Raw genomic sequence first — 72,089 nt, 5'->3', positions numbered from 1 at the left:
GTGTGGCCAGCAGGTCAAGGGAGGTGATCCTCCCCCTCTACTCAGCTCTGGTGTGACCCCACCTGGAGTACTGCCTCCAGTTCTGGAGCCCCTTTTACAAGAGGGATATGGATGTGCTGGAACGTGTCCAGAGAAGGGCCACAAGGATGATCAGAGGGCTGGAGACTGAAGGAGTTGGGGCTGTTCAGTCTGCAGAAGAGAAGGCTCCGAGGTGACCTCATTGTGGCCTTCCAGGATCTGAAGGGGGCCTACAAGAAGGCTGGGGAAGGACTTCTCAGGATATCAGATAGTGATTGGACTAGGGGGAATGGAATGAAGCTGGAGGTGGGGAGATTCAGGCTAGATGTGAGGAGGAGGTTCTTCACCATGAGAGTGGTGAAGCCCTGGAATGGGTTGTCCAGGGAGGTGGTCGAGGCCCCATCCCTGGAGGTGTTTAAGCCCAGGCTGGACGAGGCTCTGGCCAGCCTGATCTAGTGTGGGGTGTCCCTGCCCATGGCAGGGGGGTTGGAACTAGATGATCCTTGTGGTCCCTTCCAACCCTGAATGATACTATGATACTATGATACTATGATACTATTTTTATAGTGCCTCATTTGGTTGTTTCAAATAATAATTATTTTTAGAAAGCTATAAAATATCTTCACATTTTAAACTGTTTAATCTAAAGGCTAGTTAATTTCATATTGGTTAGTCTAAAAGAAGCATTCATCACACTATTTATGCCTCACTGATGAAATTTGTTTCCAGGGATGTAATGTCAAGTGGAATTCAACAGATGAGAGGTTGTGATGACTTAAAGCTTTAGAGTAAAGCTTTGTACACTTTTTGGAATGTCTATTTTACACCAAAAGAAATAAGATTGAGGTTGAGAAAGACACATTCAGAGTCAATTAAAGAGGGGGGGAAAGATGTTTCATTTTGGCGTTTTCTGAAGTAAAGGCTTCACTCAGAAATGTTAACTACACTGAAGAAATTTGATTGACTGAAGCTTTTCACAATGATATGACCAAATGCTACTTTGAACCAAAACGTATTTGTACATACTTATGGATGAATATACACTCATTGGCATCTACTGAGTAGAATTATACAATCAATTAGTTTGGAAAAGGCCTTTAAAATCATTGAGTGCAACCATTAATCTAACATTACCAAGCCCACCATTAAACCATATCCCTAAATGACCTGTATATACATCTTTTAAACACCTTCAATGGATGGTGGCTCAGCCTTATCTCCTTGAGAAGCCTGTTCCAATGCTTGACAACCCTTTCAGTGAAGAAATTCCCTTGAAGCAACTCTTGAGACCATTTGTCCTTGTCCAATTTCTTCTTATTTGTACGAAGGGTTTGACACATACGCCGCTACAGTTTCCTTTCAGTTAGTTGTAGAGAGTGATAGGATGTCCCTTGAGCCTCATTTTCTCCAGTCTAAACAACCCTAGTTGCTCCTCATAAGACTTGTGCTCTAGACCCTTCACCAGCTTTGTTGCCCATCACTGGACACAGTGCATATTTAATTTGGTTCTCAAGTAAAGGAAAGTGTGTCTCTTGGGAAGTTTTTATTTTTTCAAGTACTTCTAAAGATAACCTCATACACTTCATTCTTATGCCTTCTGCTTTGAAGTAACCATTGACTTTGAGGGTAGCTATGAAAGCAAGAAAGGAATAGTTTAGATTTATCATCAGCTCTACAGTCTAACAGAATTTGACAGCATAAAACTGTGGTATGGACAGAATGATTAAAATTTAAATCCAGTCATACTTACAGTAGATATTAAAGTCAATGCACTTTCAAAGCCAAAAGTCACCGAAAAAAGGTAAGGAGGAAGCACTGAACCTTTTGAGATTTATCAATTTTGTTTCATTTGTCCTTATTTTATGGATCAGTACTTGGTCTTTTCACTCTGGTGTCCACGAAATGTCAGTTATTTTAGTGACAGGTCCTGAATAAAATGGCCTGTATATGTAATTATAATTTCAACAGTTTTCTACCATTTAAATATTTAACCACACAGTGTGTGTCTGTTAGAATTAGGATGATGCAATGACGGAGCACAGCTTGCTTTGTTTTGCCTTGGCATTGAAAGTATCACAATATCACAGTATCACAGTATAACCAAGGTTGGAAAGGACCTCGAGGATCATCGAGTCCAACCTATCAACACAGACCCCAGGACTAGACCATGGCACCAAGTGCCACGTCCAGTCTCCTCTTGAATGCCTCCAGGGACGATGACTCAACCACCTCCCTGGGCAACCTGTTCCAATGACAAATGACTCACTCGGTGAAGGACTTCCTCCTCACCTTGAGTCTAAACCTCCCCCGGCACAGCTTGAGACTGTGTCCCCTCGTTCTGGTGCTGGTTGCCTGGGAGAAGAGGCCAACCCCTTCCTGTCTGCAACCACCTTTCAGGTAGTTGTAGAGGGCAAAGAGGTCACCCCTGAGCCTCCTCTTCTCCAGGCTAAACAATGCCAGCTCCCTCAGCCTCTCCTCATAGGGCTTGTGTTCAAGGCCTCTCACCAGCCTTGTTGCCCTTAAGTGACAAAATCCAGTCAACTACCTTTCCGTTGTGCATTTCTATATAGTCTGAATAGTTCTGTTTGTGCAAAACAGATATGGGTGTCCTCTTGTATTATTCAAACAGCTAAATTATCTAAAATAAATAATAACTATATTTTAAAAGCAGTTGAAATTGCTGTAGTAGTAATGTAACTGATAGAAACCATTAGAAAATAATTGATTGCAAAGTGTTCTAGCCAAGAGTAACCTATTTTTTCAAGTCACCAAAAATCTACCAGCAGGTGTATTTTATGTTTTTCAGAAGTAGCATAAACCTGTCTACAGGATCTCCTTTTCTCAGATTATGGACACAAACATCCAGAGGATTACCCAAGCTTTGAGTTCTCCAATTAGGTACAAAGAAAGAAATTTCTTTGGTTTTTATCTTCTGCTAAGAAAATCACAGAATCACAGAATTGTCCAGGCCAGTAAAGACCTCTGAGATCATCAAGTCCAGGCATTTTGCCCACTCCACAAAGTCTGTCACTATACCATGTCCCCACGCATCAGATCTATATGGCGACTCAACCACCTCTCTGAGCAGCCTGTACCAGTGCCTGACAACATTTTCCATGCAGGTTCCTACATTTGGGTTGAGGAAATACTAGGCATGGATATAGGCTTGGCAGTGACTGGCTTGAGAGCAGCCCTGAAGAAAAAAAGTTGGGGGTGTTGGTGGATGAGAAGCTTGATATGAGCTGACAATGTACTCTTGCAGTGCACAAAGCCAACTGTATCCTGGGTTTCAAGAGAAGTGTGGCCAGCAGGTCAAGGGAGGTGATTCTTCCCCTCTACACTGCTCTCATGAGACCCTCCTCTAGCTTGCATCCATTGCCCTAGTCTACCTAGGCTACCTAACATCCTAAAAGGTCCTTCACCATATTTCTTGTAGGCCCCCTTAAGATTCTAGAAGGCCACAATAATGTCTTCTCAAAGCCTTCTGTTCTCCAGACTGGGTAGCCCCAACTTCCTCAGTCTGTCCTCAAAGGAGAGGTGCTCCAGCCCTCTGATCATCCTCGTGACCTTTGTCTGGACACATTCCAGCACATCCAGATCTTTCCTGTAATAGGCACTCCAGAAGTGGACATGGTATTCCAGGTAGGGTCTGATCTGAAGGTGCTATCAAGAGCTCTATCAAGATCTGAGGTGTGCAGAGACTAGAAAGGAGTGAAAGCAAAATCAATAGCTCAGTTAAATCCTCCTGAACTATATTTGAAACAGAATTAAGGCTGCTGTTCTACATATGTACAATAGTTAAGCAGTGAGATCAGAAGGTACCAATTAGTAATGAAAAGCAGCAATTGTGTCTGATCTTGACTCGAGTTCTGCTTGCCCTTGCTCTCCTTTTTATGCCCATGAACTGGTTTTTGTTAATTGTTTAATCAGTTACTGCCACTCATTAACAACTCTTCTGAATGTATTACACCAATCTGCAAACTCATTTTTAATGGAATAAATATACATGGAGAGAAAATGGCAAGCACTTAAAAGAATCTCATTGAGAGAAGGGTCACATTATTCTTTTCCTTTAAAATGGATTTGAATTACAATTATCTAAATGACCTTGATTCTACAGTTTCTGGCTTGAAAGTGTGTGATCTCCCTACTAAGTATATAAAACATGTGTACATGTACACGCATATATAGACATACACTCTGCATATATATTTGTAAGAATTCATATCAGAATCTTCCATAAGATATTCAAATAAACTAATTGGCTTATAATCATTCCCTCTTCTTTGCATTTGAAATAATTAGAGATTTCCTGTTCTGATCACTGTGAGGTACTAATGACTTAAAAAAAAATAACTATAAACAACGCAGTTCATAGTATGGCATAATAAAATTAAGGTAAGATGTTGAATGAACCTACGTATTTAGCACCATGATCCCCCTCAAAGCTTGAGGAATGGGAGAGATGATGTTCAGATGAGAAAAGTCAAAAAAAACAAGGAGTACAGAAATGTAATTAGAAACTCACAAAGAGCAGGATAAGCTTACTGCATGGGCCCATATGTCAATCTTGAAAACAAAATCTCTTCCATGCATGCTAGTTTAAGAAATTCATATTTGTTATTTTACTGCAAATCTTTATGTCTTTATCTGGCCATCTCTACTGGTGATACTCTTCATCTTGTTGCTTTTAAAAGGAAATTTTTAACTCCCCTGGAAGAGATAATGAGCTTGATTTTTCTGTGTCAAGCATCCAAAACTCTGCTGTCTGCTGCAAACAAGTGGATGAAATGTGGTTCTCTAAGAATCTTTATTCCACAGAACAGACACTTGTTCATTCCTCATGCATTGAATCAAACTGATTTCAAAATTTAGCATCAAATCCTCAAAGATTCCATTTCACACAGGTTTCTCATAGCTCACTGCCATTTCCTCTAAATGTTCTTTTAAAAGAGTTTCAGAAAGCCTCAGAGCTATTTGGGTAGCTTGACTCCTAATGAACATGAACAAAGGTAACTAACGTCACTGTATTTTCAGGCTACCTGGTATAATGGCTGGGAAGAAAAGGAACTAAATAGCTTTTTCAAGAGCCTAAGGTATCCATGCAGGTCTAAACTGAGCTTAATGCACTACATTCTTATTTCTTTCTAACCTTCCATAACTGCCTTCTTATTTTAGCCTTCTCAGCCTCTTGATAAGAAACTATTCCCTCTACAGCTGTGCTCAAACAATTGCTATCCTAACATCATGCTAGAAGCATCTACCTCTGAACCACGTTTAGCAAAGTAACATCTAATAACTGGAAATATTGTTTCATATATTCATTTAGGTTGGTGATACATATTTTAAAACACTGCTGAATTTTTAAAAATCATAGGCTACTACACCATTCAAGGGAGAGATTTCCAAACTACACCTAAATGAGCACTTCAAAGTTAGGAATCATCTATTCTAAATAAAATTTTAAAAGCCCAAACCAAACCCTATTAATCTCACTGTGTTGGATCTCCTAAGTACATGAATGTGCAGTAAAGCACACAGAGCAGATATTACTTAATCATTTTCTGCTTTCACAGCATTATTTATCTGAGACATTTAAAGCGTTCTAATTAATAATTCAATAAACAGAAAAACAGAAAGACATAACAATTAGAAATAAGTACACAAATGAAATGCTGAATATCTCATGTAGTATATTTATACATGTTCTTTCTTTTTTAGCTAGTAGCCAATGTGACAAAGGATAGGAGAGGTCTTTACAAAGAGGTCGTATTAAATATTAGCCTAGGCTAGGGCTAACCCGCCTGTTTCCCCACCACAAAAGTGAGGGAATAGTAACACATAGAAACTTGGGATTGAGTGAGATACAAACAGAGTTTACTGAGCAAAATCAGATAAACATAGTATAAAATGCATAATTACCATAGATTATTTGCAGAAAAAGCAGAAGCAAGTGAGCCAACACTCCAAGTCAGAAAACTACTCCCCCATCCCTCCTTGTCCCTCTGCCAGTAGAAAAAAAATCACCCAAAAACCTGTAACCCAGAAGCAGCAACTGGAACAGGAGGCCTTCCTTGTAATCTGAACTACAAGCCCCATAATACTGTCTCACAAGTTGGAGACCAGGGAGACAAAGTCCCTCCCACTGTAACTGAAGACAGGATGCATGATCATCTGAGGAAACTGAAGATATGCTGCCCAGGGAGGTGGTGGAGTCGCCATCACTGGAGGTGTTTAGGAAGAGACTGGATGGGGTGCTTGGTGCCATAATTTAGTTGATTAGATAGTGTTGGATGGTAGGTTGGACTCGATGATCTCAAAGGTCTCTTCCAACCTGGTGAATTCTATTCTATTCTATTCTATTCGATTTGATTTGATTCTCTATAGAGAAAAGATAATCATGCAAAGACATTATTTGTAACAAAACCAGTCTGAGTTGCCATTTCAATTTTCATCTAAACCATGCATCTGTTATGGCATACAGACACCCCTAAAATTAATTTGTTTCCATAGAGAGTTTATTTTAAAGTGTAATTTGCACTAGGTTTGTTATTTGCCGTGACTGCTCTGATTCATGACTTAATGAAGGTAACTCCAGATGAGATAGATGTATGTACGTATGATTGATAGAGAATTATGTTAGTGTTTCACCACTGAAAAAAATGCTATCTGGCTTCACATTATATGAAAAGAGTTGCTTAGGAGATTCTGATTTTTATTCTTACCAGTTTATATATCAAATAATTTTCATCCCACATGTATCACAGTATCACAGTATCGCTTAGGTAGGAAAGGACCTCGAGGATCATCGAGTCCAACCTATCAACACAGACCCCATGACTAGACCATGGCACCAAGTGCCACGTCCAATCTCCTCTTGAATGCCTCCAGGGACGATGACTCAACCACCTCCCTGGGCAACCCGTTCCAATGACAAATGACTCGCTCGGTGAAGAACTTCCTCCTCACCTCGAGTCTAAACCTCCCCTGGTGCAGCTTGAGACTGTGTCCCCTTGTGCTGGAGCTGGTTGCCTGGGAGAAGAGGCCAACCCCTTCCTGGCTACAGCCACCTTTCAGGTAGTTGTAGAGGGCAATAAGGTCTCCCCTGAGCCTCCTCTTCTCCAGGCTAAACAACCCCAGCTCCCTCAGCCTCTCCTCATAGGGCTTGTGTTCAAGGCCTCTCCCCAGCCTTGTTGCCCTTCTCTGGACGCGCTCAAGTGTTTCGATGTCCTTCTTAAACTGAGGGGCCCAGAACTGGACACAGTACTCAAGGTGCGGCCTAACAAAAGCAGAGTACAGGAGCACTATGACCTCCCTGCTCCTGCTGGCCACACTATTCCTAATGCAGGCCAGGATGCTACCGGCCCTCCTGGCCACCTGGGCACACTGTTGGCTCATATTCAGGTGGCTGTCGATCAGCACCCCCAGGTCCCTCTCTGTTTGGGAGCTCTCCAGCCACTCCGACCCCAGCCTTTAGCTCTGCATGGGATTGCCGTAGCCAAAGTGCAGCACTCGGCACTTGGACTTGTTGAATGCCATCCCATTGGACTCTGCCCATCTGTCCAGTCGGTCGAGGTCCCTCTACAGAGCCTTTCTACCCTCACAACACTTACAGGTGATATTTCAAAACAGTGTAAGTGGCTAACTGACAGTGTACCATTTTGCACAGCTATTTCCCCAACTCCTTTAGAATAATAATAACTCTATGGACGTAGTGGCAGTAATTTTTTTAGACTAATTGAGTAATATTTTGATTTTTTTTTTTTAAATCAAACAGTACTCAATCTGCTGTACTTTCTATCCCTGACAGATCCTGCCAATTTCAAATAAACAATAAAGTTTAATAAAATATTAATGTCATGTTCTAGCAGGCAGTTCGTGCATACAAGTTTCTATAGAGTGTCAGAAAACCTGTCAGGAAACAGTTAAACTGTCTTTCCAGCAGAAAATGCTTAATTTGCACAAGCATTGAATCCTGTACAGATTAAGCCTCACAGCCACTTCTCTTGCTGTAGATCTTATGCTTATGACAGTTTTCATCATGTCTTGTCTTTGTACAAGCAGGTAAATAGCCATAACTCAATCTAACATAAATTCTGCTTCAGTTCTGATTTTTCTTTTACTACAGTCATTTCAGATACTGTGTCCAGTTCTGGGCCCCTCAGTTTAGGAAAGATGTTGACTTGCTGGAACGTGTCCAGAGAAGGGCAACAAAGTTGTTGAGGGGTTTGGAATACAAGCCCTACGAGGAGAGGCTGAGGGAGCTGGGGTACCTTGGCCTGGAGAAGAAGAGGCTCAGGGGAGAACTTATTGCTCTCTACAACTACCTGAAGGGAGGTTGTAGCCAGGTGGGGGCTGGTCTCTTTTCCCAGGCAGTCAGCACCAGAACAAGAGGACACAGTCTCAAGCTGTGCCAGGGGAGGTTCAGACTGGATGTTAGGAAGAAATTCTTCACAGAGAGAGTGATTGTCCCAATGGAATGTGCTGCCTGGGGAGGTGGTGGAGTCACCATCATTGGAGTTGTTTAGGATGAGATTTGATAGGGTGCTTGGTTGCATGGTTTAGTTGATTAGGTGGTGCTGGATGATAGGTTGGACGTGATGATCTTGAAGGTCTCTTCCAACCTGGTCTATTCCATTCCATTCCATTCCATTCCATTCCATTCCAGGGAACAGAAATGTTGAGCAGTGATTATGGATGAGAGTGATCTGAGTGGAATAGAAATAAAACTATAAAAAACCTGGTCTGGTCTATTCTATTCTATTCTATTCTATTCTATTCTATTCTATTCTATTCTATTCTATTCTATTCTATTCCATTTCAGAAGTCCAAATTACATTGCCAACTGAGGATTGAAAAAGTATTAGCAAGTTACATGGATGGAATCTAATCACTCCTTTTTCTTTTTCATTTTTTTTTGTTTTTTTTTGGTTTACAGAATCATTTCACCTCCCAGAATTCTTATTACATCACTAAGTGTCCAACAGCCAACCTAGCTGGTTTATGAAATCTCTATACTCACATAATTCTGTTCTAAATCTGATCTGTACAATCTACTTGTTTACTGACTTGAACTGAGGGGACAAAAAAAAAACAACCCAAGTGTGTGCTAGTTGTAGACATGGTTTAAAAAAAATCCCCAAAAACAGAGTGCAATTTGTCCACACATACTTGCCCCACTAACCACAAGGGAAATTAATTCACCTCCAGAAAATATTCATTTTGTTCCAGCCTGCCTGCCTGAGCTACTCGTATGAATTGACAGAGGCAGACCTTGCTGAGAATTGCAATATACCTCTAGCAAGCTTATTTCTAGAAAGAAGAAATTTTATTAGTCTGACAAGGCTATTGGATTCAAAACCACAAACAATTTTTAGTCTGTGACAAATTGAACATTGTGCAGGCCGAAAATAGTTCTTGTTGAAAAGCCTGTGTACTTTTTACCACTTAAAATAATAAGGTAAAGTAGTATTAATACATTGTGGATGCTCACGTCACAGAAGGAAGAGTTTATCAGCATCTTGATCACCAAGGAGTAGTCCAAGGGGAAGATTTTTTTGTTCCTATGCTTATCCACAAAGAATATGTGGATGCTACTCCTTGTGGTTGCAGGTACCCTCTCCTGTTCCATCCTCTGCAGTGTCACAGATGCAAAATTCTCACTACACTACAGCATGCTAAATATACCTACTGTGTCTGTGGATGCAAGACACTATCCAGTGAATTATATGACTGTTTGACCCCCAAGTCTGGTGTGATCTGCTTGTCACACTTCTGCTCTTTCATATCATAACTCATGCCCCCACCCTCTTCTACATGATGAAATTTTTGGAAGCAATATAACATAGGCAGGACACAGACCCCACACATGCACTGTCATGTCTTGGCTCTCAGTGTCCATTGAGCACCTGATGAGGGCTGCTTTATCATTGCAGGGAAAACCTCCACTATAACTCTTTCACTGCTGCCCACAACACACATGGGCTGCTATCCATGAATGTCCATTTCAAACTCATTATACTAGTATTGCCTCTGAGCAGCCTCAGCTTAACTGTGTCTTCTCCTGCAACATGCAGTGTGGAGACTGAGAGGCCCCACATCTGCTCTAGCCTAACAAGATATCTGTGCAGCAATTCTGAGGCAGCCTCTAGGCTTTGCATGTTGCTGCCAGGTTCAGGCAACCTTGCATGCACATATATGAAATCAGAACAAAATGATAACCCAGAGAACATATAAATGAGTACCATAAGGAAATCCCCAAAGGCAATCTCCACAATGACTAGAAGAACCAGAAGATCTGAATAGACCTATCAATAAGACATCCTCATGTAGAGGTAAAGTGGGACAGGAACTGTGTAGCTACTTCTGAGGCAGCAAATCAGCTGTACTGCTCAGCTCTACTTCAGGGTAGAATGGATAATTGATTGAAATAGCCCTGATCTTTACAGAAAGAAAAGAAACCTCAACATTGTCATTAGAAGATATAAATTTGGTTACTTGTGAATGAAAACAGTTCTGTACTTTAAGATAACAAAGATTTCTTCACAGGGAGATGAGCATAACATAATTGTATCCATGTGTAAGAATATGCTCTTCATCCAGTAGGCTTCCTATGCCATCACCACACAAGAATTATTATATTAAAAGAATCAAGGTCACAGCTTTTCACATTTCTCTCAGTTTCATGCTTGGCAGAGGAATAACTGGCTCCTGCATGTCACATTGGAGCAGCCAAAAGAACGCACTCTAAAAAAGACCAGCACACCCAGGTCCTTTTTTTACCAGTCAGTTTTCCAATGTCTCTTTTCCAGGCCCGTAGAGTTGCATGGGGTTGCTGTGACCCAAATGCGGATATAGCTTAGACATAGCATTAATCAAGATGCCTTATTATATTGACAGATAACAAAAAGTGTGACATTTTCTCTTTCTCAGGACTTACTGATATGTATGTTCTAAAATAAAGATTCAATACTATAAAAAAACCTTGTGATGACAATGACAGCCCATCAGTTGGGTTTTTTTTTTCTCTACTGACTTCATTTAAACAGGGTTTCATTTAACAGGGTTTCTTCCCAATGTGAAAGTGGTATTTAAATAATACTTCTGTATGATTTTAACCACATAAAATATGCTTGGAATTATACACATACTTCAGACAGTTATTTATGAGTGAATTTTTCAGAGCATTTAAATACAGGCGATTGCTGCAAGATTACTAGATCTGTAAATATTCCACCAAAACATGCAAAATCTTGATTTATATCCTGCCCACACAGCAAGGACTTTATGCTTATGTTTGCATATTTATTAGTTGTATTCTTTTTTTTTTTTACTAAACCATTTTCTTAGGGATGAGACTACAAGACCTGAATTCTTGTTTAACTCTGTGGTAGATTGAGCATTAGGCAAATGAGGCTTTCTGGCTGCCGCTGTGTACAGTTTTATTTAGCTTAAATTAAAGGAAGAGATTAGAGCATGTTTCTACAGTCAGGCTGATTTGTAATTAAGTATAAAGCTGTTATATATACAGCAGTTATGATATGCTGTAGGAAAAAAAATAGAAGAGTCTTTATTACAAGAAAGCATCTGTAGGATCTGCTTTTGCTAGGTCTGATGGGAAAAGATAAGGATACAGTGGAATTACCCAATGATTTATATTGTCTGCCACTCAGACAGAAAAAAATCTGTAGCACAGAAAAAAAAATAGATACATACAATGAATTAAAATGTTTTAAAAGATAAATAATTTTCTTTTACCTTGTCCCATTGACGTGTCTTGTAAACTGTATTTTAATAGGTTCCTCTTATGTAGGACAGTCTCAAGCTGCACCAGGGGAAGTTTAGGCTCAAGGTGAGGAGAAAGTTCTTCACTGAGAGAGTCATTAGCCATTGGAATGGTCTGCCCAGGGAGGTGGTGGAGTCACCATCCCTGGAGGTATTCAGGAGGGGATTGGACGTGGCACTTGGTGCCATGGTTTAGTCATGAGGTGGTGGGTGGCAGGTTGGACTTGATGATCTTTGAGGTCTCTTCCAACCTTGGTTGTGACTTGTCATCATCCATAGCTCTAGTGCAGCATCAGCTTCAAATACACCTTTCTCATTAGACTGCTGCAATCCAGAAATGTGTTGTATATTGTAAGTCTGTAGATACTACTTCACATCCTCTATTTAAAATATACAATGAAGATATTACTTACAATGTGATTCAAAATACAAAACTTTACTCCAATTAAGTAAAAATATTTTTATCCACAAACCAGCATTGTGCTGCAGCATTTACAAGTAACAATGTATTAATTACTGTAGTAATATGTGTTCTAACCACCAAGATAGATCATATCTCTGTATCAGTCCAGCAGGGGAGTGAGATAGGAGGTGGATGTGAATGTGGGTGCTAGCTGCAGTCAATCATAGTATCATAGTATCATTCAGGGTTGGAAGGGACCACAAGGATCATCTAGTTCCAACCCCCCTGCCGTGGGCAGGGACACCCCACACTAGATCAGGCTGGACAGAGCCTCATCCAGCCTGGGCTTAAACACCTCCAGGGACGGGGCCTCGACCACCTCCCTGGACAACCCATTCCAGGATTTCACCAGCACAATGTTATATGTGTATCTGGAGAAACAATCATGACTTTAAAAAATATCCTAATCCCAGTTCAGGTAAAGTTCAAACATGATCTACCTTTACCATCAAGTTCTGTTTTTCCAACAAAAGGACAGTCTAGCTGACCCTTGACGTATTCCCTCTGCTGCTCTCTGTACCAACATTAGCATTTACATGGCTCTCTGAAAGTCATGGGACTGATCAGCCTGAAAACTAATCTGGCAAAGGCATTATGTTTCAACCACAGCTACTTACTGAATCTCTTCAATATGTAGTTTCATGACTATTTGTGTGTGAATCAGTTTAGAGTAAAACCCTTGAAGTATCCAATGCACACTTAAATTCACCACATTATCCACAGACAGATTGTATGAGAGGAGAAAACTTAGCTTCTTTTTAAAACTGTTTGATAAGTAGGATTTGGATATGCATCACATTATTCGATAACTTTTTTCCAACATAGATAAAATGTTAATTAGTCTAGAAGAGCATTAGTCAGAAGTGATACGCAGCACACAGCCAACAAGATTATAGCAAAATCAGTCACTTAAATGGAATATCATGCATCCAAACACTTATAGTTACTTTCAAAGGCAACTCCACTCCCGTCAACTCTGGCATTTACAGGTTTTATAAGGTCAGACAGAGCAAAAATAGTAATCTGTGAAGTTAATACATTTGGGTTTGTATAGAAGTCTCTTCAAATTCCACACAGAGCTCTTCTCCATCTCCTTTTATTTATTTTTTTTTTTAACTGAAACTGAACACTAGCATCTAAGAATCTAAGACTAGAATCTAAGAGGAATTAGGATGAAGAGTGAGATAAATTAAATGCTACAGTATGCTGTCATAGGAAACTGTGATTTCCTATTGTGCTGGAGCAAAGATTCATATGTCTATGAGGGAGACATTGCTTATTATTCAAAAGCTCTAAAACACTTAAGAGTTTTGTAGTAAAAACAGGGAACAAGACTTAAAACACAGTCTCTGATAGTGAGCAGTCCAATTACATTTCCCTTCATTATATCTTGAGATAAATAGTGTACTTTCTTAATTTTACTAGAAGTATTGAATCAATCCTGGAGCTGCATTGTGCAACCACATTTAAATAATTACCTTTGGATGCAAATCTTTATTTTTGATATCACTCATGTAATGACACTGATTTCAAGGACAGAAGATTTCTACAAAGAAACATACATCATAATGCGGACTGATGACATTTAAATGCAGTGCAAAATTTAACATCTAGAAACAAGGGGAACATGCTTTGAGATGGGTAAAACAGCCTTACGAAAGAAAAGCTAAGGATCCTGATCCATATCATTTCACCATAAACTTATACACCATATTTTTGTAAGAAATTCTCCATGATTCTTCAGCTTGTGGATGGAAAAGGTAGGAAAGTTTATGTCCAGGTAGGTTGAAACTTGTTTGATAAAATACAGCAAGTGGTGAAGTTCTGTGGAAGGTGTTGGAAAGAGACATATACTTTTTTTTCAAAGGTGTTGGGTAATGTTTTACAATAAAGACCTTTAAACCCCCTAACTACTTAGATTATCTAAAAGGAAATTTATAGGTGATTATAGTAAGGGCAAGTATTTCTAGAAGGAGAACCAGCTAAGTACTAGTTGACACTTCCCTCTAGTGGAGGAGAAATAAAAAACCATGACACCCAATGGAGTCCAATATCGCAAAAATACCCAGCAAATTTGGGAGAAAAGGGCCAATAATTAACACTATTTAGTCAATTCAGGTTCCTGTGCAAATGAGGTGAGTGAAGAAAATAGCTTGAAAATATATTTTAAAACGTCTAAAAATCTAAAAGTTCAAAGTTCTGTAAACTTTTAAAATACCCAAATATATCAGATGTGCATAATGAATGAAGAATACTAAAGGTTTTACCTTCACCCAGTAGGCACGACCTTCACCATTTACTTCTGTATGAATAAATAATGAAAACTTCTTAAATTTAGAGTAATAAAGCATTTCCACTAAGCCAGCAATCTAAGCCCGTGGGCAAGAGCTCTTATTTTTTCCTTCCCATTGATAGTGAAATATTTTGTGTGTTAAACAACAGGTTATGAGAATATACTCTCTTATCTTTCTTTTATCTCTTGCCCTTTTCTACAGATAGAGATAGAAGAAAAGCCCCTTTGCTTTTTCCCTACTTGAGTGTTTTTTTCACTCCATATGAATTATCCAAGAATACTATCAGCTAATAGACTGCTGAAATCAAAGCTCTTCTTTATGGAAAATGACAGACCTTTCCCTCTCATTGTAAGAAGTACCTTTAATGTTAATCTGCTTTTTAATAATATTCACATATGCCCTGTATTAATAAGCTAAAGAAATTGTTGAAGAAAACAGCAGGAAGCACTGCAGAAGGCATCATCACCAAAATTCAAGTCTTACACAAGACATGACAGAACTAGATCTTCTCCCATCTTCAAATTCCAGCAGGGCATTCTGAGAGCCATAAAAAATGGTCTGGCTCTATATCTCATTCTTTCTGTGCTGATTTGATTTTTCTTACCAACAAGGCTTCCAAAAATCATGGGCATGTTCTGTCACTGGCAACAAGAGACTGTTGAATGAAATACAAGTTGTTTTCCTACACTATAGCTATTTGCTTTCAGGCTCCTTTTCTGTTAGCTCAATGGTTTTAGGAGTTGCAGCAGACTCTAAACAGATTCTCTATTTCCTAATTATTATTATTTTTGTTGTTATTTTCTTGCTTGATTTGCCTCTCATAAATCTCTCTCCTCTCTACTATCCCACCCCTTCTGCCTGTCATCTGCCTTCCCCTCTCAGTTTGGAAGTTATTTTTGTGCAGATAAATTCAATTCCATCTTTGTGAGCACAATAATTTCCATTCATGGGATTCTTCATGATTAAATCAGCGTTATTTTCTAAAAGGAAGATAATAAACAGATTCCACAGTGCTTACATAAATTGCCAAGTGATGCTTCTTTCATAACAGCCAAATATTTAGAAAAGATACTCTCATTAATGTCTGATTCCTGAGAAGCATTTCATTAGAACATTTATTACTGAAGTGGAAAACAGTCTAGAAATCTACCCATATTTACCACTTACACACTAACTATGAGGTCTCTGGAACTTTGAGCAACCTTCTCTAGTGGAAGGTGTTCTAGCCCATGGCAGGAGGGTTGGAATAAGATGATCTTTAAGGTCCCAACCTGTTCTATGATTTTATTAAATCCACTTTTAACCAATATATTATAGTTACTAGTGATACTTGTGTTCATCACAGAAGAAAATACTTACAAAGAGGAAGAGGTAGGTGTGTAATTAATCTGTAAAGAGTAACATATGTGTATCCAGCCTGCAAATAAAGGAAATTTCCCACTTGATGTCTTATTGAAATGCTTCAAAGTCATCAGTAACAATACCTGACACAATATGAATTAACAACAACAATGACAACAATTCAATTGGAATCTTTACAGCTACACAGCAACTGGACTTTTTGTAGAAAAGATTAAAATACACTTATTTTCTTTCCTCTTATTAATTGTTTTGTTGTTTTTTTTTTTTTTCAAAAATCCCTCATATTGTGTTTTATTAGCATTGCCTAGAGCTTTACTGACTGAAACAGTGTGCTTTGCTTAAAAACAAACAAAAAACCATGAAAACAAGTGACAAATACTACACAAGTCACTTTATGGTTCACAAATAGCTTATAGAGAGATTATTGCTTGTGTATTCAGGCCATTCCAAACTTACTAAGCACAAAGTCATATAACAACAGAAACAGATTGTAATAATACTAATCACGAGTCTAAACAATATTTCAACTTGTTAGCAAAAGTTATTAATGTTTGCTTAGATATTTGTTTAGCATTTGCTTAGCTTAATATTTACTTGGGTGCAGTATGAAGTTTCATTATCTTGGTGAGAAGGGAAAACATATTACCCTAAACCCAAGTATAGAGTTTTCCAAGGATTTTGGTCTAACATTAAAACGATTTGTAATGTGAGTTTCTATAAATCAAATCTTGATATAGAATAGAATAGAATAGAATAGAATAGAATAGAATAGAATAGAATAGAATAGAATAGAATAGAATAGAATAGAATAGAATAGAATAGAATAGAATAGAATAGAATAGAATAGAATCAACCAGGTTGGAAGAGACCTTCAAGATCAACCTATCCTGTCCAACCTATCATCCAACAACACCTAATCAACTAAATCATGCAACCAAGCACCCTGTCAAGTCTCCTCCTGAACACCTCCAGTGATGGTGACTCTACCACCTCCTTGGGCAGCCCATTCCAATGGGCAATCACTCTCTCTGTGTAGAACTTCTTCCTAACCTCCAGCCTAAACCTCCCCTGGCACAGCTTGAGACTGTGTCCTCTTGTTCTGGTGCTGGTTGCCTGGGAATTTAGAATGAAGTGAGATAGGTCAGATTTTCCTGTTATCTATTTGGTAGGTAAGATTGCTTAGTCACGAAACTGCCTGACAAAGTATGAACAACAGATAACATAACACTGCTTTCTCATGTTTCCTTTCTATTGCTCAATAATCCCTTAGTTGGATTACTTAGCTGCACAACTGATGTTAGCCACAGGATATGTATCAAAAAAGACTTTTGTGTTTTTCTTATCCATAAATATCAGACTATTAGTACTTTTACAAATTACTCCATGTATTGAAAACCATCTGTGCTGAACACAATATATGGAAATCAAAGGTCAGCAGACTTTGTTTGCCTGTGCACAGAGATGTAGGCATATGTGCATAAATTGAATGTTCTCTGAATATCAGGCAGAATTCTTTTATGATATCATATTTTAAAATAAAAGTTATATTGTTCATGTTGAGGACAAGAGAATGCACTTTCAAGACCTCAAGGTCTCCATTAAAGAAAATTATATCTGCATAATCTTTTTTTAAACTTTTCTGAAAACTTGAAATATAACAGCATTAAATCACCTGTAAATTACAAGGCTGTAATTTTGTATGCTCATATCTTTTATTCTTCTCTGCCTCTAACATACTAATCTCACAGTATTATAATAGATAGATTTCTAAGCCAGATCTTAGCAAAAAGTCAAAATCTACATTGTAATTCAGACATATATATTTTAAACCTCAGGAGCCTTTAATTAACTATTTATTTTAATGGGCTGACTTTGTTCTACTTCTGATTGCATTTCCATTACTTCAGAAAAAACAAAAGGGGGGGGAAGGTACACTTTTCATTTTATATCAACTATACAAGACAACCTGTTAACGTTCAAACACAGCACATTAAGCAACCTAGAAGCAGCAGTGAAGAAGCCACAGATATGAAAATCAATTGTGCATGTCAATGTCACAGCAAACTCATGCTGGAAAAAAAAATAAGCATTACTTTGAGAAGCAAAAATTTTCATCTCTATTCAAGAAATTGTGGTTTCTATAGTATTACAGACTTGTCACAAAGGATTATGATTCTTTGGTTATTAATCTTGCCCCTTCCTGAGGGTTTATGCAACAGCTAGTACAGGAGCAGTCGAATACAATAAACTTAATTAAATGCACTGACATCTTCCTTTCCTTATGCAACAGTTCTCCTATGTTTTTAAACAGGGTGAAGCAACTTTTACATGCTTCTACTCTTTTGATAGATCCTGTTCATTTCCTGCTTGCTTTGTTATCTGAAAATATATGTAGTACATTTTTCTCTGTAAATCATTTCTCCATGCTTCTAGTTCTCACCCAGATCCAATAATTATTGGCTCAGCTGCAAAGATGGGGAAAAAGAGTGTGAAAGACAGCAAACTCTTTAAGAGGTGAAGATATTCTAGTAATGTTTCTAAATACAATCTCTAACATCTTCTTAAGTACTGTGAATTGGTAATGAAAACAAGGATCCTTGATATCTTTAAAACAGTAAGGGTCTGGCAATGTTCTGTAGCATGGAATAGATGATACAGAAACAGGGAAAACAAGTAGGAAAAGCACTTCAGTATAAGAGAAAGCATAATTCATTTGATATGTAAAAGAAAACCAAAAAAGCCTAGCAGAAGAAAAAGTTAATTGAGTGCTGACCAAAGATGCAGATTGTAAATGAGGGAACATCAATTCTGAGGTCATAACAGTGACTGCAGTTAGTATAAAACAGATTGCAAAGTCTGCTTTAAATATCAATAGCAATTTGGCTGCAACATCGTGAAGCACAGTACAGACTGAAAAACCCAGTCGAACTACAGGTTACATGAAGCTGTGATAGAATAGAATAGAATAGAATAGAATAGAATAGAATAGAATAGAATAGAATAGAATAGAATAGAATAGAATAGAATAGAATAGACCAGGTAGGAAGAGACCTTCAAGATCATCACATCCAACCTATCAACTAATCCAACCCACCTAATCAACTAACCCATGGCACCAAGCACCCTATCAAGTCTCCGTCTGTGCTTGGTTTCAAGACCAGAATCCCACCAGCATGCAATACAGACATGACAGATCAAGTTGAGTGTCTCTATACAGTTGCTTTTATGCCTGCTCCACAGACAATCAAACCACAAATTTTGAAGAGAAATAAATGAGATTATCAGCCTACTTTGTTTTTCCAAACAGCACACAAAAAAAAGATACAACCCTATGATGTGGCAAGAACATTTTGCTCAGAATGGACGACATGTAAGCAGAATGATTTAATTTTCAACAGTCTCTTTAAATATTTTTTCTTTCTTTCCCATGTTAGCCATGCAGATGTTTAATTCTCTCCCTTTTTAATTCAACAAGGAAGCTTTCACTGTTTACTCAAATGTCCACTACTGACTGTAGCATTTGGGATCTCACAGAGAGCAATGAGGCTGTTTACTCCTTGAAGCACTACAGTTCATTCTTCCTATAGACTTGGGACTAGATATAATTATTAGATATACAGTTTACCTCCCCTAGATATTTTGTTTGCTTGTTTTTTTTTTCCCCAACAATTATCTAATTAAAACTTTCCATGGAAATTAGAAAATTATCTAGGAGAATATGAGGATGCTAAAATATATTCAGGATTTAAAATATCTTATACTGTGAGCATTGGAGCATGATATTAAACAATCATTTAAACAATAAGCCTTGAAAATATCTTTGACAAAGAAAGATAAAACTATACCTGTCCAGAGATGATATTAAAGTGAAATATATAAAAGTAGCAAAGGCAAATCTAAGCAACTTTAACAATACATATGGGACTGGAAAAAAAAATCTGATCTTCTGTGCTACCTGTGGAAGAAAAAAAAACCAACAAAGCATTGTAATTAGTAGTTGTGGTGGGTTTGAGAGAAGCCTCAAATGGTCACAGTAGTAATTATCTTAGCTATCACAGTATCACCACCTGGAGTCTCTATTGATGTTAAGGTATCAAGCTATTATTCTGATTTATTTATTTTTTTCCATGTAATTTGCCATTATTCATAAGCAACCTTTTAGTAATCATATTTGGTTTATATCTTCAGGCTATTGTTCTTCAGAGACTTTTCCTGTAAAGGTAACTAGAAGAGACCTGCTAAGGCCATCAAAGTGGTGTATTTTTTGGACCATTTTTCAAAACATTAAACTGTAATTGATAAAAGCATGACCCCCTTTGCACAGAATTATATTAATCTGTTTGTGCCATTATACTTTTATTATTATTTTCAAACATTCAGAGAATTTTATATTCTGGGACATGTCCAAGGAAGATTTTTTTCCCTTGAATCTCTGCTTGTTCTACAGCTAATAAAATTTAATGTTTTCTTGGGGTTTTGTGCTGTTTTCTAGAGATACTGAGTATATTCCTTCAAGTGAATGTTGCACTAAATTACAGCACTTTGGGCATATTTGTAAAAAGATCAGTCCCCTCCTCGTACTGAGCTCCTACACCTGCTGCCTCAGGAATCCTTACAGATTCCTAAGAAGTTCATGAACCTGGACTTCCCTGGGACTGGGAAACCTCTCCTCTCACACCTCTAGGGCTGACTCTGTCATACTTACTGGAACTAGATGATCCTTGTGGTCCCTTCCAACTCTGACTGATGCTATGATACTATGATACTTGCAGGTTAATAGGTCTAGTGCATGCTAGCAGATGTCATGATGACGTCCATCTACATGGCAAACACTGGCACCTTTTAAAGATACCACAGTCTTTTGTGCGCCCAGAAGACTACTCAGTCTTATCCAGTGTGCATGGAAACAGCTCACAGAAATGCTTTTTCCTAATACATCTCCTCCCTAAATTAACAGAAAACTAAATTCTGTAACCATTGGCCGCTCAGTACACCTTTGTCACAGGTAACACACAAGCATGCCAAGAGTGCAGTGCCACTTGGACTGATATACCCCGTACTTTAAGGGACAAGAACCCACTCTGATCAATGAATGCAATGGACTAAGACCTGTGATTTTACTTGGACCAATAGTACACAAAGGGACAATATTCACACACTGTACACTTAGAAGGTGGTTTTGCCCAAACAATGATGCTTGGCATATAAAAGAAGTACTTAGTGTTGGCGACAAATGGACTTCTCCATAAAGTGCAGGAATAGTTATCCTCTTTTTCCATCAAACTTCACAGCCATAAGGTCTGCACAGAAATTAAAAAATTTGTTTTAATTTGCTAAATGGGATCTGATAGAACAGATAGTTAACAATTCCTATTCTACTCCCCCTCACCAGTCCCTCTTCCTCCACCCACCCCTTGAAAGCTTCCACTTACCATTGATGCAGGGGAACAGGACATTCACTACGGCTGGGCAAGATGTTCTATTCTGCCTGGCAGCCTAACACTTACACATAGTGTTTCTACCTTGAGATCAGCCTTCTACATGGTGTTAGATGTCCATGGATGTGTTCCCCAAAATTTGCCTTTTTTTTTTTTTTCACTGTTCTTGTTGTTTCCCAATTTAGATGATATACAAAAGCTTCCAATGGCCTCACCGATCACATCAGACAAGACAAGCCTCTTTTCCACTTTATCTAAAGAAAATCAACTGTTGCTACTCAATTTGCTCTCATCTGCTGGACTCTTAATTCCAAAAGTGAAAGGATATAAACCTGTTAAGAGTTCACCTGTGTTTCTTTACACTTTCTGTGCATATCTAAAAACCTTAGAAGCGGGCAGACTACATCTGTAGTGCAGAGCTTTTGGCTATTCCTCCTATTGAAAAGTTAACTGCTTATGGCTTGCTTCCATAAAACATGTCATAAATAGTAAGTTAGAACTGGCTAGATGAAATAATTGAATTTTCAATATGCAGTCAAGCTAAGAGGGGCATCAACAAAAACTCCATTCTGCACTTCCAGAGGGCGGACTTCAGATTACTTAAGGAACTGACTCGGAAGGTACCTTGAGAAACAGCCCTTAAAAACAAAGGGGTCCAGGAGGGTGTAGGAACAGGCTGTGTCATTGGAATGGGCTGCCCAGGGAGGTGGTGGAGTCACCATCATTGGAGGTGTTTAGGAAGAGACTGGATGGGGTGCATGGCAGCATGGTTTAGTTAATTAGATAGTGTTGGATGATAGGTTGGACTCAATGATCTTGAAGGTCTTTACCAACCTGGTCTGGTCTGGTCTGGTCTATTCTATTCTATTCTATTCTATTCTATTCTATTCTATTCTATTCTATTCCATTCCATTCCATTCCATTCCATTCCATTCCATTCATCAGCTTCAGTTGAGTAAACCCATGACACTTTATTGTTCTGCTGTTTCTCTCCCACCAAAATATAGTGTTTCTATTAAAAACAAAAAGGAAAAGGAAAAAAATTCCATACCTAAGGTCTCTTTCTTAATTCAAGAATGTATGTTATTTTGTGGCTTGTTTTTTTAATCTAGTCAGATGGCACATTCTTGCAAATAAAATACAAATTTTTGCTGGCTATATGCAAAATAGGGAGCTTTTTATTAGTATCAGTGATAAATGTATATAAAATAACAACAAAAAATTGCAGTCAGTGTTGCCACAGCACAGCACAGCACATCTGTCAGTGACTGTAGCAAATATGTTTGCATAATGCATAAATCACAGAAATACTTCTTATAATTAATTTAGCCTCTTCTCTACGTCTCAGTCCAGCATGGGCAGAACTGATGAAATGCAAAGAGACATGCTCTGAGAAAACTCACAAAAAAGTCAAGTTTCATAAACAAGGAGTGGATTTCAGCACTTTTGTCAGCAGACAGCTGCATGTGAAATTGAGAGGTATAAATTATGTATTTGGTTTGTTACCACAGAAGAGACTGTCCTGGTTGCAGTGAAGGACAGCATTAACTTGCAAGGGAGACAAGATGGTATTACAAATTGTGAACAGGAATGGTTTAAGAGCTCAGAAATCAGTTTCACCGGAGGTTGGTAGTATGTGTTCTCACACTATCATGTATTATAGTGCTAGCCTATACTGGGCCAGCCTCTCTCAAAACTGATGGATTTTCACTAAGTCAGCAAAGAAACTTATCATTGCCAGATGGCAGGATTCTGCATTTAGAAAAATAGAAATTCCTGTTGTTGATTTCACTTTATTGTTTATTTCATACCTTCTTTCATGTTATATATACCACTAACTGAAAAGAGAAAATTGATTTTCTCAAATTTAGTTTGATGTGTTTGTTTTTATGATTTTGCTGCTTTAAGAGACTACTTCAGCGAGTCACACACTCAACAGTTCTGTGTAGCTATGAGACCTGCTAAAATGCTATCCTAAAATTTCATGTTTTCACTTCAAAGTCTTATAGTCTAAACTCTTCCACAGCCTTGAGGAGATGATCTCTGCAAAGGCTTTTAAAGTTGCCAAAATGGAACACAGGAAGTTGCCACATAGACACAGGAAGCCTCTGCAGGCTAGAAATACTCTGCATAGACACAAAGACAGCTGCAGCCACTACCTTGCATAGTCTCAAATCTTTCTGTAAAGCATTGAGCATTGCCCTCTACAACTACCTGAAGGGTGGTTGTAGCCAGGAAGGGGTTGGTCTCTTCTCCCAGGCAACCAGCACCAGAACAAGGGGACACAGTCTCAAGCTGTGCCAGGGGAAGTTTAGGCTCAAGGTGAGGAGAAAGTTCTTCACCGAGAGTCATTGGTCATTGGAATGTGCTGCCCAGGGAGGTGGTGGAGTCACCATCCCTCGAGGTGCTCAAGAGGAGATTGGACGTGGACCTTGGTGCCATGGTCTAGTCATGGGTCTGTGGTGACAGGTTGGACTTGATGATCCTTGAGGTCTCTTCCAACCTTGGCAATACTGTGATACTGTGATACTATGAAAATGACATTCCCATTAAGAACTGTCTTTCCCGCTAGGTGATAATGTGTCTTTGCAAAGATTTGGGTTCATATAAGACAGAAAGGATATCACTCTTAAGAGAAAAAAAAATTAAAATCCTACATACTTGTACTCTTCATCATTTCTGTTATTAACAGCAATCTTGTTCCCATGACTTCAAAGCTTGTAATAGTATAATTATGTGATTTTAAGTGCATGTCGTACTATGAGAGGCTTCTAAATACATGGCTGCACTGTTTCTGCTGTACTGTATGAAAAATGGGTGATCAACCATCTGATTTGTCATTTGTTTTGGAAGAAGAAAAAGTTTCCAATGATGTTCAACACTTATGTCATAAATAACAATATGCTTTTAATTTCTACAGTACTGTTGTGATTGTTGCTGTAATGTTTCAGTTAGCTATAATTTCTTTTCAAAGTTTTAAGAAAGTCCATTATTATGTTGCCATATTTTTGCACCTATAACCACAAATTTGAACACAAAATAAAACAATCCAGCTTCTCTAGATAATTAATTAATTTCACTGCATAAATTTTCAGTAGAACTAAAAATATCTTTAAAAATAGTTCTCAATATCCCAGTTAGGAAAGGGAAAGAAAAAAAAAAGCAACAAATCCTGCCCTTAAACAGCCCTAAACTGTTTGGGTGAAAGTACTGCTGGCTATAAGTCAACTAGATGACATTGATATGGGCTTTCCTTAAATGGCACATAAAAAGATGTTGTCCTCAAGCTCATAAATTCAGTCCAATAATCTCACTGGGAGGTCTGCCACAACATTCTTGTAGAACTGCCAGTAGCTCTTAAGATAGCAATCTTGACCTCTGAAGTATTTCCATCAAAATTAAGTAATAATGTTCAAAACCAGTGGACTAGTCACATCACTGACACTTTTTCACTTGTATGATGCTGTTAAGCACTACCAGAGCTGTGCTATTGGAGAACAATACTATTGAGAGCAAATTTATTTCAGCCTAGACAATATCTTTATTGATGATCTGGATGAGGGGGTTGAGTCAGTCATCAGTAAACTTGCAGTTGGGAGACACCAAGTTGGGAACAGGGTAGAAGGGCTCTCCAGAGGGTCTTGACCAGCGGGACAGATGGGCAGAGTCCAACATTCAACAAGTCTAAGAGCCAGGTGCTGCAGTTTGGTTTACAACAACCCCATGCAGCGCTACAGGCTGGGTTCGGAGTGGCTGCAGAGATGCCAAACAGAAAGGGACCTGGGGGTACTGATTGACAGCCTGCTGAACGTAAGCCAGCAGTGTGCCCAGGTGGCCAATTGCATACTGGCCTTCATCAAAAATAGTGTGGCCAGCAGGAGTAGGGAAGTCATTGTGACCCTGTACTCAGCACTGGTTGGGCCACAACTTGAGTACTGTATCCAGTTCTGGGACCCTCAGTTTAAGAAGGACATTGAGACTCTTGAATATGTTCAGAGAAGGGCAACAAGGCTGGTGAGAGGCCTTGAGCACAAGCCCTATGAGGATAGTCTGAGGGAGCTGGGATTGTTTAGCCTGGAGAAGATGAGGCTCAGGAGAGACCTTATTGTCCTCTACAACTACCCGAAGTGTGGTTGTAGCCAGAAGGGGGTTGATCTCTTCCCCCTGGCAGCCAGCACCAGAACAAGAAGACACAGTCTCAAGCTGCACCAGGGGAAGTTTAGACTAGAGGTGAGGAGAAAGTTCTTCACAGAGAGAGTTGTTAGCCATTGGAATGTGCTGCCCAGGGAGGTGGTGGAGTCACCGTCCCTGGAGGAGTTCAAGAGGAGATTGGACGTGGCACTTGGTGCCATGGTCTAGTAGTCACGAGGTGTTGGGTGACAGGTTGGACTTGATGATCTTTGAGGTCTTTTCCAACCTCATTGATTCTATGATTCTATTCTGTGATTCTAAATTGAACATTAGAGATGAACATGTGTTAGCATTAATTACTATACCATAAAATACCACATCTAAACTATGAAACTATTCTGTGATTTTAAAAATGGTAATAAATTCAGAAATGCAAATGACTTAACAGCTACAATAGAAGATACTCGAGTGAAATATAAGAAGTGGCCTGGTCCTGTCATTACAAGTTAAGAAAACATCAATCACAGCAGTTCACACTTATTATTCTAATAATCCAGAGACTTTCTGAAGTGCCTTCAACCTACATAAACAAACAAGTAAGAAAGAGACCAAAACAGAACACACTTGGGAACCTGCAAGATGTCGGTTTAGTTTTTTGGGGGATTTTTGTTTTGGTTTGGTTGGTTTGGGTTGTTTTTTTTGTTGTTGTTGTTGTTCCTAATGTAGTCACATAAACTATACTAAAGACAAAAGTTAATGTTTGTTAATTCTCAATAAAGCTATATAAAATTTGAGCTGCCAAGAAAATATTCAGACACAGAAGGGTGAAACTTTAAATGATCAGATCAGTGCATCAGGACTCAATTCTGGACATGCTGCAATAATCAAGCAGTAACACACTAGATGACTCTTTAGCTCTTGAGGTTAGGAGTGTGAATTTCCACACCCCAAATGCTTTCATAGCTTATCAACTTTGCCTCTGAGACAATCCATATGGGCCTAATCTATGAAAACACTTCTCAATTATTTCTGAATTGGCTGATGACTACTCTGTTTAATCATTAACACACGAGAGAACAACTCTTAAAAGACATTAAACTGGCAGGATGGACTACTGAGGAACTTTGTGCTTCTGACTTTATTCATTACGCACAACCTAGCCCATGCACCTAGAGAAGACCCAGAGGCATTCTTAAGAGAGGAGCATCACACTGGGACAGATTTCAGAGGAATTGCTGTGTACAGTTGTGACCATTCTCTGGTCAGCAGCAAGCCACAAACAGCTCCACCAAGCAGAGGACAAATGTTTACAATTATTTGCTTGCTTTTTTTCTTTGTTTTGAAACAGTGCCTGAGCAGGCTGTTGCACACTGCAAGGCATTTCACAGCACCCAGATACTTGGGCCACAGAGACACACAGGCATCTGAAATGAATGAATGCCTTCTCATGACATACTAATATTTCTATAGAAAGTTTATTATATTGAATTACCATACTGTCTTAAACTTTGACTTAACAAACCTTACATAAAGCAAACAGCTTAGCTTGCTAGGATTGAAATATCTCTTACACTAAAAAGACTGTGTAGGGATTTTTAAACCTGTATTTGATACCTTCTTTTAGGCTGCATGAACATGGACAAAGTTATGTTTAGCTATCTTGAAACACCAGCCAGGAGAAATCCACGAAGAATGTGGCCTGTTGGAGTACATCCCTGCTCACCTTCCTTGAAAAAAGAAGCTTCTGTCTTTGGCGAAATATGATAAGGTGGAGTCCTTCTAGCAAAACTACCCCTAAATATTGAGGTCCCTAAAACAGAAGGTGTCCAAAAGATTGTCATGTTCCTGCGGTTTCAGACAGAATTGGTTTCTCTCCTTGCAGTGAGAGCACATGACTAACGGAAAACTGAATCTGCCTGAGATGTGGTCCCCTGCTGGTGCAAGAACACAGCATGTCAAACTCTCTCAATTTGCATAGTAATTAGTAGAGGAGGACAAGCTGTAAAATCAAAGATGGACAAATCTGATATAAAAAAAAAATTTCACACTGATTGTTCTCAGGTGTTTTTAACAGCAGTGACAAATGAGAAATGATTTGAGAGAAAATTGAGTCTGATTGATCATTGCTTTCCTGCAACTATACTCTGGGGAAAATTAAAAAAAAAGAAGAAGAAAAAGGAGAGGATTTTGACAGTAGTAGCTGCTGTAGTATAAGACTAGTCGGATGTCACAGTTTAATTCCACCCAGCAACTAATCATTGTGCAGCCACTTGCTTGCTCACTCCTCCTCACCCTACCCCCATGGTCTGGGGAGAAAAATATCTCAACCTTGTGAGTTGAGATGAGAACAACCTAACAGCTAAAAAATCATCAACAATGACAGCAACGAAACAAACAAACAAACAAAAACTCATTAAATTAAAATCATTAAAAGGAGCATAACAAGAGGGAAATAAAACCTGAGAAAAGTACAAGTGACACACAAAGCAATCGCTCACCACTTCCTGACTGATGCCCAGCCACTTCCCAAGAAGTGATCTACCCCTTCAGCCAGCTACCCCAGTTTATGCATTGAACATGACATCCTATGGTATGGAATAACCCCGATGTCCTGTGCACCTCCTCACGGGCAGTGCATGGGAAATTAAAAAGTCTTTGACTTAGGACAGGTGGAACTTAGCGACAGGTAAGTGTGTTATCAACATCAGTGTGTCATCAACATTGCTCTCGCACTAAATTCAAAACACAGCACTGTACCAGCTACTGGGAAGAAAAATAAATCTATCTTTGCCAAAATCAGGAGAGCAGGACAAGTAGTTTTTAGATGCACTTGTCCATTATAATTCAGAGGCACCTCCTAAACCGACAAATTTTCCCTTCAGTAATACTTCCTAGGCTTTTCACACTGTTCACATCGAGCAGAGAACACCATGCAGGAGACCTGGTGTCCAAGGCCAAGGAAGTGTAGCAATCTTGACTGTGAACCTGTTGCAAACTGAGAAGTTAGAGCTTCATAGTACCATTAACCTGATCAAGCACAAGCCCATGTGCTGCTGTGCTGCACTGACACAATAGATTGGCCTTCAGATTGCATTGTGCTGCATATATCCTTGGGCACAAGTCAAACACTGTCAGTTGATTGTAACAAAGGAGTCTGCAGGCAGCTCCTACTGGGTACCAGCAAGTAAACTACCTTACCTGTTCTTGCCTCCATTGAGAGCTGCAAAAAGTTCCCATGGGAACAATCTCTTGTTGAATCCTAGAGACGAAGAATATCTATAGTTTGTTTGTAGGACAATACCATTGAGAGCTTGTAGAATCAAACCAGGAAGGTCTTTCCAAGGATGGAGTCTGCACAGTGTGCTGTGCCCTGACCAGAGGCTCCTGAAGGAGCAGCTAAAAGGATCTAGAATTTCTACACTACGTTTTTGTTAACTCTAATAAAAAAGAGTAAAAAATCATCTTTCATAGAATCTGAGTGCTTTTCTTACTGGGATCACAAGAAACCAAGTCACCCAAAGCAGTGGTTTGAATCTTGTTTTCTATTCTCTCTTCAGATCTTGAGGCACAGTCGATATGAACAAATCATTTGCTTTTCCTTCACTGCTATGCAGAGATAAGGATGTTAGGACTGACATGGCTAGCAAAGAAACCTGTTTTCAAAAGAGATATGAATCACCTCATGAACAATCCTATCTAAACTGCTATTTAAAATGCATGTATGAGCAAGATTGCTCATCACATGCAACTGTCACAGTAAGCCACACTTTTAACTGAAGAAGTGTTACTGCTAATCAGAACAGACAAAAGAAACCCTTTAATGCAAATTACTGGCCTGTCATTCAGTGGGAAATTTTCTATCTGAAAATCTGTGTGATATTACACAAAAATAATGTGTAAGTCCTCTAAGGGCAATATGTTCAATACTGTATAATTTGTACCTAGAGAGTTGTCAAAATGTCCTTTTGGGCCGTTTTCTAAAGATCAGTTTTCTCTTGAAGTGCTTAGATACTCAAAATAGTAGTGGCAAATACAATGACAGAGCCCAGTCAAAATCCCACAATGAATGTGTCATTTCCTACAGATTCCCTAAGGTCCTGTCCACTACAAATTACGCCCTTAAGAACAAAGCCAAAATTATCGTATTAAAGACAATCTCTCACAGGCCTGATGAGGGGTTGTGTGAGAAATTAAAAAATAAAATCCCAGTATTTTGCTCACAGTTCTAAGGATTTATTTATTTTTAAGTCAGGTAGATATTATGGTGGACATCATAATTTTTCCTTACTTCCTTAGAGCTGTATTTTCTAGATGTATTTCTCTCATAACTTGAAGCCTGCTTGTATAGTCAAGTATCAAATCTGGCATTCTAATTTATATTAAAGTTGAGAGAAATGTTGGTATTCACTTTGCAAAAAAGTGAATGTAAAGCATAAAAAATTGCCAGTGGCTTGTAGTGCTTGATTCTGTGTTGTTCTATTGTGTTTGCACTGAATGAAAGACTACTTCAAACAAATAAGAGCTCAGTGATTTGAAATGTACTTGACCTTTAATACAAAATAGAAATGACTAGTTAAATAGTGTACAAAAATGACTAGTTAAAGAATGTACAAAACAGGCAATCAAAAAGAATGCAATTTAGTTATAGAAAGAGGTTTTTGTATTCAAGTTTAAATTCTATATCAGCGTAACCACATCATTCACTTTCATTAGATTACAGGGTATTCTAGGTATTGTAGGTAGCAGGAGTGCAGTCTAAAAGGTGACAATCAATGCTCTGTTCACAGAAATGTGAACCAGATACCAACAATTTGATTGAAGTTATTTCTACAGGCCATACTATAATTACCCTAAGATAAAACATCCTGGAAAAGGTTAATAAACATAAACAAGAAGGCCAATGGCATCCTGGCCTGCATCAAGAATAGTGTGGCCAGCAGGAGCAGGGAAGTCATTGTGCCCCTGTACTCAGCACTGGTTAGGCCACACCTTGAGGACTGTGTCCAGTTCTGGGGCCCTCAATTTAAGAAGGACATTGAGACACTTGAACATGTCCAGAGAAGGGCAATGAAGCTGGTGAGAGGTCATGAGCACAAGCCTGATGACGAGAGGCTGAGAGAGCTGGGATTGTTTAGCCTGGAGAAGAGGAGGCTCAGGGGAGACCTTATTGCTCTCTACAACTACCTGAAGGGAGCTGAAGTTTAAATAAACAGTTGTTCTGGTGAAGCCTCTCCAGGTATTTACTTAGAAGTGAAAAAAGAAAGAAAATAAAAAAAAAAGCTTCCCTTCCTTCTCTCTCTTTCTTTTCTCTTATCAGTACCTCACCATGTAAGTTAAATCTGCTATAAAATTTAAAAACAAACAACCCCAATAACCCAACAAAAAACACTTGAAAGAAATGGAAGATTAAATATGATTACTCTGAATCAAGAGGTCTAAACTGGAAATCTTAATATTTTTCAGTTTTGCTGATCAGCAGGAGAGTTTGAGTTGAAGGAAAATGCTGACCAGGAAGCTTTTCATAAGTAGAGGCTCAATTAACTCAGGGAAAAGAAGAAACTACTCAGAAGCAAGTGTGAGGTTCAGTATGAGAGAGAACAGCTTGAGGCTAACAAACCTGTCAAAGTAGAACACAAAAGCTGCACATGTGAAAAAGCTCATGGATCTGCAGATGAAAGCAAACCCAAAGGAAATCAAAGTGCTAAAGCCCTGCAGAAGAAGGTGACACAAAGGTCAGACACTTGTTTTGTTTGTTTTATTCATGTCATTAGAGCCAAGAAAGAGGTGGAAAAATGAGCACCTCTGTTGGGGATTGGTCTTGAGCAAAAACTATCCTAGAACAAGAGTACTAACATCACCCTTGCTGTTTCTTATGAAACAAGAGACACCATTCTCAAGTCCATTACCCTGAGTATTCTCTGGAAACTGGAGAACTGAACTGACACCAAAGTAACTTAATGGCAGACAACCTGAATAGGAGAAGAAAGTCCTGTTTATCAGGCAATTCCTAAATATTTCCTCTTTTAGCTGATATGTTTTAAGCAAATAATTAAATATAAAACAATATCAATATAAGTTGTGTTGAGAAGAAAAAGATATAGAAAGTATTCCAGAGTTAGGTCTCCTCTCTCCTTTGATGACAGAGTCTTTTTTCAAATTCCTAATTCATAATTAATACATATACAACATACACCTTGACAATAACTTCATGCAGAAATACACAAAGGCAAAATATCTTGCTCAAGCAAGGAAGGATGTTGACTTGCTGGAGCATGTCCAGAGAAGGGCAATGAAGTTGGTGAGGGGCTTGGAACACAAACCCTAGGAGGAGAGACTGAGGGAGCTGGGGCTGCTTAGCCTGGAGAAGAGGAGACTCAGGGGTGACCTTATTGCTCTCTACAACTACCTGAAGGGGGGTTGTAGACAGGCAGAGGTTGATCTCTTCTCCCAGGCAACCAATACCAGAACAAGAGGACACAGTCTCAGGCTGCACCAGGGGAGGTTTAGGCTGGCAGTTAGGAGGAAGTTTTACACAGAGAGAGTGATTGCCCATTGGAATGGGCTGCCCAGGGAGGTGGTGGAGTCACCATCACTGGAAGTGTTCAGGAGGAGACTTGATAGGGTGCTTGGTTGCATGGTTTAGTTGATTAGATGGTGTTGGAGGATAGGTTGGACACAATGATCTTGAAGGTCTCTTCCAACCTGGTCTGGTCTGGTCTGGTCTGGTCTGGTCTATTCTATTCTATTCTATTCTATTCTATTCTATTCTATTCTATTCTATTCTATTCTATTCTATTCTATTCATTTCCTCAACCCTTTCAATATTCTGAATGTTGGTTGTCCTGCCTTTTCCTTCCACACAGTTTACAGCCTCATTAAACTGTGGCAAGAACAGCACTGGCCAGCAGGTGAAACCACCAAATATTGAAGCTGAAGCAGAAAAGTTCAAAACTTTCAAATTCCACTGTCCTGTTTGATGCATTTCAGGAATTTTGATAACCTCAGAAAGAGTCCTTGGGGTTTTGTTATTTTGAATAATGAGCTATTGAAGGATTTTTTGAAAGATAAACAGTAATGAAATGAGTACACTTTGTTCATTCTTCAATTAAATAAAACAATTTTAAAGAAAGGAAAATATATTAAAAGTTCTGGTTTCATTATTCATAGAGATAATACTACTTTTCACCCAAGACCTTTACCATGCAAGCAAAGAAACTGAAAGGCTATTTTCCCAAAACAAGGAGGTTCCGTTGGCCACTCCATCTCTCTCCATCGCCTTTTTCATAGTAGCATATAAATTCAATCAATTTACCGAGTGCATGAGAGATCCAAGTTTCAGCTCTGTCCTCTGTTTCAGAATACTGAAATCTATAACAGGCATTGAACACCCTCTTGCAACTTTTGAGTAAATAGTAAGTCAAATCCAAAAAGTCCCTTGGCGAGATGTGCTGCTGGAAACCTGTCACAGAAGTGATCCTTGTCCATGCCTCAGTAAGTGAGAAATTTTTAGACAAAACAGTTTGAATAAGACTGAGACCATTCATCCCACTGAGAAATATGCTACAAGCCTGTAGCAATCCTCTATTTCCACTTTGTTGAAGAATTGTTCTGATCTGATAATTGCCTGAAACTGAGAAAATGCTCTGGGAAAAGGCTCACTACATGCCACTTCTGTGCTCACATTGTTTCTAAGGCTCCAGCTGAGAGAGGGCACTGTGGTGGAGGCAAGATCATGGCCATGGCACCCTTGCCCTTGTCACAGACTATTGAGTGGGGTAGCACACACAGTTACAGGCATCAGCTGCTGTCATGAGCTGGGAAAATTCCAGCCATGAGAGGTACGAATATCTGTCCAAAATTAAGACACAAATGGTGTCAAATACATATATCAGCTTTATCACACTGACACAATTTACACACACATGAGGGTAAGAGGAGACAGAAAGAGTAAGAAAGAAGGGGGGGGGTGGGGGGAGGGGTGGTGAAGAAGAAGACAGAAATAAGTACTACCAGAGAGACTGGCGCTCTGAAAGGAGATTGGTGCTCCAAAAGGAGATCAGCGCTCCAGAAGTCCCCTTGACAGAGTGGAGGGGTGGACGTCTCAAACATGAAGTCATGCAGCACCCCTTTTATAGTCCTCCTTAGAAGAAAACAACAAAGGTGCTTTCCACTTGCTGTGGGCAGAAAGCAAACAGGTACCTTCCTGCTGTGGTTTTCTGTGTCTGTCATGTCTGTCTCCATGGTGATGGTGGTCGTGTTAGATGCAAAGCCTGCTTGGTCCTTGTAAGCCATGCAGTCACTTAAGGCCTAGGCATATTGCTTCTCCAAGTCCAGCAAGACAGCATCCACGCAGTCATCACAGTAAGACACATTGAAGTAGCTCTAGAGAAAGAGAGTGCACATGTGTCCAGGTCTGGGCTCCCCAATTTAAAAAGGACATTGAGACACTTGAATGTGGCCAGAGAAGGGCAACAAGGCTGGGGAGAGGTCTGGAGCACAGCTCTATGAGGAGAGGCTGAGGGAGGTGGGGTTGTTTAGCCTGGAGAAGAGGAGGCTCAGGGGAGACCTTATTGCTCTCTACAACTACCTGAAGGGAGGATGTAGCCAGGAGGGGGTTGGTCTCTTCTCCCAGGCAACCAGCACCAGAACAAGAGGACATAGTCTCAAGCTGTGCCAGGGGAAGTTTAGGCTTGAGGTGAAGACAAAGTTCTTCCCAGAAAGAGTAATTGGCCATTGGAATGTGCTGCCCAGGGAGGTGGTGGGGTCACCATCTCTGGAGGTGTTCAAGAGGAGATTGGATGTGGCACTTGGTGCCATGGTTTAGTCATGAGGTGTTGAGTGATAGGTTGGACTTGATGATCTTTGAGGTCTTTTCCAACCTTATTGATTCTCTGATTCTTCTCTGATCCTGCATCCCCAGGATTGGCCTTCACTGTCCAGCTGCTGTTATGCATGCTCAGTACCATCATGGGGTCCAAGCTCATGCATAGGATCTGGGGAACATACATAAGCAAGGGTCTACAAAACCAGGATGTCCGTATTGCAGTTCTTGGAACTCAGCTCAAAGCAAGGGTTTCTTGGTAAAGCAGGTTTTTACAGTAAAGCTGTGATAGGTGGGCGGTGTTGAGACATTTGATGCTTTTATAAACAGCTCTGACAACTGTTTTAAGGATGGCCCTGAGTCTGCTCTTTCCATCCTTTCGAGGTGTTGGTATATTTTGTTTCTCTTGATTATTCACAGAATGTCAGATTGGAAGGGACACCAAGGATCATCTGGTCCAACCTCTCTAGGTGACTCCGGTGTTTAAATCAGATGGCACAACATCCTGTCAAGCTGAGTCTTAGACCAAGGTAGGGGAATCCACTACTTCTCTTGGGAGATTATTTAAACAAGTGACTGTTCCCATTGCAAAAAAATTTCTTCTGCATTCAAGTCAGACTCTCTCCATTTAGAAGACAATATTTTGTACTGTTTTTTTCTCAAATAATGTCTGCTGTTTAACAACAGCACCCACCAGCTCTTTGCTGTCAGGGGAACATAAGACCCTACAGCTTGGCAGATGGAGAGGACCAGATGGAACTCTGAATGGCCAGACCACTTCTGACAGACATCTGGGCATGTTGGGCATGCACTACGGAGCCCATGCAGAAGCCACATGCTTGCCTAGTTTAACAAGCTGACTAAAAATAGAACTGCAGGGGGACAGTATAAAGGACATGGCCTTTTCAGGACTAAGAAATGGACTGAGAGAGACAGGACCTGAGGGACCAAGAGATGGGTCAAGGACAGGACAGGACCCCACTGTTTTAGTGAGTTCTTTTTGAGGAGGAATTAATTAATTACACAGACCACAGGTGCCAATAGGTACATCTTTATTTATTATAAAGGCAGAAAAGGTTGCACCAGAGCACTGTAAGGCCTGAAACACAGAAGCATGGCACAACCCCACAAGGCGCCCACAACCCAAAAGCAGAGCCCACTCCCAAGCAAAGCACAACTAACTTACCTAAACACTCTATAAGAAACATGGCAGTACCAAAGATTGCAAAATGACAGAGCTGACCGTCTCCCATCCAGGCAGGCATCCCCACAAGACCTTGTCTTATTAGATCGGCACATGCAGCAGCACACATGCCAGTAGCGATCTTCAGTTTAAGGGTCCCACATTCTGTGACATCAGGCCAAAACATCACAGGAGGCTGGATCTTGGGGCCAAAGCACCTCCCATATTTTGCAATCATATCATGTAACTCCTCACCCTATTGCTCACACATGCAGCCTGCTCAGGAGGTCATATACCCCCCGCCCAGCAATAGCATTCCTCATCTTCACCTTCCTTAGGTCCATCAGTGGACAAACTAGGGGTTTGAAGGACTTTTGTGGTTAGCTCAGGATGCCAATACATTCAATACATTTATAAACAGAGGAACCCACAGATATGTTGTGTTTGTTACTCTTATCGTGCACCTGAGATCTTCTGATCAAATACCAATCATACCCAGGCATCCCCAGGCAGCTGGGTACAAACACCAACTATTCCCCTTGGCACCTCGGTACTTCTAATCAAACTGCAGTTAACTCTCTTCTACTACACCCACCCACTCTGGACCATCAAGTACTGATTCAAGGTGGTGATTCTCTCTCTCTCTTGACATTTCCATACCTTTTCTATCACCCCGCTCTTACCTCTCTCTTCTCTTTTGATAGCAATAAACTTTTGGACAACATTTGACCTTGTTTATGTGTTACTCTCACTGTGGGAGAAATACACATTCCCCCATTGGAGCAAATCAGAATGGGACATTTGGCAGGATTCAGCCAGAAGTGAAAGTGTTCTCAGCCTCAATTAAATCTTTTACATGAGCATCTCTCAGAAATGTAAGGAGTGCCTTTAGTGTGGTAATAGATGAGTCATCTTCCTGAGATGACCACTCCAATCCAGATAAACCTTTTATGTGAAGACCTTTCAGGACCTTTCCAAGAAGACCACTGACAGAATGGGGTTTGTGTGAACCTTTTATGTGAGGATCTCTCAGGAATGTAAAGTGGGTGGGCTTTTTTGTGCTTGAAATTTATGTGCTGCCTTCCTGAGATGACTGCTTCCCACTTTGTGGAGCCCTGTGTTAAGTGACACCTCTAAGGAATCTAAGGAGGCAAGCTTGTTTATGTGCTGCTTTTCTGTGAAAACCATTTTCCTGCTTTATACAAGACAGGTGATAGCAAAATCTTTCCTTCAAGAAAATCCTTTGTTTAGGATTTTAGAAAAACACCATGTGTGACTGTCTGTGTCTGGGACAGATTTGGCACAGGGAAATGTGTATAATTTGCAAAGCATAGTTGATCAAATAAGTGCTTTATAAAAGGATGCAAGAATAAGGTAGGGAAAGAGTAAAGTGATTGTTTGTACTATTCTCAGTGCTACCCTGGGTGCTGCTGTAGAAATTAGGGACTGTTGCCACACCAGAGAATCTCAGACTATCAGCTCTCTCCAAAACCTCATCCAGTCCCTTCAGGTGCAAGTGGTGAAAGTAAAGGAACAAAGAGATCATGTGAAACATAAGCAGACTGTTCTTAAAGAGCAACTTCTCATGAGTACTGTCCACAAGGAAATTCCCCCTAGATCAGAATTTCACAGTATCACAGTATCACTAAGGTTGGAAGAGACCTAGAGGAACATTGAGTCCAACCTGTCACCACAGACCCCATGACTAGACCATGGCACCAAGTGCCACATCCAATCTCCTCTTGAACACTTCCAGGGATGGTGACTCCACCACCTCCCTGGGCAGCCCATTCCAATTTGGTTACCCTTTTAATGATTTGCAGGCAATGAGAGAGAAAGCAGAGAAATTAGCATCCCCCTTGTTCTGACCCCTGGTCAAAACCAAATATATTTACTCTGATGATCAAGACCAGTCTTCTCAAGTTACATCCAAGTCCCCTTCACTTCAACCAAATTAGTTAAATTCAGGAAAGAATATCCCTAGACCCCAAAGGAGTCCACGACTGAATATGTTTGGAGGACTTCATTTACAGGGAGAGATCAAATCTTGTTGACAGAAAAAGAAGCAGGAGGTTTTGGGGGGCAAAATATTTTCTTGACTATGGGAGATACCTGGACACCATTGTCACTGACCCAAAAGGAAGCATATTAGGCTGGAGAAACGGATCCCAGAAAGCAAGGAGAACCATTAGCCACACAAGGTGTGCTGGGTTAATACAGCCTGCTCTCCTCCAACACAGAAGTGAGGAAAAGTAACACAAAGAAATAAATTCTGGGTTGAGATAAAGAGCTTTACTTGAAAATGAGATAACAAAATGTCCAATTACCTCAGGACCAGAAGTCAGGGACCTACCTTCTACTCCTCTGACTGGCAACTAGACCAGCGGAAGAGACCAACAACCCAAACCTGGAAACTGAAATCAGCAACTGAAGCAGGAAGCTTCTCACGTTACAAACTGAACTTCAATCCCCATAACACTTTCCTCCAGAAAGTGCTTACATTCTGAAACTGGCATGACAGCAGCATTATACTGAATATCATCAGCAGATTCAACTCAACTCATGACATTTTCCACCCCTTACTCTATACTGTATATGTCATGCCCAGGAACAATTAACATCAAACAACATACGTAATACATCATTCACTGTCCATTTTCACTCAAAATATGATCACTTTGCAGTATAAAGAAGGAAGTTGTATTTTCTTTCACAGATTATGCCTGCCAAACACAAAGCAAGTAGTACTTGAATGAAAGTGACATTTTTGTACACTAAATGTTTACAAAGCTCTTGATGTGTTTCTGTGTCATTGTCTCTCAACATCGCATTCTGACACTCGGGGAGGTGGAGAACATTTGTTCACTATATCATCAACTGTTATTTTTGCCTTTGTACAGATAATCAACATTCTGTTTTCAACATTCTAATGTATATTCACAAACACACATGCATACACAGAAATGCATGTATCTGTATGCTTGAAGAGAGATACTGGTTGCTTGCAAGGATAGCACACAAGATTTCCCTTTGCTTCATAGTCTGTCCGTAAGTACTGGTGCATCACGACCCTGCTAGTGAGAGGCTTCCTAGGTTTTAACAAAATTAAGTACTGGAAATAGTCAAGTTTAGAGATTCTATCTTCAGGGAAAAAATACCAAACTAAAATCAACCAAACACCACCACCAAGCAAACAAACAAACGAAAGAAAGAAAACCAACCAAACAAGAATCAATGGCACATTCTTGGGTTTGGTTTTTAAATCCGTGTTCTTAATAACCCACATTTACTGTTTTGTCAAGTTTTATATCTTCTTGCAGATCACTCAGGAAACATAAACTTGGATTCTGGCATTTCACTTGCACCAACAATCCATTTTGTCACATAACATTAATCACTGCGAGAAAATTTCATTAATCTCTGTGGGGAAGGGTATCAGACATAGTCTGCAACAAACTTACTTAGAATATTATGGTAGATCAAGCAAATAAATCTTCATTTAAGAATGATAAACCTACTCATGATTCACTCCTCAGAAAAAAATACTGACTGGATTCATTAGTTTACTCTGGACACTTACCACCACAGAGACAACATGAAATACTTGAAATATTTACACCCTGGTTGCAGCTGTCCAGCAGAGAAGCAGTCTGCCCTTCTAGCTGATAAAGAGATCCATATTGAAGCTGGTAGGGCATAAGAAACCACTGTCTGTTAGCTGCCTACACCCTTCCCATACTATTTATAAAAGGCATCCAGGCAAAGACAAAATGGGACAGATCATGACCTCCTTTATAAAAATCCTCTATCCATATGAAGGACAGCAGTTACACTAAAAGAATAGACAATATTATTCTATCTGCAACACAACAAATACATTCAACAGATAAATAAAACAAACCTGGGTAAAAGATAATTAAATCAAGTACATTGATCTAGAGTAGCTTCTCTGATCATTGGTATCTACTATGATAATTTTTTTTAAGTAGCCTTACATTTCTCTTGTTTATTTGCAAAGCCTGTCATGGGAAAGTGTTGGCAGATGCATACCGGTCATTTAATCAGAGCTCTAAAGTAGTATTTCATCACTATTTGAAGGTCAGGAGTGGATGCAATTAAGAAGCCTCTTTTTAGGTGAGGCCTGCTTGCTTAATTTTCTGTTAATTCAAGATCACAATCAAAACTAAAGCTTCATTTCAAATTTCCAGGCCTTTCCTACTAAGTTTTGAAATATAATCTTGTTTTTCTTACTAAGTCAAAATGTTGCATTGATAGGCATTCAGGTAAAGTCCTAGGATTGTTCACATTCATATGAGAACAATAACTGTAGTGCTTTCCTGACGTTAAGCAAGCTAAACAAGCCCAAACACCCCTCTGATTTCAAATAACCAAAAATAAATAAGGCCAACAGGCAATAACAAAATGCAGTAAGCACAAAAGGACTTTTATGGAGATGTAATTATGAAAGGCAGTGACAAAAAAGGGGTTCACCTATGATTAAGTTTAAAATCTCCTTATCAGTGAGGATTTGTAATGGGCCTAGGAGGATATGCTTTAAAGTAATATTGCTGTTACACAGATATTTCCTATTTAGTATCTGCACAATTTTCTAAAAGAAAAGCTAAAAATATTTACTCATGAATAGATTACAAAACAACTTTCATGATACTTAACCAGCCACTGATGTGCAGTCATCCATAACAAGCATATTGTTTCTATATACTGTAATTACAGTACAAGATAAAGGTCTCATATGTACAATAACCACTTAGGAAATGATAGGTTGTGTTGATAATTACAGATATTGAAATCACAAAATGAAAATCCTTTTCTAACTTTCCTAATAATCTTCCCTGTAGGCAGTTTTCCTGTTACATGAATTCTATAGAAACCTGGAGAAATCATCGTAATGAAGAAATATTTGTTTGAATAGTTCCTGCTGCCAGCAGCAAACTATAATTTATCACACTCTGGGATACACAGGCGGTCATTAATTCAACTTGCTTATTTATTCCATTCTGTTAGTCACAAGGCTCAGATTTGGTCTAAACAGTATCAGCAGCATCTGTTCTAAATTTTTTTGTCTATAAGTCACCTTTCCACAAGTATCAAAACCATTACTCAGTTATCAAATGTAAAGGATATGGGAATATTTTTTAATAATGTTTTAAAACCACTTCTGTTAGTACCTAGAAAATAGAAGATTTTAATGAGAAATTTGGTCTGCTTCAACAAGCTTCAGAGCACAAAGCACATTCAGAAGATAAACCAAAGCAGCAATGTAATAAGGTGGAACTGACCTGAGATAACAAAGTAGACTTTAAAAACAAACATCCTTCAGAAGGGAGCCAATGTCAGATGCAATCTGATTTTTCCTGTGGTTTTTGAACCTGTAAATTATTCTGAAACTGCACTAGCTGATGTGTTCCTATGTCATCTAAGTACATTAAAGTTCCTGAAATTTTTTAAATGTCTTTATAGACAGGTAAACATTATGGTTTATGAACACAGATAAGGTGTACAGACTACCTTCCTTGTTTTTGTTGTCTGAATTAATAGCTAAAATGGCTGTAGATTTTTCAATGTTGTCCTGAGAAAAAAATTTGTGGAGCTTGTATCACTAAAATGCCTGTAGAGAGTCTCCCAGCACCCTAGCATAAAATCTCTCAGCTTATTAACCTTTGCAAGTTTGCCATTTAGAAAAAAATTTGAACTTTTCATTTGGCTCTGAATCTGTCTCATATACTTCCTTACTATATTGGTATTTAGAGTCCCAGAGGCTGAGTAGCTGTTTATCAGTGGTTCCTGCTACAAAGGTTTTGAAGTGCTAGTTTTAAGTCTTTCAGACACAATGTCCCAGGTTGAGGCAGATCCTCTCTTGCCTCCCACTGGGGCAGAAAAATGAGGCTCACACAAATGGATTGCAGAAGTGATGAAAAGTTCAAATGGAAAAGCAGTGTTTAGCAGAGAGCTACAAGCACAGTTACAAAAGAGATCCCAAAGCATACAGAGTCCCCTTACAGCATACCCAGAAGCCTCTCAGCATTTCCCTGATCCCTACCTGCGGGTACACCCAAAAGCCCCAGGGGCTCTTTCTTCACTCCCTCCAAGGTTAGGCTAATCTCAACCGGCCAGATGTGAGATTGCCCTTCCCCCTTCTCCTCCTGACATTAGGCCTAGCCAGGCCTAAGAGGCCTTGAGATAACTCCCCTTCCATTACCAGATAGGGAGCATCTCCCATGGGAGCAACGAGGAAAGAAAGAGGAAGTGTGAGACCTTGCTGATAGATTTATAGGGAGCAGGACATTATGGGAATGAAATACACTGTTTCCTGTGTCCACCCACTGGGCTGGACACTCGTGACACCAGAGGTGTATCTTGTGTGGCAGCAGCAGGAGGAACCCAGCCTGGACTGCCACACACAAAAAGGACATTAAGTTACATCAGTACAAGATGTATTGTGAATTAATGTATTGACTTTCTTATTTTCTATGGATGCTTTGACTGTCCAAGGAATGATTCTGAAAATGAAGCGCTGCGCCAGAGGAGGTTCAGGTTGGATATTAGGAAGAAGTTCTATACAGAGAGAGTGATTGCGCTATGGAATGGGCTGTCCAAGGAGGTGGTGGAGTCACCATCATTGGAGGTGTTCAGGAGGAGACTTGATGGGGTACTTGGTGCCATGGGTTAGCTGTTTGGGTGGGTTGGATTGGTTGATGGGTTGGATGCGATGATCTTGAAGGTCTCTTCCAACCTGGTTTGGTTCATTCTAAATGAGGGTTTATTCTAAATATTTTCCTAGACAACAATTTAAATTGAGATTTTAATTTCTTCCAGTAACAGTTGGCCAAGTAGCTGGTAAAATTGATTATTCCAATACAACTCTATTCAATCTCAAGGTAGTCAAATTCTGAATGATGTTCATGCTCCTCTCCTAAAAGGCATCTTGATATAAGTTGGACTCTTCAAGTAGGGAAATCCAAGCACGATAGAAACAGAAATATTTTTCTATAAAACAAAGGCCACATCTTAATTTAAAAAATGCAGGGAGAGGCCACTAGGGGATAAACCCACCATGTTGCTTCCTAATTTTACTTAAAATGAAAGTATTTTTAAAGAAGATGATATTCATGACACCCAAGCTGCCTTTTTCTGGACTTTTGTTTGTTTGTTATTATTGGAGTGTTCATTCAGGAGGAGTGTTTGAGTCTCCAGCCCTCTCTAAGTCAATCTCAGAAACACTTGCCTTTTTTAACTCAAATGAAAAGGAGCAAAGGAATTATGCATATTTTCTCAGTTCACAGAATCACAGAATGATAGGCACAGAAAAGGACTTCTGGGGATCATCTAATCCTATTTCCCTGCCAGAGCAGTGTTTTGATTGGGAATAAATTAACGAGGCAGGAATTATAAAAGTATAGTTATCTTTATTGCCCCAATTAACCCTGCCCCAAAATTATGTACAAAACTGGTTACAATTTTATTTACGGGTTCTATTCAGATGGGAATTCCACAAGGATGCTTATGGGCAACTTTAGTTCAATTTAGAGAATTCAGATAATGGAAAAGGCTAAGCCACAAAACAGCTTTACCCCACTTATAAAATCAGAGGCAAGATAGGACCCTAGGGAAAAGCTGAGAGTGATAGATTTTATTCACAAGGGTAGAGTAGGAATTTGGAGATGGTCCCTGGATCCATCCTTGGCAGCATCCTCCAGAGCTGCAAGCTTTATAATCCAATTTGTGGATCCCACAGCACAAATCCAGAGGAAAAGGGACCCACCAAAGTTAAAGTGTCTTCAAACATGTCCCTCATGAGGCAAATCTCATGCAGCAATGCTGCCTTAGCAGCGCAAGAGAAGCCATAATTTTGGTGTGTTTCCAGTAAACAGTCGCAGTTTCCAGCAGGCAGTGTCACTACAGCAGGGTAGGGAGCAGGAACCCAGGGTAAGCACGTCCAGGGAGAAGCCAGGTTTGGGTGCTGCAGGCAAATCTCTCCAATTTCACTGCAAATCTACTGAATCCCAAAATGAGTCCCAGAAAGAGTCCGAGACCACTTTCTGGTAACTCTGTTTCACAAGACAAGATTTCACTAGACAATATGTCCAGTGTCAATATATATAGGGCACAATTCTGGGCATAATACACCCTTTACCATATCTCTGGAAAGCCAGGGGGTAATGTAATAGTATAACCATAGGGGGTAATTGTTTATTATACACTGAGCTTTCTGAGCTCAAAAAAAAGTGGAACATTATTAGATAAACTGCATCAAGATATTTTCAATCTTATTAAAGCTTTCTCAAAATATGAACCATGAATATTTCACAAGTGACTACTTGGCATGCATGCAAAAGGTTTGTGGATATTTGAGGTTAAAAAAAACCTGTAGTAGTTCAGCAAATATGTTTCTTTGGGGAATTTACAGATTAGTTTAAAACCCCACAAACTTCCTGTAGTTACTGTAGTGACTGAAAACAAGTAGTACAAAAATTTTCTCTCTCTCTAATCTATTTATATAAGACATCCATTCTCAATGTGTTGAAACATTCACATATGTCCTTCAAAATCATTATATATATCTCAATATTGTGGAAGGCTTTTGAATAAACATGGTAGAATTAATAGTTCAGTTAATAATTGTCAAAGAGAAAAAATATCTATGGTTAACATTTTAATCTTTCTCTTCTGTTCTCTTTCATGTTAAATGAATTATTCATTTGTCATTTATTATCTAACTCTGCATATTTGATGCTTTTTAAAGAGTAATAATTACTTTATTCAACTTGAAGCATTTATGCTGGATTTGTAATGCCTTTTTTCCATGCTGACAGTTTAAACAATCTATCATAAAACCCACAGTGATTGCTATTGCCTTGTCTGAGAGGAGATGGTAAAAATGTCTTATTAATTTTATGAGGTCATCTAATTGATCTAAGAGGGTAGCAGAGATTTCAGTTCACAGCCAGAAAATAAGCAGCTTGCTGCAGGCACATGGAGATCAGGCAACTGCAGACAGCCTCCATGTCCCAGAAAGAATGTAGCTGCAGTGGCCCCCAACCAAGTGGGACGCGTTACATCTGGCCCCCTCAATGTTGTTGCTGCTTTTTTTGTGCACTCAGAAGCATTTAACATGCAGAAGGGTGGAAAAAATATAACATTTAAATGTCAGTGCATGACTGTCACCAAGTTTAAATGAACTAGAAGTGCTTGCAAATTAATAGATTAATTATATCCTGTGTCACTACTAGAAAGGCTGTACACTTGAAATAGGAAGATTTTCGTCAACATAGAAAAAGAATTGCTCCACACTGCCTTTTTAAACTTGCGTTATGGAAGAATTAGAATCATAGAATAAAATAAGCTTGGAAGGGACCTCAAAGATCATCAAGTCCAACCTGTCACCCAGGACCTCATGACTACCGAACCATGGCTTCAAGTGCCACGTCCAATCCCCTCTTGAACATCTCCAGGGATGGTGACTCCATCACCTCCCTGGGCAGCACATTCCAATGACTAACAACTCTGCCTGTGAAGAACTTTCTCCTCACCTCAAGTCTAAACTTCCCCTGGTGCAGCTTGAGACTGTGTCCTCATGTTCTGGTGCTGGTTGCCTGGCAGAAGAGATCAACCCCCTCCTGGCTACAACCACCCTTCAAGTAGTTGTAGAGAGCAATAAGGTCTCCCCTGAGCCTCCTCTTCTCCAGGCTAAATAATCCCAGCTCCCTCAGCCCCTCCTCATAGGGCTTATGCTCAAGGCCTCTCACCAGCCTCGTTGCCCTTCTCTGGACACATTCAAGAGTCTCAATGTCCTTCTTAAATTGAGGGTCCCAGAACTGGACACAATACTCGAGGTGTGGCCTAACCAGTGCTGACTTCTATGTGTCTTACTTACTTATTGGCAGCAGTGAGAGATCATGTCAATGAACAGTTACAGAAGTACAATTCTCCATATGTGAAGTACATATTTTTCTGAGTGACACAGACTATATCCAAATGGCATTAAATTTATTAACTTGGAATCACTTAGTAACACAAAATTCATTAAACTGCAATCACTTAGTAATAGAACACTGCATATAAAATGCATATTAAAAAAAAAAAATCCTGTTATAGTAACAGGAATAATCTTAATTAATCAAGTTTGCTGTATGATCCTTCCTGTCCAGACTTATCCAGTCAAATAGATCAAATAATATGCAAGCCTTCCTTTTTATGGTGTGTTAAAAGAATGGCATTTATCAGGTTGATTAGAAAGATGTTCTTATGTTTCCATTTAGTTTTGGGCAGTAGTTTGTCTATCATATGGCATGATTATTAATTATTTTTCCACTTACATTGAGAAATGGGTCAATGAACTATAAGAGCAATCACCTGAATAAAAATGATAGGACAAAAAGAACATCAGCCTGGAGAAGAGGAGACTCAGGGGTGACCTTATTGCTCTCTACAACTACCTGAAGGGAGGCTGTAGACAGGCAGATGATGGTCTCTCCTCCCTGGCAGCCAGTACCAGAACAAGAGGACACAGTCTCAGGCTGCACCAGGGGAGGTTCAGGTTGGATGTTAGGAAGAAGTTCTATACAGAAAGAGTGATTGCTCATTGGAATGGGCTGCCCAGGGAGGTGGTGGAGTCACCGTCATTGGAGGTGTTCAGGAGGAGACTTGATGGGGTACTTGGTGCCATGGGTTAGCTGTTTGGGTGGGTTGGATTGGTTGATGGGTTGGACGCGATGATCTTGAAGGTCTCTTCCAACCTGGTTTGGTTTATTCTAATTCTAATAAAGTTTATTCTAATTCTAACTATCTTAAAGCTTTCTTGTTATGGTGACATCAAGTTACATGATTTGATGTGATTGAATGGAAACATTGAAGAAAAGCTTTTGTCAAATGTTTTCATCAGAACTTGTGTATGGTACAAAATATAACAGCTTTGTATGGAATGGAATGGAATGGAATGGAATGGAATGGAATGGAATGGAATGGAATAGAATAGAATAGAATAGAATAGAATAGAATAGAATAGAATAGAATAGAATAGAATAGAATAGAATAGATCAGGTTGGAAGAGACCTTCAAGATCATCGTGTCCAACCCATCAACCAATCCAACCCACCTAAACAACTAAACCATGGCACCAAGCACCCCATCAAGTCTCCTCCTGAACACCTCCAATGATGGTGACTCCACCACCTCCCCGGGCAGCCCATTCCAATGGGCAATCGCTCTCTCTGTATAGAAATTCTTCCTAACATCCAGCCTGCTGTCATTTTTCTAAAAAGTTTTAACTTCTTAGCTTTCTTATGAGAAAAAAAAAAAAAAAAAGTATTTGATATTAGAGTCAGTTAGCAGTAGAAAATTTTTCAAAGGTGATGCATATTTGTTACCATCATGAAAGAGGAAGAAAGAAAAAAGACAACAATATGTTCTTCCATGTAGTAAGGATGCTCACAGCAAAGCTGTACTACATGTCTAAGAGGATAAAAGTCAACTGGCCCTGTTTTAAACCTTTATAATTTAAATAGATGTAGTCCCCAATTCCTGAAAAGGAATACTCTCTTTCACAAGCCCTCCTTCCCACACACAAACAAGAGGGAAAGTAGCACACAAAAAAGCAAGCAAACAAACATAAAAACCCAACACAATAACCCTCAAGGTTGAATACAGAATATAAGGAGATAATGCAATGCATAATTACCATAGCTATTTGTGGGGAAAAAACACAGCAAAATAAAGACAAAACAGCAGATGCCAGTGACCTCTCCTCGACCCCAAACTGCAGTCCACTCAGTGGAAAAAGACAACACTCCAAACCAGGAAAGTGAAAGCAGCAAACAGAGCAGCAAGCCTTTCATATTACAATCTGAACTTCAAGCCCCATAATACTTTGCTATAGCCACCATTTTGATATTGAAGCTGGCATAATGGCAGCACAGTTCAAGGGATTCAAGTCAACCCATGACAGCACATCGAAGGTCCAAGCCTGTTTTCAACATGCCAATTTTTATAATAATCTCAGTGAGAGGTTAGTCAAGTAACACTTTTCAAAAGTGACAAACCCCAGAATTTTCTCTCCATCACATTGCAACAGCACTACCATATTTCCCTGTACTCTTTAGCTAGTGTAATATGGGTAAATACTTCCTGTCAACAGAACTGCTATAGTGATTAATACCAATGCCACATTTCTAGTTCTGTCGAAAGTGATCAATATAAGCAGTTGACATTTCCAGAGCCCACAAACTCAACAGTTGATCATGTATTTATGAGCATTTTCTGTGCTTAATGTTACAGAAGAAAAATGCAAGAGGCTCTTGAAATATCTGTACTCCTCCTCCAAGTGGCATTTATATTGTGCTATAAGAAATCTCATAAAAGAAGGAGACCTGAAAGTATTCTCAAAGTTCCTAAAAATTAGTAGGTTATGAGCCACAACTACAATTTCAATAGTTCAAAGGGGACAGTCAAATATTCACTGTTATGCACATGCTTACATATCTCATTGAATCTGAGTCATAATTTCTCTCGTTCCAGCTCCACTCTGAATATGCAATACATCAGCTGCTAACAAACCTAACGCTTTCCATTGCTTTTAAATCAATGAGGTTCACAACAACATATAAGCACTAAAACATGTAGGTGGAAGTTTCAGCCATAAGGAGAAAAGTCATCGACTTGGCAACTGAAAAGGTTAGAGACAAAGATAATGCATACTGCTGGCTAGACAGGGGCCAAATATTGGAAATTCTCAGGTTGCAGTGCATATGGAGGGTAGGACAGGCTGCACCATTACCATAAAAATGTGTTTCTCTGTTCTTATGCATACAGATATAGGCACTATTCAAAACCAGAACAAATAGTGCTAGAGAATAGTAATGCAGTCAGAAGCATTATTTTTTCATGCAGACAACAAACTCTTTTGGAAGTAGGACGCAGTGGGATAACTGCCTAGCTTACTGTGGGATAGGAAAGCAAGTTAATTTAACACACTTCAGGACCAAGGTCACTTACAACCAAGAGGTGTTTATGTTATATGAAGATCTGCTAAGCTGGCCTGCCAAGGAGCCGAAGGAGGGAGTCTTGTGAAGTTAAAACAGACCTGTTCCTCAAAAAAAGGCTAAAATAACATAAACACTCAACTCCAAATCAGATTTTTGAGGTCAGAGTGCCCAGCCAAAACCTGGGACTAATGAACTGCAATTGCAATATTAAAAGTACATACCTGTCAGTATGCTAATGAGCTAAATGGAGTACATGCTAAGCTATATTACTCAGCTCCCCACACAAATCATGCTAAATGTCACCTCGAAGGCAGAGGCAGCTGGGCCTAGGATGCAAAACCCATAAAAGGAACATCTCTTAGAGCAATGGGTGCAGCACCAGCAAGGGGCACAGCAGTGGCAGTTGAGGGGGAAATCTAGAGATGAGGACAATCAACAGGCTGTGCTCCTTTTCTTCTACTCAGGACAGGGACATCTTTCTTGAGAATGGCACCTTCAATACACAGCTTAACTTTTTCTGTGTTTCTATCATGTATTAGCAGTATCACAGATACTTGAATCTTGGACTTTTTCGGATGTTACCCAGGCTTTATTAACCTGAGATCATCTTTCAGTTAGTGCATTAATCACTGGCAATCCAAAATCTGTTGTATCTGTTGCTCTAATAAATTAAACCATTTGATTGCTTTAACTTTCTGCACCTGTGTCAGAGCCAGTTCTTATTGGGGCACTGGAAAGGAGAGGCAAGCTTTAATTTTATCAAATAGTTACAGTAAAAGGGCTCTGAAACAAGCAGACACTGGGTATAACACAATATTCAGTTCAGTAAAGCAGCTCATTCTGTTTGTTCTCGAGGTATTTCATGGGCTTTACTTCTATTTGAAACTTTATGTTGTAATTCCATTTATTTCCTGTTTAGGAAATAACTGACATGGTAAGCTTCCCTAGGTGCTAAGGGGAGTATACAAAGGGCAGAAACAAAATTCTGATACTATTAGCAATGCTTCTGCATCCTAGAACACCATCAGCACCCTTGGACTAAATTCTATGCTTATACTAATACAAATATGCCAGTGTTGATGACACTACAGCTGAAAGCAGTGTTGTTGAGTAGATATTTTTTGCCTTGTTTTTTTAATGTTAAAACAACAGAAAAAAATACTTCAAGATTTCTATAGCCAAGGACAAGCAGACACAATTGCTCCCAGTGACTGCTCTCACTTTGTTAATGGGCTTTTAGACAAAATGCTGCTACCTGTTATACCTGTACCACTTACTATAGGACAAATCTCCAGAGATCATATGCTTCAAAATGCATTAAAAAAACCCAAACCACACAAATGTTAGGACTTTAACCTGGCCATGATGTAGTGCTGTTAGTGCAACATCTGCTATCCCATAACCAACAGTTACTTTTTTTTTTCAGGTTGGATATTAGGAAGAAGTTCTATACAGAAAGAGTGATTGCTCATTGGAATGGGTTGCCCAGGGAGGTGGTGGAGTCGCTGTCATTGGAGGTGTTCAGGAGGAGACTTGGTGGGGTGCTTGGTGCCATGGGTTAGCTGTTTGGGTGGGTTGGATTGGTTGATGGTTTGGACGCGATTATCTTGAAGGTCTCTTCCAACCTGGTTTGGTTTATTCTAAATAAAGGTTTTGTGGTTCTCAGGCAGGAAAATGAAGATAGTGTATCTTGTGCATACAGAAGAACAAGAAACAAAGGGTGAAGAGCCTGTTCAAGTAGATCTGCAGAACAGTATAAGACTGAAAAATCCCAAGATTTACAACATTTAGAATTTTCACAGAGAAAAGTTCTCCTCTCCCCATAGGTAGATACAGTGCCCTCTGCTAACACAGAAACATCTATTAAAACTGAAACAAATGGAACTTCCCTCCAGAAATCAGTCTTTGGGAGATAGTTAAACTGAGGTATCTGCCACTCAAAAGCCAGTGAAAATTTGACTGAAATTAAGACTAGAAATTGGCAGATATATATGGTCAGATTACACAGGTGTACAGTGTTCCCAGAATCATAGAACTCAGACAATAATTAACACTCAGCATTGAGCTGACAAGAACAAAAAGCAAACTGCCTGAAATAGATGCTTTTGGAGGTCGTGGCTATGTTCAGCTTGCCTCACACTCATGGTGATATTGGTCTGTACAGAAATTAATCAACCGTGTTCTTGTAGTAATTATACCTCACAGAGAACAGTCGTATCTTAGTCATTCATGCAATTAAATATTTATGATATCCTAAGGTTCATTAGTGTTTCAAACTTCTCTGCACTTATTCCTTCCTCTTTTTTCCCTCCTGGTCCTTTTTTTCAATAGTGTAGCAAATTTAAATTCACAATAGTCATCACTGAGTTAGTATTATTCAACCAATCTTTTATACACCCACATCAATTGGAAATCTTCAGGAGTTCACTGTTGCTGCCCAGCAAACAAAGCTTTTGCATCCAGTACTGCTTCTGTAATGGGATTAAAATTGTTTCTAACATCCTCCTACCAAAATGTTCATGTCATTCTCTAATTGTACTCCAATCTTCCTGTATTTCCAGCTCTTTGTAATAGTCCCTTGCACAATGACTTCTATTCATTCTTCTGGCCTATGTTTTGCCTCTACTGTTCCATTTTTTAATAGTGAATTGCAAAATCTTTATTTTCCTTTCTAAAATTCAAGCATAAGATTTTCCTCTTAAAAAAAAAGGTACATGTTAACTTGTGATGTTTCAATTCCCTGAAACAAGTCATTTGTAGTCTTAAGCCTGATAAAACAACTCCACAGGGTTTGAATATATTTTAAAAAATTCAGTGAAAAGTAACTCCTTGACAAACTACTTTAAACATATTCTAACATTCTGCTTTCAGAACATACCGGAGCTGAATGTATTTTTAATGCATTTGGGATAAAGAAAGACAAAACACAACCACCAACCAAATAACCCAGAACAAACAAACAATAGAACAAACCAGGAGGAATATAAATCACTTTCATCCCAAAAGTCAATATAATGTATATACAGATCTACAAGGGCAAGTGTAGAGTTTTACACATGGAAAGGAACAGCCCCATACACCAGCGCAGGTTAGGGGGCTAAGCTGTTGGAAAGCGGCTCAACCTGGGAGTCCTGGTGGACAAGAAGTTAATCATGAGCCAGCAGTGCTCTCTAAGGCCAAGGATATCCTGGGGTACATTAAGAAGAGTGTGGCTAGCAAGTCGAGGGAGATTCTCTTTTTCCTCTACTCTGACCTAATAAGGTCACATCTGGTGTATTATGTCCAGTTCTGGGCTTCCCAGAGAGACAGGGAACTGCTGGAGGGAGTCCAAGAGAGGGCTAGAGAGAATGGGGGATCGGAGAATCTTTCTTACAAGGAGAGGTTGAGACCTCTCCTTGTGTAAACACCTTGGGCTGTTTATCCTGACGAAGAGATGGCTGAGAGGATATCTTATTAAGGGGCAATGGCACAAATTAGAACACAAGAAGTTCCACCTAAACAAGGAAATCTTCTTTACTTTGAGGGTGTTGGAATACTGGAACAAGCTGTCCTGAGTGATTGTGGAATCTCCTCCAGAGCCTTTCAAAAACCCACCTGTGTGTTTTCCTGTGCAACCTAATCTAGACAAACCTGTTTTAGCAGGGAGGTTGGACTAGATGATCTCTAGAGAACCCTTCCAACCTCTACCATTCTGTAATTCTCTGTTTGGTTTTTTATTGTTATTTATTTTTATTTTTCCTGTTCAGACATGTTCACAGGACAGAAGATTCTACTTCCTGGTTTTGGTTTTGTTTGCTTGTTTGTTTGTTTTTTAAAGTAACATCTGTTATTTCAGGAAATTAAAAATAATTAAAAAATAATTACAATTGTAATTTGAGTCCTTCATAGTCTCCAAAGGCCTTATTTGATGTCATTTGCCTTAGTGAAATCCACATGACTTGCATAAAAATTCCCAGTAATTGTCTCAGGTAGACAGATGCCATCTAGCTTGTTCTTAGTTCCCATCATTTCTGAGTATTTCCCAGGTGGCCTGCTACCCTTCTCTAATCTGCCAGTGTTCTTGCTCAGATGCTGACAACATGCTTGTGACTACATTCCTTCTGAGGGTACACAAAATCTGTCTACAATCCTTGAATCCTTGAAAGAATTCAGAGTCATGATTTTCCTGGGCGATATCCCAACCTATTCAGCTGCACTGTGTGTGCTGTGCAGAGCATGCTGTGAGAGCAGTCACAATTCAGGCTTCAAGTGCACTCAGCCTGCAAAAATACTTTTCAGCTGTCCGTGGGCCAAAAGCCAAACATTAACAGAAAAGCACCAATGGGTTCAAAGCAGATATTTATTCTGCAGAATATTCAAAATCCAGACATAAATTCTACTCAGAAGTTTCAGGATGTTCTCTAAAGACAGGTATTTTTTCTATGTAAACCTAGCTGAAGAGATTTGCATATGATGAACACCTCACTGCCTCAGATAAACAGAAGAATGATTACTGAGGAAACTTCACATTAATGCCTACAGTCAGTTAATAAATTTACAAAGTAATACAATGGGAATCAACCTGTCATGGTTTAACAACAGCCAGCAACTAAGTACCATACAGGCTCTCACTCGCTCCTCCCAGTGGGATGGGGAAGAGAACTGGAAGTAAAACATGTGAGTTGATTTAAGAATGCTTTAGTGATTGAACTAAAATAAAATGTAATAATAATAATAATAATAGTTGTAGTAATAATGAAAAGGAAGATAACAAGAAGAGAGAGAAATAAAACTCAAGATAAAAAGAAGTGATGGACCACTTGCTGACAGATGCCAAAGCAGCAGTCTTCCTCACTCACAAGCAATCCTCTCCAGTTTATATACCAAGCGTGATGTCCTATGGTATGGAATATGCCTTGGGCTAGTTAGGATGAGTTATCTTGGCCATGCTCCTTCCTAGCATCTTGTGCACCTCCCCACTGTCAGAGCATGGTAAACTAAAAAGTTTTTCACTTATGACAACTGCTACTTAGTAAAAGCTAAAACATCAGTGTGTTATCAACTTTGTTCTCACACTAAATCTGAAACACTTAAAAAAATGCTTACTGAGACAGAGAAAAGTAAAAGTTTCAAGGCTTCCTTATAATGCTGAGACATGAGGTTATGAAAAGGGCTGGAACATGGCATCTGCAATCCTTATGAAGTTTTCAGCAGAGGAGGCACTAGGAGACGGAGAATTCTGCTTCAGTTACTTCCTAAGAGCTGCTTACAGACAAACACAAGGAATGTTGACAATTATGATAATTGTATAGGACATAAGTTTATAGATTCCCATGGTAATACATAGCAAAGAGGACTAAGCTAGATTGAAGATGCAAAAAAAAACTGGTGATGGAGGCAAAGAAGATGCCTGCATTTCTGTCAGCTGTGAAGTTTCTGAGCAGGAAGAAAAAGGGTGTATTTTCCACTTTGAGCATTTTGCTTGTTCATGGAAAAGTAACTTGAATTAATTGTTTCAAATATTCTCTGAAAACACAGGTAACCTTTTAGCCAAAATTCCTATGGACTTCTTCCATGGCAAAGGATAGATATTATCTTCCATTAATGCAGCAAATAGAAATCGTCAACTGCTAAGATGCTGAAGTTAATGAAATAGATTTAGTTCAATAAATCCCTGTAGGTAAGGAAATTAGGTTTATGGCAATCTATTTGATTGTCAATATGGAGAAAATTCTATTGCAAGGATTCAAGCTCTCTAAGGAAAAAAGTTTTCTTGACACAAATCCTTGGTTTATTTCTCAAAAGTGAGCCACTTTGGTTTAGTCTGGGATGTGCAATAGATACTGAAAATGGCCATTTATGAAGGAAAAATGGTTTCAAGAAATGCATCTATTCAAGAGTGATACCATAATTCAAGAGCAGAACTTTTAGCAGAAGATAAATTGTTCAAGCACAAAGAGTTGCTCTATTCTTACTAGGCAGATGAAAAGTCCAAGATTTAGATGAGGACTTAGAATTTAGGTCCCTTAATCTAAGGAAGTATGGGAATGACTGTATACATTGCTGAGGTAATCATAGAATCATAGAATCAATAAGGTTGGAAAAGACCTCAAACATTATCAAGCCCAACTTGTCACCTAACACCTCATGACTACTAAACCATGGTTTCAAGTGCCACATCAAATCCCTTCTTGAACACCTCCAGGGACAGTGACTCCACCACCTTCCTGGGCAGCCTATTCCAACAGCTAACTCTCTCTGTGAAGAACTTTCTCCTTACCTCAAGTCTAAACTTCCCCTGGCACAGTTTGTGAGCCTTTTTTTAATGTAGCAAACATTAAATCTGACACAGAGCTCAATGTATGCATATCATTTGAGCTCACTACCTAAACCTTTATGTCTGCCACACTCTGAAAGAAACATATGGGAATGTCTTTGATGCCCCATTCCTCTCCACTAGCCAGGCTCCCAGTCAAGACACCAGCCCTAATTGTGCCATTAGTTCAAAGGGAAGACTCAGTGTACCACATGCTAAGAAGTAACACAGTCGTATTAGAAAACAAGCAGAGCTATTGCCACAAAATGATTTTGTTTGTACAAACTTCCTGGCCCTCAATAAATAATTTCCTGGAGAAAACAAGACAAAGAAATTATGATTTCTCAAGTGCAAGAAGAAACATAAAAACTCTTTGCCTTATTTGTTGGCAATAGCTGCATTCATTACTGTTTTTACCAACATTTCAGTAGTATACTGTAGAATAATTCTTTTAGGATAAAAGCTGTGAGAGATGAGCTATTACTGAAATGTTCATCATTACAAAAACAACCACCCTTCCCATGTATTGATCTCTTAAAATTAATGTTAGAAAGCATTATATCTTTGTGACAGAGACAATAGGGCATATTGCTCTAAATAACATCCAAATCTTTCTTAACAAGCCATTTAGTTATCCTTGTCCTTCGATTTCACACTCACATTTTAAACAGATGGTGTGTTAGACTCAGCTGTTTCCTGCAGTGTTATTTATGAGTGTAAACAGAAAAAGCACCAGGCTAGAAGTGATGTTTGCAAATGCTTTCTATACAAGAATGGAGAGCACAAGCCTATCCCAATGATGATGATGATGATGATGATGATGATAATGATAATAATAATAGAAAAATTTTAAAAGAAATCACAACAGAAATATTAGATACATTTCTGTTGGAACAGAAATAAAACACAAGTGCAGTAGGCCCAGAGTCTGAGCAGCAGGGGGAAAAATAGCAACAAAGCGCAAAAATAAAACCTACAAAGACAGAAATCCCACAAGAAATTCATTATTTCATGGAAGAAATATAATTATTAATAATAATAGAGCATCTTCTGACCCAGTTTTCCTGCCATTTAATACCCTGTAAACATGATAAACCCAATTACTGGGAAGCAATTAGGGCAAGTGTTTTTATTTCAGAGCTTTTTGACCAGAGCTTTGATCAGCATAACAGGTCTATTTTAGTTCTTTAAAACCAACCATGCATATTTCCACACTTGGTCTTTAATTAGGTGATCTGTACCTGATTAGCTCAGGTAGATGTAGGAAGCTGAGCATATACTTCAGGATGCCAGTACATCTTCCAGAGATAATGAAGAATCCCAGTGAAATAGATGTAAAATGGCTGAGGGGACACCAAATCATCAGCATACCTTGCCATAGCACAGTAAAATTAGAAGTAGATAAAAGTAAAAAACCAACCAACCAAACAACCAAATCCCACAGTTATTGCAGTATGATTTATGAAATACCTTAGTACATAGGTATGTTCACTGTCATGTAACGTAAAGTCAGTTACAGTATGAGCTTGATGGTCCTTAAACAATGTAAGATAAGATTATTTGGCTGGGATTCACATAAATTAAGACAAATGTAGTCTGTTGAAGTGTTTGTTATCACCCTGCTATTCAGGCATATATATATATATATATATATATATATATATATATATATAAAAATTCACATAATAAGCATCATCCGATTTGGAAAGGGATAGCAAATCAAGGTACTGAAAGCCCAGTGAAAGCTGACTCTTTATTGTCTAAAGCAGGTTGATGCATGTATTTTAGTGGCCATGGAGCCTTGCCTATCCCTCCAAAGATTTTATGAAAAGGTCCAGAAAATAACCTGTCCTCTGATCTGCCCTCTGTCAAAAGTCCCTTTATTTCCCTTTGGCATCAGTTAATATCACATGTTGTAAATTCAGGAACTCCACTGAGAAGTTAGTTTCTAAAAATTCTTTTGAAATTTATGTAGATAAGGGTCTGATTCCCCTTTCCCTCACAAGAAAGAAGTTAGAAATACAAATAACCTCTACCATGAAAAATGACAGCACAAGAAATTAACCCCCAGTCATGCAGTGGCATTTTTGTTCCTTTCAGTACTGATAAGCCATGAAAAAGGAATTGGACTGAGACCCAGGCAAGGTTTCTGGGTTAGACTGCAGCAAAACAGCAAGAAAGGTTTATATTCTGAGAAGAAGGGTATATCAAATGGTTAGAGACAGCAAAACCAATCAGTTTGCCATGGTCATTTCTGAAATTAGTATGGCTGAACTGCTGAGACTTGATCTATGGGCTTTGGGCCTGCTATTTTCCAATTTTTCTAACACTTCAATTGAAAATATATTTGTCAGGAGCGCTTTTTACCAAAGCCTACAAACAGCAGTTTCACAAAGAATTAAAGCAACTTCTCCTAAACAAACATATTCTTTATATGCTTTGAAGTGTACTGGAATTACATAAATTTACACTCATCTGATTTTACTTTAAGTCCATTCTTATATTTTCATTCATGGACTGTAAAAGACAGCTTTCCTCGTCAATGTTGTGGATGCACCCACAAAACAGACAGCAGCAGCCACCTGAAAATGGTGTATTTATTTCAGTTACTGTGCACTCCTTCCAACACAATAAAATTACAGGTTCAGGTGTCCGTTGGGAATAGAGTGCTGCACAACCAGTTAAGATATCTAGAGAGAGAGGAGCCAAAATGTGTACTTACTCAGAAAAGGAAAACCTCCCCAAGGGTAACCAAAATATATCCACTCACCAAAGAGAGGCTGAGGATGTTGAGGGGAGAAGATCCAAGTGCCAGGCTGCTTGCTGTGTGGAGACCCACTCACTCCGTAGCAGATTCCATTTATACACTTGAGGGTGCACTGCAATTGATTTCTTAATTAATTGGAGGTCTGAGTTCTCCCAGTAACGCAAAAGCAAGGTCAGAACTTCAGGGCCCAGCGGTGCCAATTAGTCTGCAAGGAGTCAAGCTGGTTTGATCAGCTCCTAGCAAGCTTCAGCCCTTTGTCCAGGGTCCGCCAGACTTTCTATATTTGTCAGGGCAGTTGTACCTGCCACAGTCAGGTATTGACTAATTTTTTTTACCATCACCTTTAAAGTAAGTTTCGTTCAACTATGATGCTGCTTGTTTCAGAGAGTGGGAGAGGTGGGGAAGTTGTGAGCAGTAAGTATCTCTTTGAACTGAATTCTGAGCCCTGACAGAGCAGCTTGGTAAACTGGACGATAACATAGATATTGGCACTCGGATTACCTTCTTAGTATTTGATGAAAAATCTCTCACTGAGAAACTCTAAAATATTATCTTGACACACAGAGAAAGAGATGATCTGATCAGCAGCATCCAGATAAGCCTGTGTTTTCTTAAGTGATACTCAAAAGACACTGCAGACAACTTTAGTAATAACAGAAGTACATGTAGATATATATTTCTTTGAACTGCCCTGGGGATCAAAATTTTCTTACATACATACTATTTAATCATCCTGCCACAAAGGTTACATTAACCTTCAGCAATTATAAGAAATAGAAGGTTAAAATGATGTAAGAAGATACAGTATTATGCAGGTTAAGCAGCCAGCTTGCTCACATTTCTTTCATCTCCAGATGAAAAAAACAGAGTCAGTGAAAGCTTGAGGCATCAACACCAATGTATATTCAAAAATCTCTCTTCATTTCTGGTTTGACACCCAATACTAAATCCTTGTTTGTCACAGGCTGATTCTGTACTGATGTGAAACTACTGGTCATAAAGTTTAATAACTTGGCACCCAAAGTTTAAAAGATTGGTTTCAAAATATCAGGTACTGCACAATTTGGACACCATGCATTTGCTGAGATGTTTGACTGGGATTGCTTTTTGATAACTGCATAACTTCTATCACCAGTTATGGCCTCCCTGATAAAATCACCTTTATTAGGGTCAGAAGATGTAATGTTGCAGATGAATACAGAGACCAAATTAAAAAATGATTTAAAAATTATTCTTTCAGTTACAACATTAGTTTGACAATCTAACAAGACAAATACACCAAATGAGTATAAGCTAGCATCATGTTTCACACTCAGTTTCTTGTGGCTTTCTTACATATCCCTCTTAGGCACTGTTTTTTTTTAATATTATTACCAACCATTATGAAATATTTACTTAGTGACTTCAAAGATGTAGACTGAGCAGTATAATCCAACAAAATCCTATTGCTTTGGGAGGGTGGGGGGCTAGATTTTTTTCTGTGCTTAGAAATTCCCAATTTGATAAGGAAATATTGGAACACGTGAAAAAAAAAACACTTTTGTTCTCCAAGTTGTGCTATGGAATGACGTGCAGGAAATGTTAGCAAGTAATTTATGTAAAGTTCTCTTACCAGGAGTTCTGTCATAGTGTGAAAATGCCAAGACTAAACCTCAAGTTTTCATATTTTGGGGGGGAAATAACATCATTTTTCTATCTGTGATGGTTTGAGGCTGTGCCATTAAGAAAGAGACAGTGCTGAGACACTCTGGCTGAATGTTTTGGAATATTAATGAAAACAATCAGATATTCTAAACTAATTTCATTGGTGGATTGGTAGAATGCAGTTTTAAGTTTAGGTGTAGTTGGAACTTTCCTCAGTTCGCTCCTTTCCTTCTCCCTTTCCAGCTCATCTGCTTTTGGGCTCCCTGCCAGAGTGACCCTGGACAGATAAGCATGTGGACTACTAACACTCTGCTTTAATTAATAACTGCTCTTTTTCTCTCTTTCTAACCCTCTTTGGGGAAAAAGGGGAGAGAAGGGGGTACAGGGGGGGAACCCTCCTCCAGAGGAGGGAATTTTGTTCCTGCATTATTGGTTTCTTTTTTTAATTTGCTGTGTATTTCTGTAAATTGTGTACATATCCTGCATTCTCCAAATTGCTTGTAAAATATAGCATTTTTCCTTGCTTCTCCAGCTGGCTAGCTGTGGTTTTTCTTCCTCTTTGTGGGGGAGAGAAGGCTAGGCCTCTCTCTCCAAACCGCCACACTATCGAAATATTTTAAGTTGTTTCATTTGTAAATTTATTCTTACAGGAGAGATATTTTTACCAAATCCAATCACCCAATAGTGATTAATTTACATTTTACCACTTTCTGTTCAAGATCTGTGAAAAATTTAAAAGCATACCTTAAAACTGCCACAATAATTAAGCAATAAGTTAAAAACTTTCAGTGTAGCAAATTATTATTAAAAAAAACACCCCAACAAATAAACTTTTATTCAGAACAGACTCTTCCAGCTATGATTGCATAAGCAAATAGTTATTTGCTAATATAAAGAAGATCTGAATCTGAAAGTGCAGAATGAAATGTCCTTGGTTGAACTTGTATCAAGACCTAGGAGGAAATTAATTCTGCAACTCCTATTATTGTTAATGGGAGTTATTCAGCCAAATCTTCATGCACGAGTCACAATTAATATGTATCTCTTAGGGTTTTTTCCTGCATAATATTTGAAATTAATTTCCATAAACAAGTTCCCAGCAGTTATTCAATACAGTAGATCTGATTCTGATTCAACCAAGGTCCCTTGATTCATTTCAACATAAACCTGAAATTCTTGCAACATTACATGGAGTAAAGCATCTGACTGAACTTAAATATTCACTCTGGTGTCAGCCAGCTGAATTCAACAAGCTAGCCCACATTTAGACAAAAATAAATGAAGCAAATATCAAACCCCTATTTCTACAAACCAATTTGTTTCTTAGCTCACCCATGGTACTATTTCCACATCAGTAACTTTTAGATGTGATCTATAAATGTTTTGCCTGCTTGCTCTAGCAGTAACTGCTCAAGCGTGGTATTCAGTTCTTGCAGGTAGCATTTAATCCAGTCGTAACTTTCCCATTTTTCTCTTAAATTTGAGACCAGTACACATTACTTCAGTAGGAATGTGAGAAGAACTGAAAAAAAATTGATTTATGCATGTTCCTCTTTTCAACTTCACATGCCACTAAACAGTATCCAACATATTTCAATATTAGCCCTGTCATTCATTCACTGCTTTTTTCCTAAGGCTCCATGGTTTTCTTAGTATCTCTTCTGACAGGAACTGTTGAGTTCAGAATAGTGAATACTTTTGTATGGATGAAACTTTTTCAGATACTTGCATACATCATAAGCTACACAGGTGGAAAAAACCTTTACCACTGATTTCACAAAATGTATGGATAGATATGTATGAGCCATGGTTGCTTTTGAAAGTGTTTGAGGGAACCTCTTTACCTGCATTTTATTGCAGGTGCTTTCATTTTGGGACTTGCTCTACTGGTGTGTGTGTTATATAGGTAGATTTTTGCCTGCTCTTGAAATCAGCAGCCAGAGAATGTAGGGCTTTATCACACCTGATGATTGCTTCTTGTGAAGAAGCAGCTGTACAGATAATACCACCATGGCTAGTGCACACATGATATGTGGAAAAGTGTAGTCAGTGTACAAATCCTAATACTATCTGAAGTATCACAGTATCACAGTATCGCTTAGGTTGGAAAGGACCTCAAGGATCATCGAGTCCAACCTATCAACACAGACCCCATGACTAGACCATGGCACCAAGTGCCACGTCCAATCTCCCCTTGAACGCCTCCAGGGTCGATGACTCAACCACCTCCCTGGGCAACCCATTCCAATGACGAATGACTCGCTCGGTGAAGAACTTCCTCCTCACCTCGAGTCTAAACCTCCCCTGGCACAGCTTGAGACTGTGTCCCCTTGTTCTGGTGCTGGTTGCCTGGGAGAAGAGGCCAACCCCTTCCTGGCTACAACCACCTTTCAGGTAGTTGTAGAGGGCAATGAGGTCATCCCTGAGCCTCCTCTTCTCCAGGCTAAACAATCCCAGCTCCCTCAGCCTCTCCTCATAGGGCTTGTGTTCAAGGCCTCTCACCAGCCTTGTTGCCCTTCTCTGGACACGTTCAAGTGTTCTGATGTCCTTCTTAAACTGAGGGGCCCAGAACTGGACACAGTACTCAAGGTGCAGCCTAACCAAAGCAGAGTACAGGGGCACTATGACCTCCCTGCTCCTGCTGGCCACACTATTCCTAATGCAGGCCAGGATGCTGTTGGCTCTTGAGGATTTGGCATCATGCAATAACTCTGAGTTTTTATACTCATTTGAACAATTACATCTGTTCTGTGATAGTTTCAAATAAAGCCAAAACAACAGCTTGAATGGTCTTGCCCTCACTTTTGCCATACTGTCTTTAAACTCTCAAGACCACAATACCATTCATGGCAATCCTGATCCTGCTAGACTATGTTAGTGCAAATTACCTATGCAGTCAAAGCCAGCCAGTTTGCACATATAGTAGTGGGTGTTGGCAATGTTAGTCTGCTGCTTCTAGCAGACGTTTCTGTTCCTACTCATTGATACTAAAAAGTCATCCACAGTTGCTAGATTAGACTTATATATTTATGCTATGAATCCCACCCTGACAGGCCTGCCATGGAGCCAGAGAAATGACCAGAAATGTCAGTTTAAAGTTCATGAGAGGATTTTTTGTTCTATTATTATTATTATTATTATTATTATTATTATTAACAAGAAAATGCTTTTTGTCCTAATATTATCATTAACTGTTTCTATCACAAAAAGTAAATTTATAAAGTGTTTGGATAATGTTAGTCAGGGAAAAAGCTGTAAATAAGCACAGAGCTTGTGGTGCTGCTTAAGAGTGGCTATGTTGCTGAGTAGCCCCTGGAAGAAATATAATTATGCCTACATGGTGCTGCAGATGCATTAATAAATCCTACCTCATTCAAGGGTGGAATAAAATATATATTAATATAATTTATATTTAATATTTGTGGCAGTGGCATCTTCAAACACCACCATAACTTATTTATAAAGTATATTTACAGGTTCTGTTATTTGGTTGTGGGTAACATATTCCATATATAAAGACAGCTAAATGATTTCAGCACAAATCTGAGAATTTCCAACACAGCAATTTAAATTGGAGATTCTGATGCCGCCACCTGCGGTTTCTCACAAGGGGGATTCTGTAGCAAATTAGCTGGGGATTCAGCTTGCTCCTTTGTCCAGTATCTCCCCAAACGCTGTAACTATAATTCAAGCAGCTCTTGTCCTGGAAAGGAGTAAGAGGCTTCTCTCCTCAAATGCCCAGTTCACAGGTTGTAGCTTTCCTTGGCTCAGAGAGGGCTAAGGGGCCTCTCTCCTCTTGTGTGGAGTTCACAGGCTGTAGCAGTGCATCTCTTCTGGGATTCGGTTCTTTTGGGGCATTTCCCCCTTTCTGCCTCTGGTGCAGGGCTCTTGGAGTGCTGGTTGCCTTGGTCCAAGTGCAAGGTCCAGGTGTGTTTTGCCTGCAATTCCGGCAGCATTTGGCTCTTGCTGCTTTCTGGGTGAGAACAAGGCAAACTGCCTACCTTCTCGGCTGGTTTAAATACTGTCTGGAGACAATGTAATGTCCATTGGTAACAGAGAAACCTGATAACTGAACCTATAGAATGGGGCATATCCCAACATGCCCAGGGGTACACACAGTTCACAGGTATGTTACAAGGTTAATTACACAGGCTACATGTTTACCTGGACCATCTGGACCCCAGGAAACATCATTTGGGGTTTGTCCCTTCAGAACAATGGACCTCCATGGAACCTCCCTGACTCTGCATTCATAGCCCTGGTAATTTGCATCCCAGATAAGTTACCCAGAGACAATGACAGCTGACCTCATTTCTATGTCTTAACTACCTCCATATCCAGCCTACATATCTCTTATTAATTTTCTCTGATATGACTGTGTCAGATTTTGTCAGTTAGCATCTTACTTAGGATTTATAAGAACCAGCAAGCATGAAAAAGGTATCAGAGCATAGTCTGTAAGAATACAGGAAAATGACATTCTGTAAGTGTCCTGAAAAATGAAAATAGAGCAATGAGTAGCAGAGACAGGATAAAACCCAGTTATCAGTCTTTCTGTTTCTGGGAGGAGGCAAAGTGTTGATTATACCTGAAACCCTAAAAAAGTCTACATTTAAGACTGTCATGGGTTGAGTTGAATCTGCTGCTGATATTCAATGCCATGTTGCCATCATGCCAGCTTCAAAACAAAAGTGCTGACTGGCACAAAGTATTATGAGACTTGAACTTCAGATTGTAACATGAGAGGCTCCCTGTTCCACTTGCTGCTTCCAGTTTCCATATTTTTTTTTTGGGGTGCTGGCCTATTCTGTGTGGGCTGCAAGTCAAGGTGGGGTCATTGCCTTCTGCTGCTGTTTTTACATTTTGCTGCACTTTTCTGCAAATAGGCGAAGGGAAATGTGCATTTTATCATAGAATCATAGAATCAATAAAGCTGGAAAAGACCTCAAAGATCATCAAGTCCAACCTGTCAACCAACACATCAGGACTACTAAACCATGGCTTCAAGTGCCACGTCCAATCCCTTTTTGAACACCTCCAGGGACGGTGACTGCACGACCTCCCTGGGCAGCCCATTCCAATGGCTAACATCTCTCTCTGTGAAGAACTTTCTCCTCAACTCAAGCCTAAACTTCCCCTGGTGCAGCTTGACACTGTGTCCTCATGCTCTGGTGCTGGTTGCTAGAGAAGAGATCAACCCTGCCCCCCTGGCTACAACCTCCCTTCAGGTGGTTGTAGACAGCAATAAGGTCTCCCCTGGACCTCCTCTTCTCCAGGATAAACAATCCCAGCTCCCTTAGCCTTTCCTCATAGGCCTTGTGCTCAAGGCCTCTCATCAGCTTCGTTGCCTTCTCTGGATACGTTCATCATTCCCAGTGAAACGTTTTTGCTCACCCCAGAAGCTTTTTCTGCGTCACTTTCCCTCTCATCTGTGTATGGGGAAAGGGGCTTATGAGAGCAGGCTGTGTTGACCCAGGAAACTGTCATTTGGACAGTGAAAGACAACTGCTTCTCTCTGGAGCTGCTGGTTGTGCACTGACTGTGCATGCATATGTATTTCCAGTGAAAATGATTCAAACTTGAAATAATATCAAATTTTCACTCTAGCTGTCTTACACATCACACACAAAAAAAATAATCCTAACTTTAAAAAAAGAATAAATCACAAAATCCTCCAGAGCCCAAAATCCCATATACCACTCAAGCCTTGAAGAGTAAACATTTACAAGGAACATAACATATACATCTCCATAAATTCACAAACAGAAGTGCACATCAAAGTCCAAAGTCTTATAAACATGTAAATAACTAAGTTCACAAAATATTCAAAGATTCAGTGAGTTCAGGGATTTACAGAAGCTCACAGTCTTTCAGAAAATGTAGAATATTTTTATCATTTAGGTGCTTAAATGTGTGGAAGATGCTTAGACAGGAAATCAAAGTAGAAGATTAAAAAAATCATAATTAAAAAACAATAATTGAAGTATTTCAGAAGTATTTATAAAAGCAGAAGCAAAATTCTGCCTCCAGCCCTGAAAAGGCAGGGAGGCAACATCTAAGCTAAACATGCTCAGAAAAAAAGTGTAGGAAAAGAGGTATGCTGCCAACCTTTCAACCCTCACCAAGACAGAATGTTTCTCAACTAAACCTCCATACTTTTAGTTGAGTATTTCCTCCCATTTGAAATATATCAGGGGTGACCTTATTGCTCTCTACAACTACCTGAAGGGAGGTTGTAGACAGGTGGATGTTGGTCTCTTCTCCCAGGCAGCCAGTACCAGAACAAGAGGACACAGTCTCAGGCTGCGCCAGGGGAGGTTCAGGTTGGATGTTAGGAAGAAGTTCTACACAGAGAGAGTGATTGCCATTTGGAATGGGCTGCTCGGGGAGGTGGTGGAGTCACCATCATTCGAGGTGTTCAGGAGGAGACTTGATGGGGTGCTTGGTGCCATGGGTTAGTTGTTTAGGTGGGTTGGATTGGTTGATGAGTTGGATGCGATGATCTTGGAGGTCTCTTCCAACCTGGTCTGGTCTGGTCTGGTCTATTCTATCCTATCCTATCCTATCCTATCCTATCCTATCCTATCCTATCCTATCCTATCCTATCCTATCCTATCCTATCCTATCCTATCCTATCCATCTCATTTAGATCTGCACAGCATTAATCCAAGCCACAGCTGAACCTCATGTCCCCCTAAATGATATACTTGGTCCTCTTTTGCTGAGTCAGTGATGGCATTATGGGAGACAGTCATACTTACAGAGACTATACCTGAGGCATTCCTTGTGTATGGGCCATAGAGTATGGAATATCTGAATTTCAGCTACAGAAAGGCACTATGCACAGGTGTAATATTAAGTCCAAATAAAATGTAACCTTTCTTAAAATTGTGCCATGTTGTGTGGGTGTGTTGATCTGATGCAGGGGAGGGACATTCTACAGAGTAGTGATATGGACAGGCTGGATAGATGGGTTGAGGCCAACAGTATGAGATTCAACAAGGCCAAGTGTCAAGTGCTGCACGTGAGCCACAACACCACCATGCTATTTTACAGGCCTGGGGAAGAGTAACTGGAGAGCTATCCAGCAGAGAAGGACCTGGGGGCGTTGTTTACAACCAGCTGAATATGAGGCAGCAGTATGCTCAGGTGGCCCAGAAGGCCAATGGCATCATGGTTTATAAGAGGAACAGTGTGGCCAGCAGGTCCAGGGATGTGATATGCCTCATTTGTTTCATCTCTTCTATGTGTAATTCCTGTGTATCAAAGTTGCTTGGTTTTGCTGAATGCTGTAATACCATCTATCATAACTACACTATGAAAATTTGTCATAGAAACCCCAATCCTGTAAATCTGTGTGTATAAACATTCTTCATCTACTTAATGAGTCAAACATATCTGTAAATATAGACTCAAACATATCTGTAAATATAGACCCCTGCATAAGAGCAAGATTACTTCCATACCGATGATGCTGGGAAGCTTGAGTGGTATTCTTAATCTATTCAAGCCTATCCTATAGGAATATGCTGCACTGTTCTTATGATATCCTCTTTCTTTTCTTTTATTCTCAGAGAATGGTGAAATTTTCCACATTCAAGAAATACTAGTACCCCTCAGTTTTACTTACATTTTTATTTGCTTTCAGCAGCACTGTTTGAGCAAAAATCCCGCCCCCAAAATTTTAGATGTGGGAGAAAATACTTCAGGCTGGAAGTCTCAGCTCTTAAAAGGAGTCCTATAAAGAACAAAAACAGTTCTTTACTGGTGTAAGGATATGACTTAACAGTCTTTAAGACCTCAAACTATGGACTCTAAATGCCTTTTTACAGCTATACAAGTGCTTCCAAATATTAAACCAAACATTAAACTTGCCTAATCAACAGTAATTCAAGCAGAAATATGTTAGAAAAAATCGTTAAATAAAATACTTTTGCTGACACAGCTTTCTACGAAGCTGGAATGGCTGCATACAGAAAATGCCTTTTCCCCAAAACAACTGTAAGTGATTAGTCTATAAAAAGATTAATTTTTCCTACAATAGACAATGAAAATAGGAACAGCTGTGCTCAGGCATCTGCTAGCAATAGAAAGCACATTTTATCTCTGGCCAAATATCTGAAATAATGTTTTTATTGTGGAAGTGTTTCGCTATTTTATGTTCCCTTCATTGTTATTTTGTCGATTCCACGCTGCAACCACAACAGTGTTATTAACACCGCTAACTTTTTTGTGCTCCTCAATAAGGAAACCTATGGTTTCAAATTAAAAAAGTGCCACCAGAATTAACATTTGCATAGTCATTGTAGAGGAGCGATTAGACCAATCAAAATTCTTTGATTAAAGAATGCTTCCCAAATGTCTGTCCCTGATAATTACTCTGCAACCACTAGATTCTAGGAGATAGAACCGAATGCCTATATGCAAATTCTTTTTAATGCACAATTTTATATTTTTTTTATTCATTTTATATAGGATTTTTAATAGCTGTCACCACCAGGGCTTGAGGTGCTGATATCTTCTGGAAAACAGCAGACCTTGTGGAACTCGAAGTGCAAAGCAAAAACAAACAAGAAGATAATGTAATTTTCTTCCTCCCTTTCAAGTTTAATTTCAATTGTGATGCCACAGGGTTACTGCACACAATTGAATCCAAATGCTGAATGCTCTGTCACAACAAAACACGTACAAGTATACCAACAATGATCCAAAAAATGTCTATCTGGTCTAAAATAATAGCATATGTTTTCTATTAGGCTTTGTGAGTGTGTCACACCTTTTTGATGCATTTGCCCTTGTCTTTGTGGTGATGAATGGTGCCACTTCCAGTTGGCAGCCCATTAGTAGTCGTGTCCCCCAGGGATCAGTATTAGGCCCAATCATCTTCAATATCTTGATTGATGATCTGGACAAGGGGATTGAGTCCATCATCAGTAAATTTGCAGATGACACCAAGCTGGGATCAGGTGTTCATCTGTTAGAGGGTAGGAGGGCTCTGCAGAGGAACCTTGAAAGGCTGGACAGATGGGCAGAGTCCAACAGGATGAGATTTAACACGTCTAAGTGCCGGGTTCTACACATTGGCCACAACAACCCCATGCAGTGTTACAGGCTGGGGTCAGAGTGGCTGGAGAGCAGCCAGGCAGATAGGGACCTGAGGGTACTGGTTGACAGCAGTGTGACCAGGTGGCCAAGAAGGCCAATGGCATCCTGGCCTGTATCAGGAATAGTGTGGCCAAACAGAGATGGAAAGTCATTGTGCCCCTCTACTCAGCACTGGTTAGGCCACACCTTGAGTTCTGTGTCCAGTTGTGGGCCCCTCAGTTTAGGAAAGATGTTTACTTGCTGGAATGTGTCCAGAGAAGGGCAACAAAGCTGGTGAGGGGTCTGGAGCACAAGCCCTATGAGGAGAGGCTGAGGGAGCTGGACTTTTTTACCCTGGAGAAGAGGAGGCTCAGGGGAGACCTTATGGCTCTTTACAACTACCTCAAGGGTGGTTGTAGCCAGGTGGGCATTGGTTTCTTCTTCCAGGCAACCAGCATCAGAACAAGAGGACACAGTCTCAAGTTGTGCAAGGGAAAGTTTAGTCTTGATCTTAGCAAAAAGTTCTTCACTTAGTGCCATGGGAGGTGGTGGGATCAATGTCCCTAGAGGTATTTAAGAAAAGACTGGATGAGGCACTTAGTGCCATGGTCTAGTGGATTAGAAAGGGTTGGGTGATCGGTTGGACTTGATCTTGGAGGTCTCTTCTAACCTGGTTGATTCTCAATCATAAATTTGTGAGATAAACAGATGGAGTAATCTTAGTTTTCAGATTGCCTTCAACATCTGACTCAAGCAAGACATCCACAACCTTCACTAGTTTAGGACTAAGTTGATATGCTGGGAAATTTTAAATAAGATATTTTGCAAATAATCAGCAGTGACAAACTTCTAGTTTTCTTTGAAATCACTTGACACTTAAGAAGACTTGTGCATGAGGGAATAAGTTAATGATAGCAGTTGTGCCAATGCTGGGAAACAGGATTGGCTTCTCTGGTGTTTTCCCTGGGTTTCAGCACTCACTTTCCCACTAAACTGTATTTCCATCATGAGGTTGTTCTGGGATGAGTGACTTCTCCAGCTTCCCTGCTGAACTTGCAAACTGGCCAAGATGCCAGTGAAAAACTGAAGAAATTGATTCTACATCGTTGAAAGGAGAGTCTGTATTTCAGCAGCCACTCTAAAGAATTTAAATGTACATCACAATAAATAAAATAGAAAACTGTCATTTAGAGCAAAGACTAAAATCCTCCTCCTGACTTCCTGCCTTTTCTTTAAACTTTGATGTAAAGATAAAAATAAAATGAAAGTGAATTACATCTTAAGTGAGTGTCAAAAAAGAAATTATCAGAAGGGAAAATGTTCTTCATATTCTTTGGCATTTTTTGAACAAGAATCATACCAATTGCAGGGAAGTTATATTGACTTACATTAGGTGTACTAAGCACATAGGTGTCAGAATGAGTTTTTCCCAGCATTAGGCAGCAGGTTTATTTCTGGTCACAATTTGTGCCTTTCTATATGGTTTAATTAGAAAGTAGACACTATTCTACTCAGCTCTGAGTAAGACCAAAGAGCATTCACAAATGGGAAGGACAGAAGCAAAATAATAAGCACCTTGCCAATTTAATTGTCAAAAGATATATTCATCTACTTTTAATTAGATACTGAAGCATCCTTTTACACAAAATAGCAGCTGGTCCAAAGTCAGAACACCACCTCAAAGTAAGGAGCAACTTGTAAAATCAAGAGGGGTTTTAACCACCACATGCTCTTATCTCACCAGAGTAAAGTTCAAGGGCACCTTGAACAGAGAACATAATTGCTGCATATTTAATTGAAACTCCTATATAGGATAACAGTTTAGGGTTTTTACAGTTTGTAGAAAATATACTCACCATAAAGTTTCACTTTCTTTCCACTAGTCCCAATGTTTGACTTATTTATGTAAGCAGCAATTGGAAGGATGATTAAATAAAGCCACCCAGGAGAAGTTGTGCATAAACCATAAGTCAAACCAAAACTGTGCAGCACTTGCAGCACCCACTGGCTGCCAGAGTCCATCTACTCACATCATGGTTGCAGCAGCAATGCTCTTCTGGAGGAAAAGGAAATCACTGACATTGTTACACCCATAATAAAAACTGTCAAGTTGGTGATTTGGTACTCCATCACACACAAGTATTTACCCAATAGCTGTCCCTGATAGTGAACGTTGTGGAAAGTGCTCTGGATAAAAGGAAAAACCCAATAATATACATCTATGGGGTTTTATGTTCATACTGAGGCAAGATGATACCAGGCTTCAAAAAGATGTCAAGGCAGGTGGGTAGAAGAAGAAAGACAATAGATATTCTTTAAAAATCATTAATGACTCACTTTAATCTAGTTCTTATCAATATTTTTTCACATTATCATCAAATTCTGTTTACTGTGGCACATCTGGCAAAAGATTACAAGGCAGATCACTACAGGTGCAATCTGAACACTAGCATACCTGTGTTGAAGCCTGCTTAACAAGTAAATATAGGCTTGGTTTTGTTAAATGCTAAATTCCCTAAAATGATCATTTGATAACATGAGCAACTAGGTCTCCTTCCTTTCATCTCATTTCAACTTCTGTTTAGCCTTTACACATTTTGTTTAAGATATACGTGCATGTGATCCACTGACACTGAAAAATTAAAACCTTTTGGCATGAAATTTAATTTCATGCATTACTTAATAAATGTTTAAAACGATATCTAATATATTATTTCTTCAAAAGAACAATATTCTATTGCCATAGAGGTTACAGTACATTAGCATGAGCTGAAAAGTAAAGATAAGAAGTATCACATATACCATGTACCCCAGAATTATTTAGGTTCATCGCTGTTACAGTACCTGGCACCAGGGAATCCTAATGAATATGACAAGAAAATTAAATAACCAAGCAAACACACCACCCCCACCCCCCCAAAAAAAACCCAAAGAACTAAATATACCAAAACCAATCACCAACAGAAAAAACAATTGCAGGATACAGCATTTCTTAAGTCCTGTATTACAGACAGTGCTTCTTTGGTACTGCATAGTGACTCAGAATGCAAACAGAGGGGTATTTAGTTCATTCTGAATCTCTCCTAGTCTAAAAAATTTCATCTAATCTGTTAGCCATCAATTACAGATGATAAAGAAGAAATTATCAGGACCTTTTAACTGTTAACTTGCAAGTCTGATTACATTAGTTCCTTTCTGCAAACATCTCACCTCATCCATCCTGGAATAATCCTAATCCTAAACCTGGGACTTTAAAAAGTATTATGTGCTTTAGTATTATTTATTCTGAGTTTCTTTCACTTTTTTTCTGTAGCTTTGGTTGAAATCTTAGATCCCAAAGTACTGAATGTAAATCTTCTATTATATTCAACAGTGTTTTAAGTAGTTGATATTCAGTGGTTGTGACAGCTAACAATTTATTACTGTTTTGTAAATAAATGATGCATGGATTTAGTCAATTTATACAGGAAAGAATGAAAAACTTTATCTTCTACTGATCCAACATTGCCATAATCCTTGTTGTTTAAGTACTACATTATTTGTGCCTTTTCCATATACCTATAGACTAGTTATACAACTGTTTTTTCTTGTCAAGCAATTATTAATTCCACCACAAGTTCCCCAGACTGGAACTGGTTTAGAGCCACATATTATGCAGTCTAAATTTGCAGACTGAGTCCTACACATAGAGATGAAAGTTGAAGTTATGCCCACAATTAATAATCTCCATACACATAAAAAAAGGCATTTTCATTACAACTACAAACACTGTGCTTTTCACCCTCTGGTTCCATGATTCATCTC

This window comes from Melanerpes formicivorus, unplaced genomic scaffold (assembly GCF_026170545.1).
Source record: "Melanerpes formicivorus ecotype bairdi unplaced genomic scaffold, bMelFor1.0.p_v2 SCAF_11, whole genome shotgun sequence".
NCBI lineage: Eukaryota > Metazoa > Chordata > Aves > Piciformes > Picidae > Melanerpes > Melanerpes formicivorus.
This window is presented reverse-complemented; position numbering follows the sequence as displayed.